The sequence below is a fragment of the Dipodomys spectabilis genome, unplaced genomic scaffold, assembly GCF_019054845.1.
Source record: "Dipodomys spectabilis isolate Male_0828 unplaced genomic scaffold, ASM1905484v1 ptg000054l, whole genome shotgun sequence".
Taxonomy (NCBI): Eukaryota; Metazoa; Chordata; class Mammalia; order Rodentia; family Heteromyidae; genus Dipodomys; species Dipodomys spectabilis.
Genome location: NW_024870731.1, coordinates 8,842,621 through 8,914,709, shown reverse-complemented (window position 1 = coordinate 8,914,709; position 72,089 = coordinate 8,842,621). Strand labels below are relative to the sequence as shown.

Sequence of the window (72,089 nt, the reverse complement as noted above, 5' to 3'; positions counted from 1 at the left end):
ACATTGCCCCATTTGTTAGGAAATGGAAAGACTTGGAAAACATTATATTAAGTGAAGTAAGTCAGGCCCAAAGAAACATAAGTCCCATGGTTTCTCTTATTTGCAATAACTAGTATAGGTCTGAGACAATCAGAAAAGGTCAGATAAGGTGATGTTAGGGAAATGAACCCCAAGATAAGTATTCAAATGTTTTTGCTTTCATGTCATTGTTTCTAACATATTTATAGCATATTTCTTTGTTGTTTTGTATGTCCCTCCCCCATGGTATAACCCCTGCTTTCACTGTGGAAGGGAAAGGCAAAAACAAATAATTTAAATAGGAATACAGGTGGGCCCATTGCAACAATGAGGTGTACAAGTCGTTATATGGAAAAATGAACTTTACAACTTTGGCTGGAGGGGAGGGTAGCAGAGATGGGATGGGATGGGAAGGGGAAACAAAGGAGGAGGCAACAGTACTTGATAAGAAATGTACTCATTATCTTGCCCATGCAATTGTAATCTCTCTGTACAGTATTTTCACAATAAAAAAATCTAATAATGACAGATGCTGGAAGGGATGTGGCCAAAATGGAACCCTACTGCACTGTTGGTGGGAGTATAAACTTGTCCAACCACTCTGGAAATCAGTATGGAGGTTCCTCAAAAGACTCCACATAGAGCTCCCCCAGCAATCCCACTTTTGGACATTTACCCAAATGATCACAAACAAGGCTATACTAAAGCTACCAACACAACTATATTTATCGCAGCATTATTTACCATAGCTAAGATATGGAACCAACCCAGATGCTCCTCAGTAGATGAGTGGATCAAGAAAATGTGGTATATATGTATGTATGTATATATATATATATAATGAATTTTTATGCTTATTGATTTTTTAAATACCTCATTCGTCTCCATATTTAAGAACAGCATTTAAAAGTTAGAATTACCCATAGCATACTATCTATCTTTTTCATCTCTTGGGGCAGATGGACCCAAATGACTTGATATTATCATTAATTGTTTTGAAATCATTAATTATCTAAGAGCAAAAGTCTCTTCCATGTCGTTTTGCTTAACAATAAAAAATAAAACAAAAAATAGAACAACTCATAAATTTCTGTTGAGTACTCCAAGCTAGGAGCTCCTGCCAAAGCTAGATTTGGAATTTTGAATAACACACATCCTCACATTTTTCCAAGTGTATCATCCAGGCATTGAGGATAATTTCTAGCTAAGTCCTAGGAAATTGTCCATGGGTTTTCTAAACATAGACTGGGAATTGTTATGCTGAAGCTAATGTCAGTTAAGGTCTGATGATGGAGAAAACAATGAGAACATTACTGAATTTTTGTCCTAATAAAAATTGCACATTCCAAAGCCAGTTATCAGTTTATCATGTTTTATTCATTAATTGAAGCTATTTTCAAGAGTGTCGGATAATTTTATAGGTGGCTTGCTTTATGTTTTGAAAGACTAAGTAAACATGCTCTCTGCAACTTTGTGATTTATTAGCCACAGAGGGAGAACTAGTGGGAGAAATGTGCTACATGGAGAAGGAGAAAATGAAGCTCTCTTTGGCCACAGTTTTTATCATCTCTAGATTCCTCCTGGGTGGATGGCAGGAAAAGCAAGGGGCACAGTTGCTAAAAACAGCACATTAGCTGTTAAGACATAGTTCTCCAGGCTTACAAAGAGAATGGAGTTCATGTTAACTCGCTTCTATTGCTTACCCAGGCACTCTGATTTCCTGGGCTTCTAAAGAAAACCATGAACATGGGTGCTGCAAAGCAGAGACCCATTCGTATAGTGTTCAAGTATCTTCCCTCTGTATGTCTTCCCTGTCTCCTCTTATGAGGACATCCATCACATGAAATTTAGAATCCATCCTACATCTGTGGGAGCCCACTATAATTAAAACAAATTATCCCTGAAAAGACCCTAGTTGTAAATAAGGACACTTCCTTATAAAAGGACTTCAAAATACCATTTTATACAAACAAAACAAGACCTTGAAAGTATGCTTCTAGAAGTTACACTTCCTTTCCATGATATCTAGCTTATGAAATTTGGAATATACTGTCTAACCACCTGTTTCATGAGGATATTCTTATGTCATTGCTGCTGAAATGAACTTACCAAGTTGTGCTATTCCCTAGCTGCCTGCCCTCGAAACAGTTTTTAATTACATTGTGCGTAAGTTTTTCCCTCTGTTAAATAACGCAAATGCTAGTCCTATATATTGTAACCTTATAGCAAATAAACTTAATATATACAAAATATTTTACACAGCATCTGGTACATAACAAATCATATAAAGCAATGTAATTATTTAATACTATTAGGAACCCTTTCTATGTCCTATCAAAAACAAGCAAAAATTGGTCAGAATTGGTATTTTTAAGGACAATGGGCATTTTGTATTGATTATTTTGTGTTTGTCTTGTGGGAATATTGCACACACGTGTGTGATAAATCAACTACCTGTGTGATAAATCAACTACCTGTGTGAAAGTTTGTGCTGAGGTAGAAATGCCTATACATGTTTGTGTGTGTAGAGGTCTTTAACATATTTTTTATTCAGAAAAAGGAAAATGTTTTAAGACGCATAGATCAATGCATAGTAGAAATAATAGATGCCATTTTATACATTTTTATAAGTGACCAAACCATATCAAAAATCCTTGGATATAAGCTTAATGACACTTAACCATGTTTGTAATGGTCTAAGATAAACAATCAAAGCAAGACTAAACAACCAATAAGTAGTACAATACCTATCTAAGCCCAATTTTTTTTGCCTCAAAATCAGTTGCTTTTTCTACTTACCTATCTCCTTAAGTAGTGAATATGTACCTTGTGCACCTTACAGATGAGATTATTTCCCTCATGTCTAACTCTTTTATCACCCAGAGAGCAGCCATCTATCCATCAAAGAACACTTCTCAACACAACATTATCTCAATCAATAGGGTTTTTTTAAAGTCTAAATAAAACATATGTTCTGGCTTAAGAAGTTCATAGTTAGACGGTAAATGGACATGCAAACATGTAACTTTGGGGCTGTGGAGAGTTGTAACAGGTTATAGAAGAAGAGCTACCTGACTTCTAGGTAGAATGGAAGAAGTCAAGGAAAGCTTCTATAAGAGACATTTTGGGAAGTTGAACATTGCCACGATGAAAATGAGCTACCCTACTTAGGAAAGAGTTGCTCAAACTCGGGATTCTGGTCTACAGATAATGAGAAATACCTCCATGCAGAAGAGGTATTTGTATAAAAATAAAGTCTATAGCTTGTGAATCTTGTCACAGAGCATGGAAAACAGAAGTGAAGTATGGGTAGATGTGAGTGAAAATAGACATTCAACATTCCACAGAGGCTTCTTAGAACTTTGCCTGATTTCATTGGTTCAACAAAACAATTTCTCATGTAATTATGTACATAAAATTTATTGAATGTTCTGTCTTGTATCATAATTTTCCCTTTCCTTCTGTCTGCCAACATCCCTGTCCCACTTAACTCCAAGATCCTTAATAGAAACACTCGAGTTAGGACACGACTGGAAATGAAATTAAAACATCTCCTTGGCCAATTCAGTGTTCTAGCAGGGGATTCAGAAATGCTGTCTGACAAACATTCATCCCTTTAAATCAAACTCTCATCCCTGACATTGTTTCTCTAATAACCCTGGAGAAATTTGAAAAGCACTGTTTCACCATTGCCGGAAAGCAAAGCATTTTCCACTTGTGAGAATAATTTAACAATGGGGGAAGAAAGTTTGCGTGGTTTTTAGATTCCACACAGAAGGAACAGAACATCAAGTGCTATTTAGACCGACAGACAAGAACCTGAAATCTCTCCTCGGTGAATAAAGTTATTTGGAGAATCATTTATTTATTTAAAATGTGCATGTTGCTAAGATACAAATTTGCAACAGGCGCATAACTTCGCTTAAGTTTCTGGTCCCTGCAAAAGAGTCCTGTGTATTGTGATCAAATGATGCCCTAAACTGCCCAGACATAGCTCTCACGACCTCTCTGAGGAAGAGTGACAATTGGATCTGGATGCCTCATTATCTGGTGATAAGTAAGGGTCTTATCATATAGTCACTTAAGAACTTCCTAGGTTCAGTATCTTTCTGTTTGATAATTATCATTCTTTTCCATCGTAAATTAACAGCTTTGATCTCTAAGTAGATCTGTATTTATTAAAAATTTTAAAATACTATGTCAGATGCATTCATTTTGATTTTGATTACTTATTATTATTATAAATTATATAATACAGCAAGTTTCTTTATGGCACTTTTATTCCTTAAGATAACCTCTCACACTTTTGTAATATCTGTGTGTGTGTTCACATGATTGCTCATTCGTGTGTACGTGTGCCGGTCCTGGAGCTGTAATTCAAGGCCTAGCCAGTATCCTTGCGCTGTTCTGCTCAAGACTAGTAATCTACCACATGAGCCACAGCTCCACTTTCCTTTCTCAGTAGTTCATTGGAGATAAGGGTCTCACAGGCTTTCCTGTTCTGGCTGGTTTTGAACTACAATCTTCAGATCTCAACTTCCTAAGTAGTTAGGATTAGAGGTATAAACCACTGGCACTTGATACACCTTTTTTATTTTAAAATCCAATTCCATATATGAGAGAAAACATTCAAGATCTGTTCATTTTTCTGCAGAAAACATAGTTTTGTTCTATTTTATGGCTGAATAAAACTACATTATATAGACTGTCTTTTCTTTATCCATTCATTTGTTGATAGGCATACGGACTGACTCGATAACTTGGTTATTATAAATAATTAGTTAAACAGAAGAAAGGCATAGAGTGAAGAGTTTTAAAATCTGTTTTTTTTTTTGCTTGGGGTAACATATATTTGCCTTGTATATTTTTCTCACATACTTTAATAAATTTCTTATGGTGCAAACAGGGAAGGAAGACATTGGGGTGGGTACAGAAAAGTATTCATGTAAAGAATTAAACGCAATGGAAATAAAGACAATCCTTATGGTTAGGGAAATGTGTATACCAATAATAAAAAGATCAAGGGCTTGAAGTTTCCTAGGCAGTCTGGCATAAAACAGAACCATGTTTTCTAACTATTTCTCTTGTTCACAAACTAGAATCTAGCTCTAAGATCTGCCAGCCCTGGCTTTGGATACACTGTGGCTATATATAAGAAGCTAGCTCAGAAGTACCTTCCTCATTTCCCTAGAAAAATATATGCGCCTCGTCTTTCATCCTTGTAAAATTACAACTCCAGTTGCGCAAACCTATTGAAAATACTGAGGAATGGGTTAAGTAACGTACGTAAAATTCTTAGCAGATTGACTAGCATACAATAATAAAATTGATAATAATTTAATTAACACTTGTGGGATGCCATCTATGAGCAGCCTGAGTCCCAAAAGATGAATGTATGTTTTCTCATCTGTTTATCACTACCTTATATTACAAGTGATATTGTATTATAACTCTTTCAATCATCCTATGTATATATCCCTTGTCCATACCTCCAGTAGCAGAACTCTGGTCTTGGGCATAAGGAAATCTAAACTTATATTAACTTGACCCTAATGTTCTTGAACAGTACACCCAACTGATGTCTCATAAAGTCCAAATTAGGTTCCATTCTTTGCTAGCAAACCAATGAGTTGTGTGATTTGTCCACACCTTCCATAAAGACCAGAAAACTAGCTTGGTATTTATATGGAATAACAGGCTGCTGAATTTCTTTAGCACACATCCAAAGAGATCGTATACAATCTATCCATGAGGAGAGCCTTCACTTGCAGTGGATGCTCCCCTACTTCCCAGCAGGGAAATCTTCCCAATGTTGAAAGATACTGGTGTCTCCTGTAGTTACCCTGTGAGATCACCAGCTCCCAAAGCTGTGCCAAGGACAGGTTGGGTGAAAACCAACTCCCAGACTGATCAAACTCCCAGGGATCATGTAAGGTGGTGGGGGGCAAAAAGCCCACAGGAAGTCCACGACACCGTTGAATTCCTCCACCTACACGAAATGCATTTAGTGTGCAAGACTCAAGTCCAAGAGAGAGGGGCATGAAGCTGTGCTGACAGTTGGTGCCCTGGAGCCTGATGTGAGGAGATGATGCCTGTGGACCAGTGCTTGTGCTCACCGTAGATAAGAAATGTGGAAGAGGGTCCTGGATGGACTATGGAAATAGACAGTAACTCAGATACTAGGATTGCAAGAAGGTGGATGAATGGAGAGCTTCTCCCATTCATGCTGGGTCCAGGGGCTGCCTGGGCCACTAGCATCTGCGTGACCATCAGAAGAATGTGGGGTTCAAACGTGACCTGGAGCCTGTCGCGCGCCCTCCGCGTGCGGCGCACTTGGTCTGTGGAATGCGCAGGTGATGTCACAGAGGCCAGGCTGGGCAGTGCGTCCTCAGCGACCCGAGGAGAAGGATCGCTGCCGCCCCTTCTCCCTCTCATAGCTGATAATTCGCACATATTTGCCCGTCATGGCAAACGTTCTCAGTAAATTGTATGATGAGCTGCCCGGCCTCACCTTCCCGAGGTGGGGTCGCAGCGCAGGACCCGAGCCTGCACGCTGTCCCATCTGTAGGAAGGTCAGGACGGGTCCCAGGCCGGCGCCGCCACCAGCCGGTCCACCCAGGGCCCCCAAGAGGAGGTGCCCTGAGCCGGAGGCCTCGGACACCACCCCGGGGCAGGGCCCTCCGGCGTCTCCAGAGCGATCGCCAAAAAGACCTGCGCCTCCGCTGCCAGCTGGAGACTCGGGGTTGGAAACCCCCAGCAGCCCAAGCACCCCTTCGGGTCAGCTCGAGTCCACAGCCCGAATTACAACACCCAGACCGCGCAATCATCTCGTGGTGCCCAGGATGCCGTGGGACGTCCCTCTTCCCGACTCCAACAGCGACGAGTTCGAAGGCCAAGAGGGTGAGTTCAAAATTCAGGGAGACCATCAGGGACAGGCCAGTGGGAGGGGACGACCTAGCAACGGAGCAACGGCACCATGCCGTCCTGTGACCGTCAGGAGAGACTTACTCTCAATGGATGCTGCCTTACTCCCCAGCCCAGGACTCTTCCCAGTGTGGAAAGGAACGAAAAGGTGCTTGTGTCTCCTCTAGGTACCCAATCTCATGGCCGTGACATTCCCAGCTCGCAAAACACCACGGCGGACAATCTGGGTGAAAACCAACCCCGGAACGGCTCACGTTCCCAGGAGTCAGGTAAGGTGGTGGAGGGCAAAAAGCCCACTGCAAGTCCACCACCAGACTCCCAGGAGTCAGCGAAGGGGGTAGTGGGTAAAAAGCTCAAAGCTTATCCAACACAAGACTCCCAAGCGTCAGCGAAGATGGTGGACAGTGAAAAGCCCAGAGCTCATCTACCAGACTCTCAGGAGGCAGCCAAGGGGGCAATGGGTGTAAAGCCCAAAGCTCGTCCACCACGGGACTCCCTGGAGTCAGTGAAGGGGGTGGCAGTTGAAACACCCACAGCTAGACCACCAGCAAGCCCTGCTACCCCAAATCTGGCAGCTCACAGAGCATCCAAAAGGAAAGCAGCATTGCCATCAGCTCTGCCTTTGCCAGAGATTGTGCCAGTGCCCGTACAGTGGGGTCGCAGTGAGCTTCCCCCTCCTCCTAAACTTCCATGCATGGACATGCAGAAAGACGTGGACATTTGTAACACCACTCAGTCTACTCATAGTAAAATCTGTAAGACAAAATGCTCAGGGAGAACAGAAGTGACAGATGGCAGTGACATCAACACTGCCTCTTCTGTTCCTCCACCTGTTGTAGAGACTTATGTCTTCGTGACCCTGCCTGCCTGCACTTTAAACAACCCAGCTCTTCTCAGCACCGCTAATGTGGAAGAGCAGGCTGGTGGGGCCAACATTGTGCCAGCATCCTCATCAAACTCTAACGAGGGTCTGGCACCTAAAATCCTCATTTCCTCTTTGGCTCCTCCTGCAGACTCTCTTCCTTTTTGTACCCCAGCCTCTCAACTGGGGGTTCTAAATGATAAAAATGGAAACCATGCCCCTTTAATGAGAGCTGCAACCCCTACCACTTCTCTCTCCTCCAAACTTCCTCTTCCTGATCATTCCATTCTCCCCTGCACAAAGGAATCTAACACTGCTGCTTCTCCTGATTCCCGTCCTCTTCCCTTCCCCACCCTCCCTGTAGTCCCACTTCCCATGAACACTACCACCACTGATATGGCTGCAGCCGCCCCCAGCCTATCCTGTCATGTGAGCCTGCAGCCGGCCATAGATGACGATATTGTTCAGATGGATACCACACCACCATCTGCAGCCGTCATTTACTCATCTCCCCAAGTCTCCACCACTGACTCCTGTGCATTGCCGCAGGCTCCCAATAGCCTGCAACAGGGAAACTTTATGAATGGGCCCGTACCCAGCGGCCCACCTATACCTCCCCCACAACCAATACCTCAGGCCCCCTGTGGCCTGCAACCAGGACACTTGCCGAATGGGCCAGTGCCCACCAGCCCACCAGTACCCCAGGCGCTCTGCAGTCCGCCTCAGGGCCATGTCACCGTGGGCCCAGACCCCACTGCCCCTGCAACACCCTATACCTATCCAGTTCCCCAAATCCCCTGCAGTCTGTACCAGGGGCAACTTGGGATGGGGCCAGCCCCCACCAACCTACCTCCTACCAGGGGGTCCTGTTCTTCCCAAACCTTGGTCCCTCAAAATGATCACTATTCCAACAATGCCATCTCTGTTGTGCAACCACAGCACACAATGTCACACAGTGACACTATTTCCAGCAAGCAAGACCCCCACAATCGGTTTATACAGTCTCAGCACATGCAGGGACCCAGCCCAAATACTGGCCATGCATCTAGTGCTAGTGCCCTTCCACACCCCACACTTGGGGTTTTCAGTGGACTACCTGATAATAATTACTCTCTCAGCCAACCAGTCCCCTTACAAACACCAGTTATTGACCTAACCGCGCCTACAATGCCACCACCTAATGACTCCGTCAATGTGATCCCCCTTGTGCAGCAGATGCACAATCCCTCTCTTCCGCTATCTTCTGCTCCTCCGGTCCTTCCCAACATGGACCAAGCAGTTGTCCTTACTCACGGAAGTGGCTCTTCCCCACCAATGAAATTATCCATGGACGATGATGATAACATGATGGATACAACACCTCCTTCAGAGGCATTTATGTTTCCATCTCCTCCGATCTTGACAAACAACCTCTCTGTAGTGAACCAGGCCCATCCTGCTCCTGCCCATGTGCCACACAGTGACATTATTTCTAACCAACAAGACTCCTACAATCAGTTTATACAATCCCAGCACATGCCGGGGCCAAGGCCACACACTGGCCATGCATCTAGTGCTGGTGCCCTTCCATACCCCACCACTGGGGTCTTCAATGGACAATCTGACAGTTTGTCTCAGAGCCAACCAGTACCATTGCAAACACCAATTATTGACTTATCTGTGCCTACAATGCAACCACCTAATGACACCAACCTACAAACAGGACATATGGCCATGTCCATGCCTGTGCCTGCAGTGAATGCTGATAATACACCCCAGCACACCTCTTGTAGTGATTCTTACGGTGTTTGCAACACTGCCAGACAGAAAACTCCTGGCAAGAAAATCTCCAGACGCACAGGCTCTCATGACACTAATTCATCCCTGAACCAGGCCACTCCTGCAACAAATACTGGCTATCCACCTAGTGCTAGTGCCCTTCCAGACCCCACACTTGGAGTTTTCAGTGGGCAATCCGACAATTTCTCTCGGAGCCAACCAGTGCCCTTACAAACACCAGTTATTGACCTAACCGTGCCTACAATGCAACCACCTAATGACTCTGTCAATGTGATCCCTCTTGTGCATCAAGTGCACAATCCTTCTCTTCCAATATCTTCTGCTCCTCTGGTCCATCCCAACATGGACCAAGCAGCTGTCCTTATGCATGGAAATGTCTCTTCCCCACCAATGAAATTATCCATGGACAATCATCATATGAAGGATATAACACATCCTTCAGAGGCTTCGATCTTTCCATCTCCTCCCATCTTGACACACCACCTCTCTGCTGTGAACCAGGCCCATCCCGCTTCTGCCTATGTGCCACACAGTGACGTTATTTCTAGCATGCAGAACTACCACTATCAGTTTATACCGTCTCAGCACATGCCGGGGCCAAGCCCACACACTGGCCATGCATCTAGTGCTGGGGCCCTTCCACACCCCACCGTCGGGGTCTTCAAAGGACAACCTGACAGTTTGTCTCTTAGCCAACCAGTACCTTTGCAAGCACCAATTATTGACCTAACTGTGACTAGTGACACCAACCTGCAAGCAGGACATATGGCCACGCCAATGCCTGTGCCCGCAGTGAACGTTGATATCACTCCCCAGCACACCTCTTGTAGTGACTCTTCTGGGGTTTGCAACACTGCCAGACAGAAAACTCCTGGCAAGAAAATCTCCAGACGCACAGGCACTCGTGACACTAATTCATTCCTGAACCAGGCCACTCCTGCAACAAATACTGGCTATCCACCTAGTGCTAGTGCCCTTCCAGACCCCACACTAGGGGTTTTCAGTGGGCAATCCGACAATTTCTCTCTGAGCCAGCCAGTCCCCTTACAAGCACCAGTTGTTGACCTAACTGTGCCTACAATGCAACCACCTAATGACTCTGTCAATGTGATCCCTGTTGTACATCAAATGTACAATCCCTCTATTCCGATATCTTCTGCTCCTCCGGTCCTTCCCAACATGGATCAAGCAGTTGTCATTGTTCACAGAAGTGGCGCTTCCCCACCACTAAAACCATCCATGGACGATGACGATAACATGATGGATATAACGCATCCATCAGAGGCTTCGATCTTTCCATATCCTCCCATCTTGTCAAACAACCTCTCTGTAGTGAACCAGGCCCATCCTGCTCCTGCCCATGTGCTACAGAGTGACACTATTATTAGCAATCAGGACTCCTACAATCAGTTTATGCAATCCCAGCACATGCAGGGGCCAAGTCCAAATACTGGCCATGCATCTAGTGCTGGTGCCCTTCCACACCCCACTCTTGGGGTTTTCAGTGGGCAACCTGACAATAATTTCTCTCTGAGCCAACCAGTCCCCTTACAAGCACCAGTTGTTGACCTAACTGTGCCTACAATGCAACCACCTAATGACTCCGTCAATGTGATCCCTGTTGTACATCAAATGTACAATCCCTCTATTCCGATAACTTCTGCTCCTCCGGTCCTTCCCAACATGGACCAAGCAGTTGTCATTGTTCACAGAAGTGGTTCTTCCCCACCACTAAAACCGTCCATGGACGATGACGATAACATGATGGATATAACGCATCCGTCAGAGGCTTCGATCTTTCCATCTCCAACCGTCTTGACAAACCTCTCTGTAGTGAACCAGTACCATTCTGCTCCTGCCCATGTGCCACACGGTGGCATTATTTCCAGCATCCAAGACTCCCACAGTCAATTTATACAATCCCAGCACATGCCGGGGCCAGGCCCACACACTGGCTATCCATCTAGTGCTGGTGCCCTTCCAAACCCGACAGTCGGGGTCTTCAATGGACAACCTGACAGTTTGTCTCTGAGCCAACTAGTACCTTTGCAAGCACCAATTATTGACCTAAGTGTGCCTACAATGCAACCACCTAATGACACCAACATGCCAACAGGACATATGGCCATGTCCATGCCTGTGCCTGCAGTGAACCCTGCCATTACTCCCCAGCACACCTCTGGTAACGACTCACACAGTGTTCTTAATACTACCAGACGGAAGAAAACTGGCAAGAAAATCTCCAGACAAACCGGCTCTCGTGACCCTAATTCATCCCTGAACCAAGCCATTCCTGCAACCTCTGCCACAATGGCAAACGGTGACTCATCAAATACAGGACACTTGAGATTTAAAAAATCCACCAAACGCTCACTTTCCAACTCTGAAGCACCTACAGGCTGCCAAAGGCAGAAATTTTAAATGTAGAAGATCAAACTCTGTAACAGGACTCAAGAGACAGGTCCAGCTTTCTAATAAGACTGAAAGTTTATTTTACTTTCTCTTAACACAAGTCTTCTCTACCTACAGCTTGATTGCTTTATTAGGATGTTCCAGTGGAGACTCATTAATGACTCTTTAGTCACCTTCTCTTGCTTGAAAACTAGCTTGACTCAGCAAAGAGCTGGACCATGTTTCAGAAGTCCTAGATCCTGAAAGATGAAAAGCTGTTTCCTCACAAGTGGTACTTATTGCATTACTCATTGCACTACCACTATCTTTCCTTATTTCAAATAAAGCCCCCATCTTTATTAATAAATACAATTTAAAATGAATTCATCAAAATTAAATGATTTGTCCATCTTTTCTTTTGTTGATGGGTTCCATAGGTTTGGGTGTGAATCAGAAGTATAATAAAGGGTCTATTTAAATAAACAGTTTGCAGAGAATGCAAATAGCCATAGAAAGAGCTTTAGATTAAATGTAAAAGTCAACATTCAACCGAAGTATGAGGATTCCTGACTCCCCTTAAATCCAATTTTTTAGGAGGTGCAAGGGAATTGGTTCCCCAGAGCTATGATATCCATGAATATCACTGGATATGCCCCAAACCTGTTTGGTTGTCTGTCTGGCCTCATTTGGTGGCACTACGATGTCCTCGTGACAACATCATGCAGTCAGGACATGTGGCCACAACATCACCTGTGCCTGCAGTGAACCCTGCCATTACTCCCCAGCAGGCCTGTTGTAGTGACTCACATAGTGTTTTCACACTGCCACACTTGTGAAAACTGGCACAAAAACTCCAGCCTAGCAGGCTCTGGTGACCCTAATTCCTCACTGAACCACATTATGCTTGCAGCATCACCCACAATGGGAGACGAAATAACTTGAAGTAAGTACAAAGGTTTGAATTCAGAGGTCTTCATCCTTGCTTGATTGATTGGCCGGTGGTCTACCACTTGAGCCATGTCTCCAGTCCAGCTTTTTGATGTTTAATTGGAGTTAGAATGTCTTAACTTATCTGTCTGGGTGGGCCTTGAAGTATGATCTTCTGCATCTTCCTTTCTGGAACAGGTAAGATTACCACCAGGAGCCTCCTGTACCCCATTTGTAGGAATTCCTCATAGTGCTCCCCATTCTGTCTTCACATTTTTTATTTAGTTTTATTTAGTTTTGGTTGTTGTGGGGCCTGAACTCTGGGCCTGGCACTGTCCCTTAGCTCTTTAGCTCAAGGCTAGCTCTCTGCTACTTGAGCCAGAGCTCCACTTCTGGCTTTTTCAGCTTATGTGGTGCTGAGGAATAAAACCCAGCGCCTCAGCTGTGCAAGGCAAGCACTCTACCACTGAGCCACCTTCCCAGCCCTGTTTTCACAATTTTAAATGACATTAGTTTCAGAACTTAAAAACATTTGCATTTCCCAATACCAGTACATGCATAAAAAAATTGAATGCAACTTATACCATCTCAAATCTGCATTTCTTGAATCAAACCAGAGGATAGACTAATATTTAGAAAGGAAATATTTGTGAATGATAAAGTATTCCATCCTCTCAATTGCTGTGTAGTATGATTTTTACCAGGTATAATAATATAAAACAAAAATGATACAATTTTAAATAATTCCAACAAAATAATGCAGGTTTTACAAGGGAAGTTAGTGAATAAGGAAACATGGATGCAATAGGAGAGAGCTATTGAGGTTTGAACATCAGCTTTGGGCTGGGAGTATAAGTATGTAGATATCTTCGTTTGTAAGTAAACAAACATTTCTTGTCATTCAAACAAAAAAAAAATGAGTCAACATAAAGATAGAGGTGTTTACCAAACATTTTGGGATTTTGGACCCCTAAGGAGAAAGCTGTTACTGGCTCTGAGTTTTCTGCTTGCTTTTGTGGAGTCAGGGAGTTGAAAAATCATGGAATCCTGAGTAGGTCTAGTTCCTTTCCTCCAAGTTCCATAAAGTACTACTTTATGGGTGGAATCCAGTAAGCCTCCCTGCTGGCAGGGATTTGTGAGCATCTGAAATACCTCAGGCTCTCAGTCCCTGTGTCTTGAGGCATCAGGCTCAGTTCCCTGTAGAAGACATCATTAAGTGACAATGTAAAGAGCTACACAGAAGCTAGGACTCTCCAGTGTCTAGTAACGGGTACTGAATGCTAAATCCATGGAAGACCCTGAGTTCTGTACTTTAAAATTAGTACCTATACAAAATTAAAGGTGCAAGTAGGCTTTAAAATTCAGTCAGGGACCCATAAAGTATAATACTAGCCACTTGGGAAACAGATATTAACGGACTGTAATTCAAAGCCAGCCTGAGCATAGAAATACATAATACTCCCATCTCAACAATGAATGGGTGAGGTGGTGTAAGCCTGTTATCCCAAACTACGGAGAAAGCACTCTGGCTGGGCACAATGGCACTTGCTTTTCAGCCTAGTGACAAAAGGAAATACAGGAGAATAACAATCCAGGCTGGTCATAAAATCAGACACTCCCAAAATTAATCCAAACCAGCAAACTGTTTATCAAAATAACTACCAGGAGGTTCAGTGGTGTTAGGGTGAGAGGTAATTAAGGAATAAAGGGAGAAAGTGAAAATTTACACGCACATGTGTGCGTACACTCACACACACACACACACATACCCAAGCCAAGAATGTGCTAGAGGCATTGTTCAAATGGTACTTGCCTAGGAAATGTGAGACTTGAGCTGAATCGCAATACTAGAATGGTGAGAGAGAGAGAGAGAGAGAGAGAGAATTCGTTAACTATAGAAACAACAAGAAAAAAAGAAAAATGAGAAGAACAAGAAGCAGCAGCAAAAAGGAATAAAAGAAAGAAATAAAGAATGGGCATAAGATAGATTATACTTAAGGATCTTTGGAAGGGAATCATTAAAAAATGCCCTGTTCCATAATAATTTTCTCCCAGATCCTCAATGTGTCCCTTCTGTTCTTCATTTTTTCTCATATTGACACACAGGTAATGACAACAGTGAATCTTTAAAATGATTTCAAAGAATACTTTTGGACAATGTAAATGAGGCCTAGTTCAATGTCACGATTACACACCCTGTTCTCTGTATTACCTGTTGGGCTGGAGGTAAAACCACAATCTAACTTAATGCACCTGCCTATGTCAGTTACTCAGTCAACACAAACCCAGAGTATTTGTTCCAGGAGCTCCAGGAGAAGGATCAGGGAGACTACACAGAAGGCAGATAGGCAGAGGGAGGGATATCAAGGCAAGTGACTATTTTGCTTTTCTTTCCTACTGGTTTTGTCTAGTAATTGTGAATATTCAAAATTAATTAGCACAGAAAAGGTGACTCTGTGCTGTTCCTCTGCATGATATGATAGCATTCTGGGAGTAGGAGAAGGGAGCAAGAGGAGAAAAAGGGGGAACAGGACAAGAATGTTCAGCCTAAGGGAAAGGAGGAGGAGAAAATGGAGGAATGGAGGAAGGAAGGAAGGAAGAAAGGAAGGAAGGAAGAAAGGAAGGAAGGAAGGAAGGAAGGAGACAATGGTTCTTTTTAAGAGCTATAAGATGCCAGGAGCCAGTGGGTCATGCTTTGAATACTAGCAAGATCACTGTTCAAAACGAACCCAGGCAGGAAATTCCCTAAGACTTTTAACTCCAGTTAGCCACACAAACCTGGAAGTGGAGCTGTCACTCAAGTGGTAGAGCACTAGCCTTGAGGAGAAAAGCTCAAGGACAGAGCCACACTCAACAAATACAGGGGAAAAAAAAGCTGTAAGTGATTATGTAGCTTCAGACTTCATTGAAGAGAACACCATGAGACAAGTTTAAAACACTTAGACCTGTTATGGTGAACATGTTTTAATATAATAACAACACTAGCCAGTTCTGCTGCAATCACCAAAGTTCTCTTTAAGATAAGCACAATGTTTTAGCTCAGCTAGTGTTTTGCATTCTATGGAAAGAAATTTGAAAATGAGCTTATTCTGTTTAAACACAATGGGCATAAACTCAGGCAAGCAAACAATAGTAGATTTCCTTTGACTTTCTGAGAGACCAAAGACATTCCAAAGGCTGAAAATGTTCTCGGAAAGAAGTCATTTTTCCACTGTGTCACAGTTGAAGCATTGTAAGTAGTACATTATCCTGTGTACTACAGACTGTGTTGAATAATACAAAAGGTTTCTCATATAATCTGTTTTGATGGTTTAGCTTAAGGGCTAAGAAGTGCTTCTCTGTACTTCATCCTCTGGGAGTTTTTGAGAATCGGAATATTTCACCTAACAGGTTAATTAACAGAGAACTATTTCCACCTTAAGTACACACAGTTGCCACTTTGCTTGAAGAGAAACGAGCTGTTTATTTGCTCTCATGATTTTTTAGTGAGAATATCAGAGCTGCATTAGGAGATTTTGATGGATAGAAGTTTTATAGTACCAGTACTCCATGGGTTTGAACTTGTCAAACCAACTAGTGGTTAAGAAAATCCAGAAAGGAAAAGTCTGAACCTAGGAGAATTGGGGCAAGGGTATTCTGTGCGTTATATGCATATGTCAGGCAAGTTAAAATGTACCTTCATCTTTTTCAAATTAGAAAGCAACAACATGCATCCCACATTGTCTTTAAATTTTACAGAGGTGATAGACGGTTCTCACTTTTTATTAGAAAGAATCAAATAGCATACGGCACTGGTGTGTCTCGTCTTTTGTCAGTTTCTAGTCACCCCATTGATTTGAAATGTGATGGTGAACTTTCTCAAACTCTGCTCTATGTATGGTTCCATGATGTCTGAGGGATAGAAATAGCCATGGAGAAACTGGTACCACAAGCAGAGTTTGCATCCATCTTGTGATGCCACGGTTTCAACTAACACTCTCTCAGCTCCTGGCTGGCTCTCTACTACTTGAACCATTCCCCAAGTCTGGCTTTTAGATGGTGAATTGGAAGTAGACACTTGTAGACTTGTCTGTGTAGGCTAGCTTGGAACTGTAATTTTCCTGAGCAGCTAGGATGAAAGGCAAGATCCACTGCCACCTGGCTTGTCCCACACTTTCCTTCCCTCCATAGTCAACCCTGCAGAGCGCTTGTGTCTGATGGAAGAGTTTTCAGGCTTTGATTCTGGTTGTTGGCTGATCTGTGACCTGAGAACAAGTAATTCCTCTAAGTGCTAGCAGAACCACATTTTCCCCCTCTTTCCCAAAAAGATGAAACATATAAACCATTTTGAGTACATGTCATCCTTAATTTGACCTCCATTTTAAGATATACTTATGTGTCACCAATTTATGTCATTCCTTTTGATACTAATACTTCAGAGTCTTAGACAAATGTATTTGTAGCTTAAGAATAATGCATCAGAAATAATACTTTAGAGTTTTGGGCAAGTTTCTAACTTTATATTGGGTCTCTTTAGTCGATTTTCTGCCTGACATTTTCACAGAATGGTGGGGATAATGGTGGCAGAAAACACCCACTGTCACTCTTCAGAATCCTCTAGAACAATACTAGTGAGAATTCTCAAACCCAGTAGCTACCTATTCTGAGGCTACCTAAATTGGTTACTTAAGCTTGATTGTTTTTAATAGGTAGAAGTCTCAGAATATGGCCTTAATTCCTGAAATCTGTGTTGAAGGGTTTTTAGGTAAAGCATTATGCTTGAAAATGCCAAAAAAATCCAGAGAAAGTAGAAAAGAACTAGATGATGGATTTCCTTTCCAAATTATGCACTGAAGTTATACTCTGAAAGAGATATTTGCCTAAGTGCCTTAATATCATGCAGCGAGGAAAGTGGAGGTACAGTGTTTTCATTGATCTAACAAGACTTGAATTTTACCAACGTTAAGTTCAACATGAGGCATTCATAGCTAGTATTCTTCATCTTCTCACTTTCTTAATGCACCTGTTTGGTGCAGTACTTTGAAGGGAATGGATGATTGTTTTAGAACCAGCATTAAACCTCTAGAGCACAAAACAATTCTTAACTTACATCTTTCTCTTCAAGTCTTCTTACCCATCCTGTTTAGATATCTTCAATTCCAAATGACTAATTCTTTGTGTATTTAAGTAGCCATACTACACTACTATAAAGAAATTAATACTTCAAACTGTTGTAAATTAATCAAACTTCTCTGACTACAATGTCATTAAAAGAGGAAATAAGTGTGCTATGAAGCATGCTTGTAATCAGAAGTGCCTAGAGGCAGAAATGAGAGAATTTTTGTTTGAAGTTAATCTGTGCAAAAACAGCAGAATACTATCTTAATGAACCAGTCTGTCAGGATTATTCTTGTCTCTAATCCTAGCTATCTGGGAGGTGAAGGTGGAAGTATGGTGTTTCAGGGCTGACTCAGGAAGAAAGTATGAGCCTATATCTAAAAAATAATTGAACAGGTCTGAGAGCATAGCTCAAGTGGTTGAGCACCTGCCTAGCAAACACAAAGCTAGTTCCAACCCCAGGACAGAGGGAGAGAGAGAGAGACAGAGAGACAGAGACATAGAGAGAGAGAGACAGACAGATAGACAGACACAGACACAGAGAGGAGATATGAGCATCTGTAGAAGAAGCAAACACGAACCAAATTCTATTCTTTTATTCTTTTTGTGACATATTTTCACACATCATCTATCATTATAGCTGAAAAAGGTACTTCACTCTTAGAACCCTGCCTCCTCTCAAATTTCCTTTGAATTAAAAGACTTGAAAAAGGGGTAGATGCAATGTCCTTATAGCCTCCTCCTCAGAAAAGCGAAATCATTGTGTACAAGGTATGTGCAGTGCAGCTAGGGACAGCCAGCGTGGATTTAAACTTAGGGCAGATTATGGAAGAGCTCAGAGTGACATTTACCTGAGTGAAACCACAGTGCTTCCCAGAAGTGGGTATATGGAGGAGTAGGCAAGATGGAAGAAACAAGCAATAGTAGAGGGTATATATAAGCCAGATGAAGGTCTTTTTGTTTGTTTCCCAAACTGTTGAGCAAACAAATACATTAAAGGTAGATATTAATAATGCATTTTTATATTAGGATGGATCGGAGTGATGTACAGAAGGGTGTAAAGATACGACTTACAGGGTTGTTGCGATTGAGGGGAAAAATAAGACTCTAAACTCTGCTATTAGAAATGAAAGTAAAATCTTGGCTAGCTGAGATCAATCTCTGCAGGAGAAGACCATCCTTTTGTAGTGGTCACAGCAGCCCTCTGTATTCTGGTGAGTGATGGAGAATGAATCAGGGGCAGCTTAAGAGACTGCCATCAGCCTGCAGGCAAGGCTTAAAAATATTGAGGGATTTGTGGCTGTTCCCAGACCCAGATCTCACTGACATCTCTGAGAAGAAAATGGGTGGTAAAGCAATTAATGACAACAATGCTGCAATACTCATACAGGTGTATTTCTCACAGGAAAGAAATAGTTTGCACTGAAAAGCATACAGCTATGAGTTAGGAGTACCTACAAAAATGAAGAACAAATCCCTTCTTGGAAGAATTGTTTGAAAATTTGGGCTTTTGTCCTAGTGATAATTGGAGGTTAGACTTCTGATTAACACATTTTTTCCTGGGCATTTCCTGGACTATAAATGTTTGCCTTGTGATATCTACTCTGGCTAGGTGACGAGAGGCGGTGGTCTTCTTGGAGATAGAGAGGCAGGAATAGAGGTGGAGAACTTGTAAAAATATGAGAAAGAAAGTTCCCTTCAATCTAAGCTCTGAAGAAAACATTCCAACACATTATTCACCAAGTTGGGGAAGAAATATACTTCAAATTGACTATATTTTATATGCCTTATTAGAAACTAGAACTATCTCTAAAAACTGGCATGTGTGGCCTTGGACGTTTAGCAGAATGCATAAGAATGTAACCAAAAAGCAAGAACATACAAACCAAACACTGGGAGATGAGTTGTAATTGCCTCTCTGTAAATTAAAATTTAGGTTTTACAGGTGGTTAAATATTGGACAGAAAATGTGTTCTGAGGACTCTAGAGAGATAGCTCTGGTTAACTTTTAAACACAAGGTTTAGAGGACTTGTCTATTAAATCTCTCTGTGAAGATGTCTAAGTATTTAATGAGGAAGAAATTTATAGCTTCTTATTTTGGACCAGAGTGCTTGGCGGGTAAGAAGGTCACATGACTGCTTCATGAACTTACTTGTATTTCTCTGTCTCATCCCACTGTGAAGCCAGAGAGTAGGCCGTGTAATGTGTGGTAAGCATGACCACTGGTTCATTTTCTCATGCACTGCATTTCTATGACAAATTTTAATTTGCTATATACATCTGTTGGGGTTGTCTTTCTATTAAAGACAAATTGGTGTGTGTGTGTGTGTGTGTGTGTGTGTGTGTGTGTGTGTGTGTGTGTGTGTGTGTGTGATATAGAGAGAGAGAGAATGTCCCTGTACCTATGTGTATGCGAAAGTCAGTCAGAAAGAGAAGCAGATAAGATAGGAAAATTCCTTTGTTTGATTTTTAATATAAAAATTCCATGCCTTAGTAGTAATATTTATAGTTTGTTTATAATATAAAAAGTCCATGTATTTGCAGTAAGATTTATTTGTTTCCAGTTAGTGGACCCATTCTCAGATATTGAAAAGGCGGCTTTTTTCCCCCCATTTTGGAATATAAGATTACACAGCTCACCAAAAATGTGCATGTAAGTTTACATTAAGGTTCCAGATAGTGATTATGAATTACTATAAAATCTCTGGCAATTACTTTCACAAATGTCTGCTTTTCTATGGATGGAGCAATGTTTTATCAAATACCCTGAGAATACTGCAATCAGCAAAGTATTTGCTTAGGGGAGAGATTTAAACGAGTTGAAGGCTTACTTTAATCTTAGTTGCCTTTCCTTAAGCCAAATAGTGTGTAGCGTTTACCTCAGCTGAACTTACTTGGATTAACTGCTTTGTTTGATTTGCATGTATATAGCATCCTCTAATATCTATGAAAATATAAGGCATCCACTTTTATTCCGTTGTAAAGAAATAGAGGCACAGAGGATATTCTGAGAAGATAGTGCTGGGTGGGGACAATCTGGGAAGGAAAAAAAAAGAAGCTGTCCAAAAAACAATTGACACTACCTCTATATTAAATTCTATTTAGTAACTTTTGTCATTGAAAATAAGAGGCATTAAGTCTGCCTGGCTTCTCTTTACTTCCTGAGATTTGGGCTGTAAGGAGGCCATGAATTTGGGCATCTGTTCACATCTTAGGGTGGGTGGGCACCAAGAGAAGGCTCACCAGCTTGAGGGGGCCTGGGTGAGTGGAAGAGCTAACAGTACCTCCACCAGCTGAACTTCCAGGTGAAGTAGAAAGAGGCTCCTTGTATGGCTGGGGTGGGAGCCTAATGCATAAACACTCCTGTCTGCTTCCTCCTCCTCATTCTAAGTAAGTGGGATGTTTGCTAGTCATGTAAACAATGCCTTATAACACGAAAAGAACACACCGACCTCAGATTTCATTCCAGATTCCCTTAAGCAATGCATGGGCTATTTTCATTTTAAGAAAATGTTGGCCCATAATGCATGTAATAGTGTTTTTGTTTATGAATATTTCTACTTTCTGTTTTATTTTTAATTTTAATTATCACTAAGGTGATGTACAGAGGAATTACCATTTCATAAGCCAGGTAATGAGGACATTTCTTCCTGAGCAATGTCAGACCTTCCTTTACTCTTTCCCAGCAACCCTCTTATATAAGTCATGTATGTTTACTAGTTTTACTGACCTTAGCTAATAAAATTATATGTGGTACAATTCATTATCTTTTAACTTCACTTGCATTCTTCAAACTCTCAGGTCTGAATTTTAAATTAACTACTATTTTATAAAATACCCTTTTCTTTCAGAGACCTCTAGATTTTCAGTATGTTTGTTTAGTGCATTGTGTTATAGTCATATGTAATGTGAACTTCATAGCTTCTCGATTGAAATTTATTTTTAATGTATGACTTACTTCATCATGTATTTGCATTATGATTATATCCTCAGCCTCCTAAAACTTGATTTTACTTCTTGCATTATGCTAAGCATTTTGTAATGTGAATATTACTCATAAAACAGTGCCTAGTGCCTTACCTGCCTACCTATCTAGCTATCTTTTCTTACAAATTTAATTTATTCTATTTGTTTTATTGCAGCCAGATACCAATCTGGCTTCACAAAAGTACATCCACGGAAACTGAAAACACCAGGGAATTCTGGTATATGTAACAACATAGTTTTATCATAGTTTTTTAGAGTGAGAGTGATCTTGCTCTATAGGTTTTTGAGTAGAGCTTATATTGTCACTGATAAATGCCCATATCTCAGTGGTTAACCTTTTTTTTTTTTTCATGATTTCAGCATGTGTATGGAGAGGTGGCTTGCCTCCTCTCTGACAGTACACAGGATTGCCATCTGATTATGATGCTTTTCTCTGAAAATGGCTCAACCAGCAATATGACAGACAAACAGAATGGACGATCATATAGAGACTCTTCAAGCCCAGGTCTGGAGAGTACTTGTATTCAATTGGCTAGCCACTCTGAACACACAGCTTCTACGCCTCAAATCGTCTCTCCTTCTGATTTCTTCTCATGTTTCAGGTTTTCCAAGCTTTTCTTTCCATCAAACACATCCCACTCCATGCTTGGCAATGTAGGGACATTGCTTTCTAAAGGCTCACCCTTAAGCATTTTTTTTAATATTCCAAATCACAGATGACATCCTGGAGTACATTTTAGCCCAAACAACAAGACTAAAACGAAACCTGATTAACTGGCCAAGTAACTTGTTTTCCTAATTATGCACTTATTTGCATGAAAAATTTCGAAATAAACATTTAACTATACAATTAAATCATCATTAGTAATCATAATTACTTTCATTTTTCACATCATGCAGAATTGTAGACAGATTTTACAGCTACAATCTCTAAAACGAATAGAAAAAATAGACATTACTTAATGACTTTATATGAAAATAAAAAGCCCTTTAACTTATTTTTCCCTAGTACTTGGGCCTTGCACTCAGGCCCTTAGCCTTTAACTTGTACACTGTTATCATCCAACTCTTTGTCTACTGTGTAGTGACAATTACATGTATCGGCCACCTGTATTGGGCAAAACTCTTAAAATGTGAACAAATTGCTCTATATGAATAAAGTGTCAATACTAAGAGGCTAGAGGGTTCACAGATCTTTCTTATATTTTACTCTAGTAGGATCAAGTTTCAGTCTGGTAGATATCCAATTGTCCTAGCACATTTATTTAGTAGCCTGTCTTTTCTCCAGCCTATGTTTTTGCAACTTTTGTCAGGAATCATGTGTGTCTGCCTGGTTTGCAATGGTTTGTTTCTGTATTTTCTATGATTTTTCACTGGTATATGTGTCTGTTTTTGTTCTTGTACCATGCTGTTTTGCTGGGAGACTATATAGTATAAAGTCAGGTGTTGCAATATCACTAGTGTTTTTCTTTTAGCTTACATCGGCTTGTACCTCTTTGAATTCTAAGATTATTTTATCTAGTTCTGCGAAAACATCACTAAAATTTTGAGGAGGATTACCTTGAACCTGTAGATTGCTTTCTGTAATATATCCATTTTTCAAAATATTAATTTTGACAACCCACAAATATGGTAGGCAGTTTCATCTTCTAGTAACTTCTTATAATTTTCATTGTAGAAATGTTTCATTTCCCTTTCCCCATTCAGGTTTGTCCCTGGGTATTTCATTTTAATTTTGAGTCTTTTATAAATGCAATTCCTTTATGGCAAGTTTGTTATTAGTATACAGGAAGTTGCTGATTTTTTGTATTAATATTTCTTATGCTGCTATTGTCTAGTAGAGACTTTAATGTCTTTTAAGTAGATGATATCATGGGCAATTAGCAGAACTACAAGTCTTTAATTAGGCCAGCTACCTTGAAATTGCCACACATTTAAATTACTTAGAGAATATATAGAGTTTACACAATAAAAACTGTATTTGGGGGCTGGGAAGTTGGCTTAGTGGTAGAATGCTTGTCTCATGTGCATGAGGCACTGAGTTCGATTCCTCAGCAACACATAAGCAGAAAAGGATGCAAGTGGTGCTGTGGCTCAAGTGGTAGGGTGCTAGCCTTGAGCTGAAGAGCTGATAGCTTTGAGCTGAAGAGCTGTGGGACAGCGCCTAGGCCCAGAGTTCAGGCCCCACGACCACCACCAACAACAACAAAAAACCCTATATTTTCATTGGAAAAACATTCATGTAATAGAATACACACATATACCTATATAATCACATACATATGTGCATATGTATGTGTATATATGTGTGTATACACATTTGTGTTGTTCCTGGAGTATGAATTCAGGGTCTGGGCACTCTCTTTGAGCTTTATTGGTCAAAGTTAGCATCCACCCTCTTAGCTATAGTTCTACCTCTGGCTTTTGGTGGTTAATTGAAGATCAGAGTCTGATGGATTTTCCTGTCTGGGCTGGCTTTGAACCAAGATCCTCAGATCTCAGCCTCCTGAAGAGTTAGGATTACTAACCTATAAAATATATTTTATGTTGTACTCAAATTGAATACTAAACTTATTTATAATGAACAAAATCCATAAAAGATCCAGTAATTTAACAAGTACATTATTTCCTTGTCTACCTAACTGCACATACTTACTTGGTGAAGAGATGTGGAATGTTGGTTCACCTTCTTGCACTGCTTGATGTATCCATGATTCTGAGGACAATGAATAACTTCAACAGTCTCAAGGGGTCACTACTCACTCTCCTATTCTTATTTGGGTACTAAAATAAAAAAAAAAGTATGACTATTTGATACACTGGTAGGTTCAAAGCAAGTTCCAAGCCTTTCTTACAGCCCCTTTGTAACAATTGACCAATATAACTGAAAAAGAAATAGAGATAGAGTAAGACACATTTAATTGTTAGTATGTCTAGTCAACTCCCTAACTTTTAATAACAAATGTAGAGAAACCTTTAACAATATTGATAAAATGTAAGAGGAACATAAATTAATAGCATTAAATGAAGCAGTATCATGGTAGACTATATAAAAAGAATATAAAAATATTATGAACCTGACACTCATAAATTTGAAAAAAATGAACAGATTTATCAATAAACAAACTCTATTAAAACTCATACAATATCAACTAGATAATGTACAACACCCTAGAGCGCTTCAGGAAATTAAATTTGTTATAAGTTTCAGGAACCTCCAAATTTAAATAGTTTCATTGGAGATTTCTACCTGATGGTAAAAAAAAAAAAAAGGTCTCACAGTCTCATCTGGTAAGTTGAAGGAAAGGAATGCTTTCTAATTATTTTGGGGTAGTAATATAATATATAATATATGTATATATTTATATATATGTATATATAGACACAGAGTCTGATTATTCATGCAAAAATATTCAATGGAATGTTAACAAGCAGAATCCAACAATATTTCAAAAAGACCTTAAATCATGATCAAATAAAAATCAGAAAGAAGAAGAAAATAACAACAATAAGACAATAAGAAGATAATGAAGTTATTGGAAATAGAAAAATGTAATATATAAACACAGCCACATGCATTCCAAGCTTATATCACATGACACAACATAACTATTTTCTGGTGGATTTTTTTGGGGGGTCCAGTTGTGGGGTCTGAACTCTGGGCCTGGGTGCTGTCCCTCAGCTCTTCAGCTCAAGGCTAGCACTCTACCAGTTGAGCCACAGCGCCACTTTCGGTTTTTTTCTTTTTGCTTATGTGGTGCTGAGGAATCGAACCCAGGACCTCATGCATGCAAGGCAAGTGCTCTACCACTGCGCCACCTTCCCAGCCCCAAGGATTTTTTTTGTTTTTAAAGTACTGTCTCTATATTGTGAAAGGTGGCTTCCATCTTGCTCTGTAACCCAGGCTGTTCTCAAACTCATAAATTTCCTACGTTTTCCAAGTGCTGAGATTCCAAGCATTTATCCCATGGTGAGTTTGAAACTCAGTCTTGTGCACTGTCTATGAGAGTCTCATGAAAATTTGATTCAACAAATTTAATATACAAAAAAGGATGTTCCAAGTTATTATAGGAAAATGCAAACAAAAGGAAAGGAATTAGAATATTAGATAGAGCTTGAGGTCAAAGTAGATAAAGACACATACCAAGGAGTTCATATTGAAGACGTTATGGCCAGAAACATTTAATCATCTTACAACCAAATAAACACAAGTGGGCTGGGAAGGTGGCTCAGTGGTAGAGCGCTTACCAAATAAACACAAGTCTTAGAAATATAGCAAAAAATTGAAAGAAATAAGAACCTACAGGCCACAACCTTTATTAATCAGAAGATGAAGAGGACTGTCCTACAAGACTCATGGATATAGATGAAGGCTACTTCATATATCATTGGAGTAAAATCTAAACTGTTGAAATCAAAACAGATGTGTTGGCAAATGTCTAGCAATTGTATTCACCATCTTTTTTCAATGGTTTGACTATGAGTGAGACCACCTCATCCACACCATCTCTTGCTCCATTCCATCACTTCCTTCCCTTACTGCTTGGCTCAGTCCTACTGTGCTACCTTTGTCCTACTGCCTCTGATTTGGGGAAAGGAAGGGGATTGACAAAATGGTGAGACAAAGTACAAAGGGTGAACCCACATAACAGTGATACTTGCAAGACACTATGTTAGAAATGAACCTTACAGCTTGTACGGGGAGGGGAGTTAGGAGGAGGGAAAGTGGGAGAAAACGAGGGAGGGAGTAACACTGTTTAACAAGAAATGTACTCATTACCTTATGTTTGTAACTGTAACCCCTCTGCACATCACCTTGACAATACAATTCAACTGAAAAAGAGAATATCAAATTATCAAAGACATGTTGGTGTCGATCAGAATCACCCAGGTAGTTCACAAGAAGGTCACAGAGGCCTGACATTGCCTAACAATTCTAGTAAATACATTCCATAAGCCTGTATTTGCCTTATAAGAGCCAAGTAAACTGTATCTAATAGTTGGGACTGGACATAGAATGTTCTGATTGGCACATCAACTCTAGGGCTAGAAAAGGATACTTTTTTCTAGTAATGGGGCTTGAATTCAGTGTCTTACACTCTCTTTGTTTTTTCCCCTCATGGCTGACACAGTACCACTTGAGCCATACCTCCAGTTCTAGCCTCTTGCTTGTTAATAATTGAAGGTAACTGTCTTACAGATTTGCCTGTCTAGGCTGGCTTTGATCTGAGATTCCTGAGTAGCTAAGACTATAGACATGAGCAATTGGTCTCTGGCTAGGGTCATTCTTATCAAACCACATACCAAGGAGACTTCAACAGGAGAGCTAAGATACAACTTTCCAATGAGTAAAAGGAAATTTGGTTAAAAGAACCAACATGTCTACATATAGGATCGGAATAGTATAAAAATTTTGATTAATTGCATAGTTTTAGACACTTAAATGTGCCCAAGTTTAAGCCTCTTCTTAGTCCCATAGGATCATATGATTATAAATACGATATTTGTGGTTCCCATCTTCACAACAATCTATCTTCTACCCTGTGCTGGCTGTAACCTAAGTAACTTAAGTTTTCTTCCTTGTAGTTTTCCTTTACTTATATTTTTATTGTAAAAATAGTGTACAGAGGGGTTACAGTTACATGAGGAAGGCAATAAGTACACTTCCTGTTGAGCATTGTTACCTCCTCCTTTGTTTTTCCTCTACTATCCCTTCTATGGAATGGTCTCATGTGTTCTGATGGGTCATTTTAAAGCTACTGTAATGCTTCTGCCTATTTATAGAGAGGACTTCTTTTACCATCAGGTTGGGTGATACCGTAAACTCTGAACCTCACCCCTGATGAGGCTTCTGGTCTACACCAGCATGTCTTTGATAATTTGATCGTATTCTCTTTAAAAAATATATATTCTATTTTATTGTAAAGATGAGGTACAGAGGGTTTAGTTATGTAAGTAAGAAAATGAGTACATTTCTTGTCAGTGTTAACCCCTGCCTCATTTTCTCCCATTTTCCCTCCCTGGCTCCCCTACCCTCCAATAGTAAAGTTCATTTCCAACCTAGTGTCTTATGAGTATGGCTGTTGCATTGGTTCACCTTTGTCCTTGGTCTCACCATTTTGTTATTCCCCCTTCTTTCCCCAAATCAGATAAACATATATACAAGACACAGGGACAAAATAAAAAACAGTGACAACAGGGAATAAACCAAAGGAAAAAATGAAAGAAAAAAAGAAGTAACTTCACAGAGTACAATTTAAAACAAACCTCTTGTTTCCATATTTTGTAGTTCATTTTGATTAGCATCATTTTATCTGTTCATATGCATACAGCTATTGAGCTATGGTGAACCTCTGCTGGAACTATCCTAGACATATACTAATTATTACAAATGGGGGACATTATGGAACCTATGTTTCTTTGGGGTCTGTCTTACTTCACTTAATATGATTTTTTAATGTCCCTTTTTCTGATAGATTCATAGAATTACATCTTGGAGGCTCAGAAGTAGCAAATGATTTCTGATTTGCATCCTGACACATTACTGGCATGTGAAATATACAAATTCTCCTTCATAAGAATTTTCCAAACATGAGTATAGTCCCTGCTTTCTATTCCCTGAAGAAGTGAAAAAGGGTAATCGTTTTGTCTGTTTGGTGTCAAAGATGACGTTCAAGTCCTTGTGAATTTTAAGCGTGTCTTTTGCCACTGAGCTATCCACCAGTTTCCTAAAGTGAAAATTATTTATTGTATATTTTAAAATTGTATTATACAAATGAGTGATTTTAATTTTGGAATATATTTGTAGACATGCATGATGTCTTTGTCTTTAATTATAGAGTGTATCACAGAGAACTTCCTCTGGTAGTGGTAGACATCTTTAGAACCTTCCTTAGTAGGAAATTTGCCCTGGATCACAAGTTGACTTTAGAATCCAAACTAAAACAATAATAAGACTATGAAGCTACTAGAAGGCTACAATCTGAAATGTATGTGTTCATTTCAGTGTATGAGTTATTTGCTTATCAGGCCTTTTATATAAATTCATAGTGTAGAGTATTGAGATCTAAAATATCCAACATTTTTAATCTTTTAGACCCAAATTGAATTTCATCTGTTTGAGAAAGTAAGTTTAATATACAGATATAATTTAAACTTTTCGTGAAATCAAAGAAATAAATTAGTTTTAGTAAAGGTGTGTGAACAGAACATTTTTCTTGCCTTAAGTTCTGAAATATTTAATAATAGGTAAATATTTTAACATCTTTCCTAGGACAGACATCAATGAGAGTCATAATATAGGAACATGAAATTCTCTCTTACATTTTAATATATTTGAAAGTATCATTACGTGACTTGAAATGCTTTGAGGAAATCAATAAGTGATACATATTCATTGCAAAATTTTCAATATTGAAGGAAGCAAGTAACATTTCTTTTTAAGCAAGATTATACATAAGTTTACAGAGCATGTGACAGGTAAGATCTTTTCATTTCCTTTGGTCAGTAGCAATTCATAGACTTGAGCATGCTAAAATTTACAGTTAGCCTCTTGATGGAATATAAAATTGATAAGCAGTCTAGATAGCATTTGGAAAATATATGAACGAAATGTGTTTTGCATTTAATGAGTTTCACTGATAATCTTCATAAAAATCAAGAAAATGATTTCAAAGACTATTTTTCAAATCAAAGTATTTAAGAGCTAAGGATATCTGTTTTGTTTAGGTTTAGTGTTTTAACCATTGTTTAACTTCATTGTTTTATAAATTGAGTGAGCATAGTCTTTGGTAAAATCTCTCAGAATCTATATATCTATCAATAAACACTATATGGAAACCAACAAATATATTTCTAAAATTCTTCTTTAGTTTTCACCATCAAGAATATTATCCATAACATCTAGTTCCAGAAATGTATCTTGACTTCATTGTATGCAGGAATTAGGAGAATAATACAATAATGTGTGCTCAATTATGAGGAATGCCCAAGGTGCAGAAGTTACCATATTTTTTTATATCAAAGTTCACTATTTGATAAAAAAAAAATTCTTCGGCCAGGTGCCTTTGACAAAGGCTTGTCATCCTAGCAACTTAGGAGGTTGAGTTTTGAGGAAAATAGCCAGAAGTCAATCTTTGGCTTACATGGTAGAGTACTAGCCTTGAGAAAAACTGCTCAGAGACAGTGTCCAAGCCCTTAGTTCAAGCCCCAGGTTAGCACAAATGAAAATCTCAACTGATTCAAAATTGCTCTTAAAAGTTACCAGAAGATTTTAAGATCCATTCTTTGTATTTACTTACTATTTATTTACTTACTATCTTTAAGGAGTTTCAATTCGACAGGTCAATCATGAGGACAACACGTCTCACTCAATGGATTCAGTTTGCATGTGTGTTTTTAATCCCTGTTCATTGTCAAGAACATTCCTGTATTATGTATACTATGATCAGTTTTGTCATTTACCTCTCTGGTCTAGTTGTATGTATACTTTTGCCATACTCATATCATATTTATTTAATCTCACTTTTGAAAATGTCTTGGTCATGCTAGCAGTAGTTTTCTAATCAATTTCATTAAAAATATCTAAGTGATTTAGAAATATGACATAATATTTACCAAATTACATATTAAATTTGCACTACATTAATGCAACATACAGAAATTAGTCCATAGGTGAAATAAAGACAGGTTGATTAAACTCATATTTACAAAACACTTGTTTCCTTATTGCATGTTATCATTGTTTAAACCTCAAAGTCAAAAAGACTCCAAGATCTGCATTCTATTGCTGCTGCTTTATGCTTCCATGAATAAATTATTCAGTTAGGTGAGTTCATAATTCCTATAAACTCTTTGGGCAAAATTGTTTCCAAATCTTCTTGTAAAATCCAAACAGCTTGTACCTTTTAATGTGATTCTTTCAACTTCTATCATTTCTATGAGTGTTTTCAATTTTTAGTCAGCATTGAGACCCCATATTTTTCTTTAGATTCTACCATCCATAGTTTGCTAGCTGGAAATTCTATAGGTATTAAACCATCAGATAATGTAGCTGTAACTAAACTGATCACACATTCATTTAAAATCAATAGAAGCAGCTGGACACATGTGGCTCACACCTATAATCCTATCTACTCAAGAGGCTGACATCTAGGGATCTCTGTTCAAAGCCAGCCAGGACAGGAAAGTCTGTGAGACTCTTATCTCCAATTAACCACCAGAAAACCAGACATAATATTATGGTAGGACACTTGCCTTGAGCTGAAGAGCTTAAGGACAGCACCCAGGCCCAGAGTTCAGGCCTCACCACCAACAAAAAAAGAAAGAAAGAAAGAAAGAAAGAAGGGGAGGGGGAACGGGGAGGATTGGGTGGTGGGGCAGGGGGAGGATGGGAAGAGATGGGAAGGGGAAACAAAGGAGGAGGCTACAATGCTTGATAAGAAATGTACTCATTATCTTGCCCATGTAATTGTAACCCCTCTGTACAGTATTTTCACAATAAAAAAAGAATGTATAGCATTGATTAACAATAACCAGTTGGGAAAAATCAAGTAAATATGAAGCAGCATGATAAGATCCAATTAAACAAAGTAATCTAGACTCACACATTGGTTACTAGAAAGAAAGAACATTGGAATCATCCTTATAATATATGTGTTTAAAGCTGGAGGGAATATGCTTTAGAGAGCCACCTGATGGAGGCTTGGCCCAATGTGTGTACATACAACTAGATTTTCTTTTTTTTTGTTTTGTTTTTGGGTCCGGTTGTAGGGCCTGAACTCTGGGCCTGGGTGCTGTCCCTCAGCTCTTCAGCTCAAGGCTAGAGCTCTACCACTTGAGCCACAGCGCCACTTCCGGCTTTTTTCTTTTTGCTTATGTGGTGCTGAGGAATTGAACCCAGGGTCTCAGGCATGCAAGACAAGCGCTCTACCACTGAGCCATCTTCCCAGCCCCTACAACTAGCTTTTCAACAGGTATGTTATTCTTTTTTTTAAAAACAAAGACAAAAACCTCTTGTTTACATTTCCTGGAGTTCACTTCAATAAATATTATTTTATATATAAAAAAAGAAAGAAAGAAAGAAAGAAAGACCACTAGAAGCAAAACAAAACAGGCCATAGGATATAACAGTATTAATGAAATACAGCAATTTGTGGGACAATTTAGTCTGAATCAACCAGATGTTAGAAAGGAGAAGAGAGACATTATGGTTAGGTTCAGATTCAATAATTAAAATGTACAGGATCTCAGACAACTCTCTCAGAGTTTGTTTGAACAGGAACAAGTTTATAATTTCCCCCCATGGAATAGTAATGAGAATTTCAAAAGCTCCCCGTGGCTAAATGGATTTTGCATAAATACATAATGCAAGAGCTGAAGTCTAAGACAAGTATACACTAACAATACTCAAAAGACAAAGTAGGTGGCATTTGAAAATCTAGAGTAGAAAGGGTTAAGGGTATATAGAATAAGCAGTAGTGTGCTTGCCAGGCTCTGAGTTCAAATCCTATATGATCAAAAGGAAAGAGAGATGGGGAGAAATACATAAAGTATAGTCATTCAAAAGAGGTAAAAACAAGGGACAAAGGCATAGAAGAGGGAAAAAAGCAATTATCACAATGCTGATAAGCCAACCAAGACAAATTTAAACTAAAGAAAGTCGGGAGGGGTTGCAGGTACATGCTTAGACCAGTTATCAGGAGGTGAATACCATGGCTTGTGGCAAGCCTCCCTGCCCCGAAAAAAGTTTTCATTTCCATAGATGGGTTTGGATTTCCCTACTTGTCAGATGGTATGCCATGCTTCTTGCCTGGACCAACTTCAAACTACATCCTCCTACCTATACCTCTCACATAGCTGATATTACAGGTATGTGCTATTAGAATGCCCAGCCTGTTCTATTTTTAAAAAATTATCATAAAGATGATGGAAAAGGGGTTATAGTTATATAAGTCAGGTGCTGAGTACCTATCTTTTTGAACAGTGTCATCTTGTCTTTCATTTTCCTCAGTTTTTTTTTCCCTCCCAATTTGCTACCCACAAGTTGTATAGTTCATTTTCAAGGTAGTGTCTAGGGAGTGTCACTGTAAAATTAATTCATCCTTTGGGCCACCATTTCTGTGTTTCCTGTTATATTCCTCAAATCAAATAAAATTACATACAAGACAGAAAGCACAGAAGTCAAAAGAAGTGACAAAAGGGGAAAAACAGAAAAAGAAAAACAAAACACAAAAGTAAAATAAACAATCTCATTTTCATTTCTTGAAGTTAGTTTCTATACACATCATTTTATACGATCATATGCTCATAGCTATTGAGTCTTTCTGATTCTCTTTTAAGTGTTTCCTCCTTTAACCTCTCTATGTGAATGTTTTTGAGACCTGTTTTTTTGTTTCTTGTCAGTTGTAGGGCTTGAATTCTGGGCCTGGCCACTATTCCTAAGCTCTTCAGCTCAAGGCCAGCATTCACTTGAGCCACAGCACCACTTTCGGTTGGTTTTCTGGTTGTTTATTGGAGATAAGAGTCTCCTGCACTTTCCTGTTTGGGCTGGCTTTGAAATGCAATCCCCAGATCTCAGGCCCTTGAATGTTTAGGATTACAGGCATGAGCCACCAGTGCCTGGCTAGTCCTGTTTAATCTGTCATGTCCAAGTGTACTTTAAGAAAAAAGCTTTGCTATTTATTTATTTATTTTTGGCCTGGGCTGGACTGAAACCATGATTCTCTTGATTCTCTTATTTCTGCTTTCCAAGTAGCTGGGATGACAGAAGTGACCCTCTTATGAATACATAGAAGCAGATGTTTCTTTATAAGCCAATTTAAAAATGTCTGTCTTTCAACTCCAAATAATATATTCTATCAACACGTATGACTGATACATGTTTGGTCTGAGCTGTGTATTATTTCATAACGTCTATTTGTATTACATCATACTTAGTGTTTCTGTATTGTTATGTCTTCTTTGCTTGGAATACTTCGGTTATTGATGAAAATTTGATGTTTGCTATAGATTGATTTTATGTTTATATCTGCTCATGTGATTTTAATAACCTATTCTCTTCTTCCTTACTGACTTATATGTGATTGGCCATTTTTAACTGTTTCAATCGTTTATGGTTTATTTTGCTTTCCTTAGCTCATTTATAGTTGCATTCTTTTTATTTCAGAACAATGTATAATGTATACACATTGTTCTTCTATCTTTTGATTTAATTTTATATTGAAACCATATCTGAATGGTAACTTTAATAAGTGTTCCCCAAAGACTGATTTGTTCAAGGTGTGGTCTCCAGCCTGTGGCATTGTTTGGAGGCCAGGAAACCTTTAAGAGCTTCAGCCTAGTGGAAAGTTCTTAGGTTCCTGGAGATACAGATTTGGGATCATTGCTTCTTCACTTTGTATCCTAGCCACCATAAGGTCAGTAGCTTCTTCCACAATGCACTCTCAATATGCTATGTCTTGACTAGCCACAGGCTCCAAAGCAAAAGGGTTAATTAACCTGATTGAAAACACAAGCCCAAATAAACATTTCCTTTTTAAACTTTATTTTATTGTAAAGATGCTGTACAGAGGGGTTACAGTTACGTGAGTAAGGCAATGAGTGCATTTCTTGTCCAGCATTGTTACCCCTTCCCTTATTGTTTTCCCACTATCCCTTCCCTCACCTCCCTCACTACCCCCCCCCCCCCCACTGCATGAAGTTGTAAAGTTCATTTCCAATATACTGTCTTGTGGGTATCCTTGTTGCAATGGGTCATCCTGAGACCTTGTTTCAGTATTTTGTTATTCCTCTTCTACTCCCCAAATTAGACAAATGTATATACAAGATATAGAGTACCAAAAATCAAGTACAATGACAAGGGATATACCATAGGGGGAAGAACATACAAAGGAAACAAAAAAAATCACATAGAACATTTCCTCTTATTACTCTGCCTTATCTCAGGTATTTCCTTACAGCAACAAGGGCTGACTAATGCAATCTGTTTGTCAAAGCTTCCCTCGCTATCTCTTGGTTAAAGCTTACCCTCTAGTAGATTGCTCCAGGAAGATAAATGTGGATGGTGTTCTTTGAGTGCCTGCCTACTCCTTCAAAATTGTCTTGTTTTCAGTAGCTTTGTGTGTGTGTGTGTGTGTGTGTGTGTGTGTGTGTGTGTGTGTGTGTGTGTGTGTGTGTTAGTACCAAGAACTCAGGGCCTCACATTTTTTTGAGTGTGTGTGTCATTCTTGAGACTTGAACTCAGGGACTGGACACTGTCCCTGAATTTCTTCTACTCAAGACTAGCACTCTACCACTTGAGTCACAACTCCTCTTCCAGTTTTTTTGAGTAGTTTAGTGAATATAAGAGTTTCAAGTATTTTTCTGCCTGGGCTGGCTTTGAACTGCAATAATCTGATCTCTGTTTCCTGAGTAGCTAGGATTATAGGTGTGACCACCATGGACCTCTACCACTTGAGTCTTACTTCCAGCTCTGCTTTCTATTATTATTTTAATATATATTTTATTGTAAAAATACTGTACAGAGGGGTTACAGTTACATGAGTAAGGTAATGTGTACATTTCCTATCGAGCATTGTTACCCCCTCCTTTGTTTTTCCCCTACCATCCTTTCCCTCTCCACCTCCCCAACTCCTCCCTCCCTCACCAAGTTGTAAAGTTGTTTTCAACATTGTATCTTGTACATCTCTTTATTACAGTGGGTCAACCTGTCTCCTTATTTCAGCATTTTGTTATTTCCCTTCCCCTCCCCAAATTAGAAGAACGTAAGGCACTGGAATCACATACAATGAAAACAGTGGTTATACCAACAACATACAAAATAAACAAAAAAAAATCACATAATACACTATAAGTACATTAAAAACAAGTAGAAATGGTCAAAAGCTATGTACATATGATCATATAAGATGATGCTAAGCGAAATTAACCCCAAGATATGGACACAAGTGGTTTTATCTCTCTTGCTGTTGATTATTTTTGAGACAGTGTCTCAAGGGCTGCTTTCCTGGGCTTGATTCAAGCCATAATCCTCCAGATCTCAGCTTCCTGAGTAGCTGGGATTACAGGCGTGGGATGCCTGCACCTGATTTTGTTTCATTCTTCATTTCACTTGGTTATGAGGGTTCTTATGTCAATTTCTTTAATATTTATTCTTTGTGTGCTCTAAAATTTTCTTTATTTCAGGTATGGTTTTTAGCTTTTCTTCTTCTATATCTTCCTTTACTCATTGTCTTTGATGTCTCCATGGTTTTGTCCATTCAGTGTTTATATTTTTGAACAAGTGATTTATATTCCTATAACATGCTATAGACACAGGCACAAAATATGATAAGTAGTGTAGAGAGTGATCTAAATAGACTGAAGAGTGAGCTTTAATTCCCTAATCCCCAGAATTGGAAAATGTTAAGACTTCTGGTTGGAACCAAATTCTAATCACAGGTAATCTTGTAACATAGGAGAGGAAGATTTTTATTTATTTTTGGGGGGGTTGATTTTGGGGCTTGAACTCTGGGCCTGGGCTCTGTCCCTCAGCTCTTCAGCTCAAGGTAACTTCAATCTACCACTTGAGCCACAGAGCCTCTTGTGGTTTTCTGAGTGGTTTATTGGAGATAAGAATCTCACAGGCTTTCCTGTCCTTCCTAGCTTTGAGCCATGATCCTCAGATCTCAGCCTCCTGAGGATTACAGGCTAAGATTACAAGCCTGAGCCACTACAAAAGAGACAGAGGAGTTTGAGTATAGAACTAAGAGAGGATACACTGACAAGAGGAAATTGTTAAACACCAAGAAATTTATATAGCCTCCATTAACTATCAAAGATACAAAAACAGATTTTCTTCTAGTGCCTTATGAAGGATGTGATATGTATATCAATATGTACATAATGTATTTGAAATGATGTGGAAAATTTTAAATTTGGCTCTTTAAAAACTGGAAACTTGGAGGGGGGAGGCTGGGAAGGGAGGTGAAGGGTAAACAAAGGAGGAGGCTGCAATGCTTGGTAAGAAATGTATGCATTATCCTGCCCATGTAATTGTGACCCCTCTGTACAGTATGTTCTCATATAAAATAAAATAAAATTAAAAAACAAAACAAAACTGGAAACTTACCAAAGAAAAACAGTCTCCTTAGAGAGTAAGATCCACACACTGTAGCTCATTGCATTTGCACTGTCATACCATTAACATTCATTCTACTGATATACTGTCCCTCTGTCTCTCTTTCTCTGTGTCTCTTTCTTTCTCTTTCCTGTGTATGCTTATTATGTTTGTGTGTGTTACAGGAAGGGACTGAACCTGAGGATTTACAATCTTATGCATGCTGGTTAAGACTCTTGCATCTAAACAAACCTTCAGGCCTTTTGTTTGTATTTTGTTTAGCAAATGGACCAAAATTTCCACATAAGGGTTCCACATTCAAAAATCTCCACATACTTGGATCTCTCATTTTTCAATCAGTTCTACAGTCCACAGACTGTATTTTTTTTACCTTCAGGAGAAGATGAAGGCCATCTAATTTTATATTTCTTTAACCCATATCTGTTTTAAGGAAGACACTATGTAGCACAGGTTCTGTGTATGATCTGCAAACTCCCCATAGGTATAACAGGAGAATACCCAATCTCTAGCCTGGCCACATGCTCAGTACCCAATCCCACGCTCATTAACTAATGCAATAAATAAAATCATTATTGTGTCAAAGGTAATTACGTTAGTGTTTGTGTTGCTAAGCCACTAAACGTATAGTAGTTTGTTACAAATGCTAGTGAAAATTAGTTAATACAGTGATACTATGGATATATCTTTTAATTTTTAAGTATTTATTTTTAATTTTCAAAATTAACTTTAGGTTTACAAAGCAGTGTATGAATACAATCCCATCTTGATCATGGTCACTCCATTCATCATGTTATTTCTCCTTTTCTTTTCCTCCTCCTCCTGCTCCTCGCTCTCCTCCTCCTCCTCCTCCTGCTCCTTCTCCTTCTCTGTGTGTGTGTGTTTATGTGTATGTCATAAATGTAGACTGGTTATGGGGTTTGGACTTAAGAGTCTGGTCTCTGTGCCTTATTTTTGCTCAAGGCTAGCTAGTCCAGACTCTTTTGGGTGATTAATTAGACATAAGAGTCTCAAGGTCTTTCTTTCCAAGGCAGGCTTTGAATCAAGATCCTCAGCTCTCAGCCTCCTGATACCTGGGATTAGAGAGATGAGTCATAGGAGCTTGGCTTCATCATGATTTTAATTCTAAAAGTGTGGAGAGCTGCGGGAGCCACAACCAAAGACGGCGCAGCCGTAAAAATGGCGTGGTCGCAAAAATGGCGCGGCCACATGGCGCGGCCGCGACCAAAGATGGCGCTGGCTCCCGCCTTCCGTCTTCCCGGTGACTAGTGCTCTCTGTAAAAAACAACTGCTTATATGGCTATGACTTGGCTCCTAGTTTGCTTCCGTGTTTGCAGCCCTATCGGTATATGCCACGTGGCGCTTCGGGATTGGCCATCCAGGAGGCTTATAACTGGAGCTCGGGGGCAGAGGGAAGGAGAAGCGGGAAGAAGCGGGCAGAAGAAGCGAGAGAGAAGATGTTGTAAAAGGTCCTGAATAAACCGCCTGAAAGAAGAACCTGTTGTCGCGTCATCCTTGCGGGTGGAGGCGGTCGCCACTCCAATACAAATGAGAAAGCTCTGATCTTCGACCAAAGGCACTATACATTCTAAAAACTAAATGTTAAACTATCATGATCTTTTTGAATACAGGTAAGATTTTCAAAAGAAGTCAGTCATTGCATTGCATCAGAAAGGTCCATTCAGCTGTGAGATAAAAATCTCACGAGAAGAATCTCATTGGAACGATTGAGAAGACTTAAGAAGTAAAACCCCGTACCCTTCACTTACAACTCTTCTCCCACTAATAAGCCTTCCCTAACCTGCCCATCCCCCACAACACTTATTAGTCCTCCCCTTGTGATTCTAATGATGCACCTGCTTTACAGCCCTTGTTCTAATGTCATGTTGTGTAGTAATTACATGTCTCCGCCTTCCTCAATACAATGCACACTCAGAGGCCAGGGACTTGATTTTTGCATCTCTTCCCAGTGCCTGCCATCGTAGGATGTAGGCTCTACAATCAAACAGATGTTAAGACTGAGCATACAGAGAAGAGAATTTACTTTCAGCCACAGCTTCAAATGATGCACAGACATTATCTTGTGTGGCAATCCCTCTCTTCTAAAGCCTTGGCCTGTTAGGGGCTAAAATCCCATTCTCTCCTACTTTTCCCCCAACTCTAATTTCGTGTATGCCCTTGTTACTTCTTTCCCACCTGCCCTTTCAGAGACAACAGTGCTAACGCAGGAACATTTGTTTCCTTCTCTATTTTCACTAAAAAAATAAGTATACTATGCTGTCTTCAATGACATCTTGAAAATTTAAGTGTATGATGTTCTATATTTTATTTATTTATTTTTATATTTTTCTCTTTTTTATTGTGAAAATACTGTACAGAGGGGTTACAATTACACGGGGAAGATAGTAAGTTTCTTATCAAGCATTGTAGCCTCCTCCTTTGTTTACCCTTCCCATCCCTTCCCATCCTACCTCCCCCCCACCCAATCCCCCCCCCCCCCCCGCAAGTTGTAAAGCTCGTTTTTGACATGATAACTTGTACTTCTCATTGTTGCAACAGGTCCACCTGTATCCTTATTTAAATGACTTGTTTTTCCCCTTCCCCTACACAAATTATACTGACATCAAATACAGTGAAAGCATGGGTTATACTGTGGGGGAGGGACAAACAAAGCAACAATGAAATAATCTTATAATTGCGTTAGAAACAAATGCACGAAAGAAAAAAACATTTAAAATACATATCTTAGGGTGGTTCATTTTCCTAACATCACCTTATCTGGCCTTTTCTGCTTGACTCATACATATACTAGATATTGCAAATAAGGGAAATCATGGGACCTATGTTTCTTTGGGCTTGGCTTACTTCACTTAATATAATTTTTTCCAAGTCTTTCCATTTCCTAACAAATGGGGTGATGTTCTATATTTTAAATTCATTACCTGAGCCTTATTTCTGAGTCCTTACCTCTTTCTTACCTCACGAAACCAGCTGATACCACATACAAGTTAGTATACCGTCCCTATACCTGATATGAACTTATTCTTTTCTTGTCCCATGGCTATAAGACATTTCTCTCTTCTCTTTATTCATGAACTGATCAACATTATTGTTCCACATACAGCCACCTAGCTGAGAAGACACTCTTCACCTGTTGCACTTCAGATAAGAATGACTCAAAACCTGTCTCCTGAAACCTCTACATGTCTCTTGTCATTTATCAACTTCTACTGGTTGGATTGTGGGGCTGTGGCTCAAGTGCTAGAGTGCTGTCTCCTAGCAAGCACAAGGTCATGAATTCAAACCTTAGTACCACCCTAATCCACCCTTCCTACCCCAAATCCAATGGGAAAATCTCTAAAGGCTATGGCTAGCTCTCTGTTACCTGATCCATGCCTTCAGTCCATTTTCATGGATTATTCTTGATATAGGGTCTAACGTTATACCCTGGACAGCCTGCACATGATACTATTATTTGTTTCCCCACACAGCTGGGATGACAGGTGTGTACCCATCCACCCAGCAACTGGTTGCAATGGAGTCTTATGACCTTTTGTCTCATGATCTCTGTCTTCCAAATAGGATTATAGCTGTGTTTGGCGTCATTTTTTTTTTTTTTTTGGTCGGTCCTGGGGCTTGAACTCTGGGCTTGGGCACTGTCCCTATGCTCTTTAGCTCAAGGTGAGCTCTCTACCGCTTGATCCACAGTGCCATTTCCAATTTTCTAGTGCTTTATTGAAGATAAGAGTCTCACAGACTTTCCTGCCTGGGCTGGTTTTGAACCATGATCCTCAGATTTCAGCCTCCTAAGTAGCTAGGATTACAGGCGTGAGCCATTGGCGCCCAGCTTGTTTTTGTTTTTTCGATGATGTCAGTTACCTTTTTTTTCCCCAGGCAAATCTTGAGCTCTAAATCCTCCTGCCTCTTTGCCTGCCCAAGTAGTTGATCTCACAGATGTGTACCACCATGTCAATGCTGGCTGAAGCCATTCTCTTAAAAAGGAGACACATTCAGCCTCTTACTTAAAACCTTTCTAAAATGCTTGACCTTCCCAGGTGATCTTCAATTCATTGTTTTCAGTTCTTTATCTTATTAGGCAATATGTCCATGATGAACACAGGATGTTTTTAATGGTTCTATATATCATCCTGATATCAGCACTGGAGATACATCATGAAAATACTGTAATTGGGGGGAGGGTGCTTGTTTTTGCACTTGTATAGATCTCAATGGTGGTCTCTGAAAGTGCAATGCATCCTGTACATGCCTGGCTTTGTTCCAAGCATATTACTCTGAACTGATTTCATCCTTCTAGTACTGTGCAGAGTGATTTCTTTTTCCAATTAATGTATATTAATGGTTTCATTGTGTTATTTCCATACATGGACATAATGGTGTTTCATTAAATTCACCCCATCTATTGCTCTTTCTTAACCCTCCCTACTCTTGACTGAATTATGCAATTTTAACAGATGTCACTATTCTATTTTCACTATTCATATAAAGTGTTCTGATCACGTGCTTTCCACTGTGTCGTGTTCTTCCATCCCCTCTTCCCACAGTTTTTCACTCTCAAATTATCTCCATTGTCTACTCATGTAATTCATTTTATTTAGATCTAGATGCTGCCTATGAGAAAGAAGATGCAAATATTTATCTTTCACTGTGAATTATTTTACTTCATGTGATGTTCTCTAATTCCAGTAATTTTCTTCAAGACATCATTGCAGTTTTCTTTATGACTGAGTAATAGTCCATTGACCTTATTGTTATTATTTTGACATTATTATAATTAATCACTACAGTACCTCATGAATTTTTTTTTGTCACTTGTGGGCCTTGAACTCTGGGCCGGGGCGCTGTCCCTGAGCTCTTTAGCTCAAAGCGAGTGTTCTATCCTTTGAGCCACGGCATGACTTCCTACCTCATGATTTTTGTCCATCCATCAAGTTGTTGTGTGCCTAGGCTAATCCCATACCTCCAGTGTAATTTGTCCTCCCTTTTCCATATTTAGCCGACCCACGTCATATCTGTCTTAACTTTGCATTAACTTTATTCTTTCTGACTTAAACTATTGCAAGCTGTGGTCTACAGAATATGGTCTATTCCAATTGAATGTCTGAGATCTGCTTAACTGACACTTGATCCATTATATTTCTGTCTCAAGTTACCATCCTCACCCCACGAATGGCAGGCAGCCAGATCTCTTTGGCAGCTAATTAGAAGTCTTCAGCACCAGCACATTTTCTTTAGGGTGTTTGTCTTTTTTATGTGTGCAGCTTTTAAAGCTAAGAATCCTTTACAAAATAATACCATTATCTAGCAAGATCTAGAGAGCTAGTTTGGAAAGTTGACTTAAAGTGCAAAGTCAGTTCTGCAACAGAAGAAGGAGGAAAACATAATTTTAGCTGTCTGGTTTTATGGTGGGAGGAATCACATATTCCAGGCAAAGGAAAAGAATTCTCATCAACAATTCCCAGAAGATTCCAGCGGAAGCACCATGCTCCCAAATAAATCATGCTCTTCATGTTGAAATACAATTTAGAAGGCCCATTATTTCAATGGAATAGTTAGTCTGGTCCAATGTAGACAACAATAATTACCTACAAACCTTAATTTATGGAGATCACATTCAAGGTATTTTGGACTAGTGTACATCCTTTGGAGCCAATGTTAGTTTTTTGTTAGATTTATTATTTCAAACACACAAGAATAAATCATGCTTCACTTCAGAATAACATAAAGATTATCTGTGTATAAAGACTTTGCTCCCAAGATTTTCACTGAAATAAATTTAAGGAATGACCATAGCTGGAAAAGGCTAGAGGTGTTTGCGTTGATAACAGATGAAAGTTTTCAATATTCTGGAAGGCAGAAGGAGGATGTGAGGATTCAAAAAGGAAATACAGAGAAAAGCATGGGGCCAGCTGGAGGAAGAAGTCTGCAGTCAGGAACTACATGGGGCATGAGAGGTGAGAGCAAAGAACCTGAGACACGTAGGGCAGAAAGTATGGAGACTGATTTAAAAGAAAAAAAAATGTTTTATATTAAGATGAAGATACATTATAGGCAAATTAGTGGAAAAGGAAGCAATAGAAAAACAGTGGCTTGCATAATCATGAGTCAAAAAATAAGACAATTTAGTATCACTGGATAACAAGAAAATATAAGCAGTTTACTCAGAACTGAATAAAACAAAATCTTTTGGCCAGGGCCATTGGCATATGCTTATAATCTTAGCTACTTAGGAGGCTGAGATCTAGAGGGTTGTATTTAGAAGCCAAAGGTATGATTTAAGTTGGTGGAGTGCTACCTAAGCAAGAAACTGAAAAAGCTTGAGGCCATTTGGTGCAAGAAAAGAAGACATTTTCTTTATGGTATTAAGAACATAGAAATCTGTCAAATTCTCCAGTCACTCACAAACAATATCTAGAAAGATGAGTGCAGTTAGAGGCTATTTTATTTAGAAAATTGTGAACATTTCAAAGTGTGAGTGTAGTTTAGCTTATTTGTAAGTAATTGAAGGATAAAATAAAGTAAAAAATGTATATCTTTAAGTAGGGAATTTGAGATGTTGGCTTAAGTGAATAAAATCCAGACTAAAACTGAAACATGTGTATGAGTATTTTATGCAAATTAATGAAATTTTGAATGTTTATGTAGAAGACAGTGTGACAACAGATGATATTTACCTGTTAAATTCTTCTTTTTCCTTTTTTATTTTTTAAACTAGAACTGGGATTTGGACTCAGGGCTTCTCATTTTGGTTGGGCTTGCTTGCGTGGTTATTGTTCTAGTACTTGAGCCATGCCTCCAGCCTCGTTTTTGCCTGGTTAATTATCCTCATGGACTTTTTTGTTTGGGCTGGCTTTGAACTGAGATGTTACAAATCTCAGTCTCCTTAGTAGCTAAGGTTACAGGTTTAGGCTACCAATGCCCTTTTTTTTTCATTCCTCTTTCTTTCCTGCTTGCCTACCTATCTGACTTCCTGCCTGCCTTCGTTCTCTTTTTTCTTTCTTTTTTTCTTGTGGTAGTATAGTTTAATCTTAGGAGTAGACTCACAATATCTATTACCATGCTTGTCAGGCTGGTTAAGAGAAACAGGTAGAACAGGAAGAAAATAGAAGTGAAAGAGGCTGGCTATTCTTTGGGTGCAAGAAGTAGCAGATGGTATAATGAAAGCCAGTTAGTTGCTGGAGAGGCTTTTCTTCTACTCTGTGTAGCTGAGTTTTGTCTGCTTGTATTTCCCTTATTGTTATTCGCCTTCTGTTCTATTGGACACACACACACACACACACACACACACACATCTCCTGTGGTTTGTTAACCCGAGAGGCAACCAAATTCAGACCCAGTTGTGGAGTGAGGTCAGAAGTTCAGTTACCTATGACGTGGGTCTCAGGGGCAGTGGGAGGTGCTGGAAGAAACACTGATTTTAATCAACCTGAATTTAAATCTGGGAGTTTCCTGGTGTCATAGATGTCAGGAGAAAATCCATTATCCTGCTTGGGCCTCAATGTCTTTCTGAACAATGAGCAAAGCCCTGCCGCTTTTGGTGGATTATTGGCTGTATTGTGCATACATGGAAAACATTTTAGCTTCTGTGGAACATCAGTGAAAACATGTCAACCAGATGAATGGATTCTCTTACAGGGGGTTTCCTAGGGCTCTTTCTCTCCCCCAGAAGCCACGTAAGCACTGCAGTGATTTTGCCTTGTTTGGGGACCTGGCCCTGTACTTTCAGAACACTCCCAGGTCACTCTTGTGTACAGTCAGGGTTGAAAATAATTGAGTTAATGCATATTAAGTGCTTTTAAGGTTCCATTAGTAGCATAATTCTTTTTTTTCCAGTTTGTGTAGTAATAGAGTTTCAAAACTGGGCCTTAGACTTGCTAGGCAAGTGCTCTACCTCATGAACCATCCTTTTAGCCCCTAATTTTACTTCTGGAACAGTGTATTTATGGCATATGGCCATTAAGGCTCCCAACAAATGCGTTGATTCTTCTTTTTTTTGTTGTTGTTGTTGGTCATGGGGCTTGAACTCTGGGCTTAGGTGCTGTGCTTGCGCTCTTCAGCTCAAGGCAAGTTCTCTACCACTTGAGCCATAGCACTACTTCTGGTTTTCTAGTGCTTTATTGGAGATAAGAGTCTCATGGACTTTCCTGCCCTGGCTGGCTCTGAACCATGATCCTCAGATCTCAGCCTCCTGAGTAGCTAGGATTACAGGCATGAGCCACCAGCACCTGGCTTTTAATGCGTTGATTCTTTACAAAGTTATACAACATGGCTTCAACCAAGAACCATTTTCTAGACCAGCTTCTTCTCCTTATAATGATTGACAAACAGCTAGAGTGGTTACTTTTATGCCTCTAAGTTCTCTCTTCAATGGTAAACCTTATGGAGCATTTTTGGTGGGCAGGTGCTTATTCAAAAAAAAAAAAAGAAAGAAAGTACAACTCACTACCCTTTTTCAATTTGAGGAAGGGAGAAATATTATCAGACTGTTTGAAAATCAAATTATTATTTCAGTGGTAGATGCTATGGTGCTAGAATCCACAGGGCACTGGAAGGGCTTGAAAGAAAAGTGTTTACCCTAACTCAGACTAGAGAGGTCCCTTTGGAAAAAAAATTCCATTAGAAGGGATGGGTAAGCACTTTATACGTAATATGCAAGTAAAGATGAGAGAAAGAAAGGAGCTTTAATAAAATGTAGAGAAGAGTAACCACTCTGGGTTATACCAGGCATTCCATATCAAGTCTGTGTTACTGGAACCAAGTGCCTAGGGAAGATAGTAGTGGAAAAAATGTAATCCAGAGATGGAGGGCTGATTTCACTCAGGAAAGCAGTGTTTGTCCTAATAACATTCCTTTTTTGTTGTTGTTGGTTGTGGGCTTGAACTCAGCTTGGGCACTGTCCCTGTACGCTTCAGCTCAAGGCGAGTGCTCTAGCACTTGAGCCACAGCACCACTTCCTGTTTTCTATTGGTTCATTAAAGATAAGAGTCTCACAGACTTTTCTTGCATGGGCTGGCTTTGAACCATGATCCTCAGATCTCGTAGCTAAGATTACAGGTGTGAGCCACTGACACCTGGCTCCTAATAACATTCCTTTGTGGTCTGAGCCCATGTCACTGCTTACGATGAAGAGTAGATGGATTTCCTCTGGGAGAAGGAGAGATAGAAATTTGTGAATTGAAGACTTCATAAAAGGAGAAACCCAATATTGTAAGTAACAGGAATTAAATGATGCCAGATAATAAGATCTGAAATACGTTCTGTAAGGCGGTGCAGGAAAAATACTTGTCTATATATCAATACATAAATAATGTGCATATGTCTATATACACATGTGTGTGCAAATGAATATATATATCCATGCAGATGAATTTACATATTGGTTAAAATCATAAAACTGAACAAGGGTTTGATTGTGAATGTCTTAAATGTATGTTATTTGGAATTTCTATGTTAGAAGAGATCCCACAGATTATCCACACAGGATTAATTTGAATAAAAGTGCCATTTTACACATCATTATACTTTCTTAGAACATTAAGTAGTGATCTAAATAAAGAAACAAATATACAAAGAAGCTGGAAATTTACACAGATCAAAACATTTAGCTTAAAATTGATTTCTTTTGTGGTTTAAGCAAACAACAAAATCCAGATTAAGTGTTTATATAGCTCACAACTGTATGCCATTGTTTAATTTTTCTATAAACTTTACAATGTCCATCTTGTGACATTTCAAAAGATCTATGCTTCTCTTCAGACTAGTTAATAAAAGTCTGTCCTTAAGTGGTACATGATTCGTTTTCATGTATTCTCCTTATCTCGAACAATATCAATTATTTGAGCCTCTTCCTTCTCCCCAAACCTGTAGAGATCACAAAATTCTTTGAGACTAAAATTGACCATATTGGCAAGAGAGGCAAGGAAGAAATGGTCAAAATGGTTCATGGATCTTTCTTTTTTTTTTTTGCCATTTAGACAAGGAATTTTGTATTTTTCTTCTTTGAACAAGTCACCTGAAAATTGGTGTGTGAATAAAATTTCACAATGGTTCCCAGATTTTGCAACCCATTCCTTTTTTTTTTTTTTTTTGAGTTCAATTGTGCCTCTCAAAAGGAAACTTGAAATTCCTAACCCCTAGAACATCATAGTGAACTCTCAATACTAAGTATTAGTCTTACAGAATTGATCTAGTAGCAACGAGGTCATTAGTTTGAGTTCTAACCCAATAAGACTGGTATGCTTATAAAAAGGAGAAATTAGGACAGAGACAAGTCCTGTGTGGTGGCTCATGCCTGTAATCCAGTTACTTAGGAGGCTGAGATCTGAGGTCCACAATTCAAAGCCAGCCCAGGCAGGAAAGTCCATGTGACTCTTGTCTCTAATAAACTACTCAGAAAAAGCCAGAAGTAGTGTTGTGGCTCAAGTGCTAGTCTTGAGCACAAATTGGTCTCATGGACCGAACCCAGAACCAGAGTTCAAGCCCCTAGAACAGGCAGTGAAGATGGTGGAGTGATCCTAGCTACTCAGGAGGCTGAGATCTGAAGTTAATGATTCAAAGCCAGCCCTGGCAGGAAAGTCTGTGAGACTCTTATAATTAACTACCAGAAAACCAGAAATGGGGCTGTGGCCCAAAGTGGTAGTGAGGTAGCCATGAGTGAAAAAGCCCAGGGACAGTGACCAGGCCCTGAGTATAAGCCCCACAACTTACAACAACAACAAAAAAGATGATAGAGTGGAATGATACCAACCAGAGACCAAGGGCAGGCAAAGATGGCTGACAATATGTCAGAACGCTGAAACAGGCAAGGAAGTGTCACCAAATTCAGGCCACCAGTTCTGGAGGGCCACACAGCTCTTCTTCATGAAAGACTTCAAAGGTGGCACAAAGCTACTGAATCAGGAGCAGGTTTATTATAGCACCTTCTAGGAGAGTAGGCTCAAGAAGAAGTGTTGTACTGGAGGTCCTGAGATCCTCAAACTCTTATCTGTGGCCATGGTGGTCAGTTCAGGAAAACTGGGTTCATGCCTATTAACTTGGGTTATGCCTTGCCAAGTCTCTGTACACATGGGACAAGGGAATGCTGACCTTGGAAGGTCACACCTGGGCTCTTTGCACAGCTGTGGAGCATATGGGTTGTTATGTCTCAGTTATTCTATTAAAATGCCATCCCTCTCAGCAATCAGGTTTCAAAACTCCCTGACTAACCCTTGCCAGGATTCTCCACTACAGGTTTCAAAGGGAACATACATTGATCTTTAACTTTCAAGACTTGAGTATTATGAGGTATTTAATATCTACTTTTTGGACTTTCATTCGCTTCTTTTTCTCTTGGCAGTACCAGGATTTGAACTCAGGACCACCTGCTGTCTAGGCAAGCACTCTTATCCTTTGAGCCACACCTCAAGTCTTTTATACTTTAGTTTGTATGTTAGATCAGGTCTCATGCTTTTATCTTAGACCAGCCTTGAATTTCAATCTTTCTAGTTCCACCACTTAAATTATGTAGGACTATGTGGCTCAATTAGCATGCCCAGCATGTTTGTTGAGACTGGTTTTGAACTGTCGTCTTCCTATCTTCTCCTCACAAGTTGACTAGAATTACAGAATCACAGACATGAGCTAGCTCAATGGCAAATCAATCAATCCATAACAATAATATTAAATACCAATTAACAAAAGACATTTAAAAGTTATTTTTTTCATGCCAGCACCTAAACAAATCATTAGATAAATAAATAAATAACGAATCTCATTTTGTACAAGAAAGCATCTCATTTGGTAAATGAAAGAAACTGAATGATAAGAACGTAGAAAGGACACGTTAGAAAATAAGAGAAACTCCTTGAAATTCCCCTCCCTCTAACTTACACATAAAAGCATACTGTCTTTTCCGTCAGAATGAAGCAGATTTGAGTTGCTGGCCCACATGTTGGTGATGCACCCGGAAGCCAGATGTTTTATGGGTCTGTGATTCCGAAGATAATGGAATGCATTCCTGCGATCTGTTCTGTCACTCAGTCTGTCATGCCTCCGGTCTACACTGGGGCAGGCCATGGAAACAGAGTCTTCACTTTAGAGTCACGGCGTTTGTTTCTCTTGCATCTTTCTCAGAGAACCTCTGACTTCTCTCCTGCAGAGAGGCCCTGGAGGATTTCAAGGTCTGAGAAAAGAGGTTTGACTGTGGGTCCAAAAGAACAGGATTGTGATGAAAAACCACTGAGTTAGCCTAACGAGACTTGTCTATGTTGATGACGAAGTTTCTCAAGTGGGCCAATTTAACACTGGTGTCTTCTTCCTCCTTCGTGGTATTAGACAGCATGCATTCCTTAAGACCCAAGAGAACAACACCTTCTTGGGTAGAAAATATCATTAACAAAATAAAGGAGCTCGAGGAAGTCATGAAAAATTCTTTCATTTTTCCTCTCAGATTTATTTCTTTAACAGAATGTGAACTTTTCCATGTTTAAGGAAGGGGGATGATGAGTAAAGTTGAGTATACAGAGTGCCCCCTGGATTCCAGGAAAGGGATGAGAACTGGGACTGTGTGCACGGTGATTCATTGTCTCACCCACTGGGGTGCCTCAGACAGATGATTTCTAAAGTGGCATTTAAGGTTGAAAAGCCAAAGTAAGTTGGTGACAATTCCACATTTCCAGTGAAAAGTCTTGGAGTATGGGCGTCTGTAGGCATTCCCTGACAGGGTCACAGGGTTCTGGTTAAAAGCAATTAACAGGATCACATAAATAATTCTAAGAGTATCATCTAAGATGCCCTTGTACTCATTCTTTCTTTGCTTTGAACCTGCTGTGCTCTATGTCACTAATCTATCACAGAATACTAGAAAACAAAGCCATGGCAGAAAGATACTGGCAGTCAAATATCCCTTACATGTGGGCATGTCTTGAGTACTTGGACAGATGCCCTCACTCACTCAAGTTCCAGCATTGGCTTTCTGAGCAAAATCAGTTACTTCTTATTTAGGGAACCCTTAGGGTATTAATCTGTATTCAAGACATCTTTTAGGGACATGGATATGGTGCTTATACCAGCAATCCCAACTACTTTAGAGGCAGAGACAAGATCATCACAGTTTGAGACTACCTGGGAAAAATGTTTGACTTCATTTGAAAAACAAACGATGATAAAAAGGTCTACTAGTCCATCGGTCAATTGGTAGAACACTTGCCTGGCAGGAAGAGACACTAAGTTCAATATAGCCATTACTCTATTGCTAGAAGGCAATCTATTACATGTTGACTCTGCTTGGTAGTATAAAGTTGGTGTTGAATTCCATGTTTTGTCCTGGAACTCTAATAATCATAAACACTCCCTACTTATGAATCCAGGTTTCCTGCTGCTATTGTAAATACCATGCTGTGCCGATACATGCTGTTTTGATATCAGCTGTAAGTATCTTTCAGTTTATTTAGCAACTCAAGAGACAAGTACTTGAAGCCTTGGATTGGTGCGATCCACTTTGCTAATGGCTGGATACAAGAACGTTGAGAGGCAAGCATCAGTGGCTCATCCCTGTAATCCTAGTTACTAAGGAGGCTGAAATCTGAGGATTGCAGTTTGATGCTAACTTTGGAAGGAAAGTCTGTGAGACTCTTATTTCCAATTAACTACCAAAAAGTTGGAAGTGGAACTGTGACTTAAGTGCTAGAGCTCCAGCTTTGAGTATAAAAGGTAAAGGACAGTGTCTAGAAGCCCTAGTACTAGCACAAAAAAAACAAGAAACAAACAACAACATCAAAAACCTAAGTGAAGCTACTCAGGAGGCTGAGATCTGAGGATCATGGTTCAAAGTCAGGTCAGGCAGAAATCTCCCTGTGAGACTGTTATCTCCAATTAACCACTCAAAAACTGAAAGTGGCACTGTGGCGTAAGGAGTAGAGCACAAAGAGGCTCAGAGACAGAGGATAAATCAAAGGAAAAAAAAGTGAATAAAGAACTTCACACAATACATTAAAAAACAAACAGAAAACAACAAAATAAAAACTCTTGTTTCCATATCTTGGAGTTCACTTGAAATGAAAAAGTTCCTTTGAAATGTATTCCAAGAAATGACAAAGACTTTTAAAAACACTTTAGAACTGAACTTAGTGGTAGAGCACTTATATAGCACATATGAAGCTCCAGCACTGCAAAAAGAAAGCAAATAAAAAACCTACAGAGAGCTGGGAAGGTGGCTCAGTAGTAGAGTGCTTGCCTTGCATGCATGAGGCCCTGGGTTCAATTCCTCTGCACCAGATAAGCAAAAAAGGGTGGAAGTGGTGCTGTGGCCCAAGTGGTAGAGCACTAGCCTTGAGCTGAAGAGCTGAGGGACAGCGCCCAGGCCCAGAGTTCAGGCCCCACAACTGACAAAACACACACACACACACACACACACACACACACACACACACACACACACCACAACAAAGACCCCTATATAACAATGCTGTATTTACTGCAATCAGAATTACAATATGATTTCCTGTTATAACAATCCAATTTTACTTTCCTCTGTTTATTAACAAGTACTGTACAGTTTGCTAAATTCAGGATCTATTTAAGGCCCAATATTTGAAATTGGTTGGTATATCATTTAAGCATCTTTGAAATTACGTGCCTTCTCTCAGTTATTTTCTAGCTCTTTCTCTGGGAATCATGCCATCCCTTCTGTACTTTCCCATAGTCTGGGATTTGATGTCCCTCGGTTTCGTTCAAACACATAACCACATCCAGGTTTCATGTTCTTGGCAAGATGATTTTGTATTGTGTCAAACTGTCTTCAGGAGATGCCTGCTGTCCTGCTTTTCTGTCTGCTACTTGCTGGTGTCTGAGTGGTGGAGGAGCACTATCCTCAGCACCTACTTTACTTCTCACTATGCTGGTGTGACAGTTTCACAGTCTACTGTCCAACCATAGTTATTCTGCATTTTGTTTTGATCTCTTTGTATCTCAACATAGTTAATGAGTTCCTTACAACTTCCACATATTGAAAGCTATAGCTTCCTAATCACTTACTATTTCTCCTATTGCACGTGGGAATGTGTGGGCCAACAAAAACACAGATAACAAGATGCTTTCTTGGTGTATACTACCTTGAGTACCTCTACAAGTTCAATGCTTAGATCACATGGGAGATTCACTTGCAATATTGGTAGGTATTACCCAACTTTTCTACATGTTTCTCGAGGGCTTATCCTTACCAGATGTGTTGTTACACTTATTTTTGACAATCATCCATCTAAAGACCATGTCCTTTTTATTGTAAATTTCATTTCTAGAATAATCAGTATTTGTATGACCAGTATTGGTCATTTCTACATTCTCTCCTACATTTGTAATGCTCTTTTAAGAGCATTTTTTAATGCACTTATTTTGTACTTATACACACACATATGTATATATTTTTTAGCACTTGAACTCAGGGCCTGGGTACTATTTCTCTGCTTTTTTTTGCTTGAGATTAGTACTCTACCACTTGAGACAGCTCCACTTCTAGCTTTTTGCTGGTTAATTGAAGATAAGAGTCTTATAGAGTTTCTTGTTCTGACTAGCTTCAGGTTGCAATCCTAAAATCATAGTCTCCTGAGTAGGATTTCAGGCATGAGCCACTGGCTTCTGGCTGCATTCTTTTTAAAATAAAACTTGGCCATTGAGTGATTGGTACTTGTCTTTTTCAAAAATGATAAATTCAAAATGCTGCTTTGTAAATATGGTACAATAATCTTTGATGTATTAGTATGTCATAGAATCACCAGAAGAAAATACTAAATGCCTTTAGACACCACAGATTACCACTCTCAACCGAGAGCTTTCTTCCATCATGCCAAAGAAAAATAAGTCTGCACAAACTGCTCTGAAACACAGTGATAGAAAATTTGACTACTGTCTCTACCTATTCTGTAAATGGAGACCATCAGTCTCCACAGCTATGACATCTTTTATGAGCACTAAAGTCACTTAATAGAATACTGACATTTATATCAGTATGCTTCATGTCTGGCTTTAAAAGTCCAAATATATTTCAATTTTTTAATGAAAAACATTCCACTTTTAAATGTGGTACCTTGTTTCTTTAAATTACAAATTCTTTAAAGTAAAACCTCCTACATTAAAATTTTTTATCATTTTCTGAATTAGTATTTTAAAATTGATTCCCAAAAAGCTTGTCTGATCCAATTATGAAATCTAGAAGGAAGACAAACTCCAGGATTATAATTACTCTCCTATGGCAGTTTCAAAGATAAGGTAAATAGATCGATAAAATTTTTAACTCATACTCACTGAAACATTAAGCAGTAGATTTTCATAATGTATGTTATATTTTAAAGAGTTTACATATTGTAAACTTACATCTTCAACTCATAAATTGCCTAAGCTTGATTACTTCTCTGTTGAAACTACAGTCCTTAGAAATTAGCTACATATATGAATGAAAGGCACACCTTCCATACAGACGAAGTGGTCTGGCTACAAATACTGTCAACAACACAAAAACAACGATATTCCCTCCATAAGCCCACACTATATAAAAGTAAGCTTTATAATCATGTCTTGCAGCTTAGAAACCACAAAAACAACCGTTTATATGCACTTTTACTGAAAGAAAACATTTAATTCTGTCACCTATGTCTTGCAAGTCTTCCTATTCCCATTTCCAAACTTTTCTAAAATGTAAAATAAAATGATTTATATTATATGCACAACACCTAGTAATACCCAGCAGTTAACTTAAGGATATTTATACAGGAAACCTTTAACACAACACCTGATTTTGGGGAAAATATACTGCATCCTAGGGGAGACAGAACAAGGTTGTTATATATGAAAACACTCCATCTTCCTCATCTGTGGACACATGAAACCCCAAAGCACAAGGAGCATCCAAATTGTTCTGAATAAGGACAAATACTTAAGATTCCCAGTATCCAGACCCATGATCACGTCTTCAGACCTGTACTGTTCAAATACTCAGGGATTAAAAACTCAGAAGCGCTTAAAATCTGGGGGAACACTGAGATGGTGAGAGGGTGAGCCCTTGGATTTCTTTCTGCACTTTTAAAAATATCTGAGGAGACGCTCAAGAACACACAATTAAAAAAAAAAAAGCGATGGATCTTTAAAAAAAAACATTGCAAAGGTGTCTAACAGCTAGAAAGCACAGGATGATGTCTTCCTAAAGGGGCCTTAATTTCCTTTAGGGAAGATGGGTGGGGCATTTCTGGTTAGTGGGGGGGGGGGTGGTAGTGGGGAGCCCCACAAGAGACCATGCTTTATCTTCATTAAAAGTAATCAAGGGCAAGAGAATGCAAACATGACGAGTGGGAGAAGAGGGGGGGCGGGGAAGAAAGGAGAAGGGGAGATGGAGGGGGGGGAATCTAGTTTCAAATCAGGCCAGTGGGGGCTGCAGAGAAAAAACCAGAGGAAAAAAAAAAACGGGCTCGGGATCCCAACTGTGACCAGCACCGGGCATCCTCACAAAAGACCAAGAAGACAACACACGTCCCCCTCGAGGGCTCCGAGAAAGACACCCCCCGCCCAGGTCTCCTCCCGACGGGGCTCCGGAGGGCCGGCGGGGCGGGACGGGCCGGGGCCGGGCGGGAGGGACCCGGGGTGCGGCGGCGGTGCACGCCGGGGACAGCCGGGCTCGAGCCAGCACTTTCCACCCATACACGCAGCCGGTACTTTTTCCTTTTTTTTTTGCAAAGGCTTAGTTCCAGGATGCGGCTGGAGGAGGGAAGGGGCCGGGAGGGTGGCGGAGGATGGGGAACCGAGAACCGCCGGGTGTGGGGGGGGGGGTAAGAAGGGCCGGGAGGGACGCGGCTGGGGAGGGGGGTGAGGATGGGGAGGAGGGGGAGGGGTGGAAAGGGCGAGAATCGGGGCAGGCGGCTCTCCAGAGGGGGCGCGGGGCAGCGCGGGCGAGAAGTAGGGCGCGAGCCGGGCGAGCAGAGCCCCGCGGCGTGGGGGGAGGGGGCGGGGCGGGGGGGAGGGGAGCCCGCCCGCCCGCGGAGCGGCGGGGACACCGGCGCGGCCCGCGCCCGTACCTGAGGGAGAGGTGTAGGCGCAGGTCGCGGGCGCCCGCCGCAGCCCGAGGACGCGGGGGAGGGGGCGGGGAGGGGCCCCCCCCCGGGGACCGGGTGTCCCCCGCAACACCGTCGAGTCACCGGGAGCCGGACCCACTCACCACGCACCCGACCGCCCGGCCACGCCTGTTCCCCCGCCGCGCTCGCGCCCGCCCCGGACTCACCGCCGCCCCCGGCCTTTCCAGCTCCGGCTCTCGAGGCTGCTGCCCGCGGCTGCGGCTCTGGCCGCCCCTCAGTCCTGGAAAGTGAAGCCACCACCGCCGGGAGCCAACTCCGCCCGGCCGCCCGTGCGCGCGCCCGCCCGTGCGCGCGCGCGCCCGCGTACCCGCCCGCCAGGGAGAGACCGCGAGAGCGCGAGCCCCACGTCGGCCGTGCGGCGCCGCGCGCTCCCCCCTCCCGCCCCTTCGCCCCTCCTCCCCCGGCGCGCGGCCGCGAGGGGGCGGGGGCGGGCGCGCGCAAGAGCGGCTGCCCCGCGGGGCCTGCGGGGGGTGGGGGGAAGGGGGAGGGGAAGCGGTGGGGAGGGGGGGAGGGGGAGGGGACGGACGGAAAAGTAAAGTGACAGCTGAGTCCCGCTCTCTGGCTGGGCCGCAGAGCGTGGGGGGGTGAGGGGCGTCAAGCCGGGAAGGAGCGACAGGGAAGGTGAGCGGTGGGGGGGGTTGGGGGGGAGTCCAGGCTGAAGGGGCCGCTGGAGGGGAGGGGACGCGGGGACCTTGACGGGCGCGCGCATTAAAGGGACACACGAAGGCTAGGGGGTGGGAGATGGCCCAAGAATGGTGAAGGGATTGGGGGGGGTGGGGGAGGCCTTGTGCCCCCAATCCACCGCACCCCTCCCCCCTGGACTTCAACTCGCCTCAGAAGTCCCAGCCCACACCTCAAACCCGACTCCCAGCCGCGTGGTGCCCAAGGCCCCCAAAGGAGGGAAACTTCACCTGGGCCTGGGCAAGAGTTGGCCCAGGTTAAGCCTGACCCCACCCCGACTCTGCAGCCACCCAGGTGGCCCTGCTTTTTGGATGTGCTCTGAACCAGAATGCCAGGCCTCCGAGCCTTGCGATCTTGGGGTGTCCAGAGGGATGGGGAGTCAGGGGTACCGGGCCCAGTTGAAGGGGTTGGGAACCCTAGCTGGACTGCGGATGGCCTGAAGGAGCCTTAAGTTCTCCTGTACCTTCCCCTAAATAGCCAGTATTTAAAAAAAAAAAAAAAAAAAGTATGCTTTCTCAATTCCATGAAATTTCCCTCACTTGCACCTGTTTGCCCACTTGAGTGTGATCACTGTTCCTAAACTTCTGCTCTGCAGAGCTCTGTGAGAAGATTGTCCTGACCAGACATGACTGAAGATCGACACCACCACCACCCCCAACACCCATCCCAAGGAGAGGGACAGACCTAGAATAATCTAAGTCACTTGGACATAATCTAGTTGGATACATAATCAGGTGAGGAAAACCAGCCTGCCAGGGGTCCCAAGCCCACCATGTCCTGCAGGAACTCAAGAAATTCAGTGTAGCAAGACTCCCACCCAGAAGACTGGAGCAAGAACCATACGGATTTTTAGAACTGAACATCTGTTCTAATTTTCTACCAGAAAATTGCCAAAAGCAAGTATTGGTGTTTAGCCTCTATAAATCATCACTGAGGGAAAATGGAACAGTATTGTGGGTCACTTCTAGGTATAACTCGTGTCAACAGGTCCTCTTTACCCTTAAAGTCTATATATTGGAGCATTAGAAGTAGTTGTATTCTAGGTTGATCAGGTATATTGCCACCTATGTCTATCACCTGGTGTAGTGTTATTAGTAGATACGGTAGTAGAAAAATAAGGCATAGAATGTGTCATACTTCTAAATATTGAGGATATGACCAAATAGAGCATTTCATAAACTGCCTTAAATGTGTGCATAATTAGTCTTTCCTCACTCATTCTCTGCATATCACTATTCTCATTTTACTGATGGTGTTTCAAGAATACAAAAATGTTGGAACCTTCCATGTGTTTTGCAACCTTTCTAGATTGAATTCAGGGCTAAGTAAGCAAACATATTCATTCTTCCACTAAACTACGACTCCAGCCTCTCATTTCTTAGGCTTTTCTCCAAAGTATTATTGTATATATTCTCCCATATACTGTTGGTTTGTGTTTGTTCACAATAAATGTTTTATAACAAAGTACTCCTCCGTTACAGGCAGTCTCTGGTTGATTTTTTAGTCAGTTGGGAACAAGGATGCAGTAATATCAGCTTCTATCAGGAGAAATTTTACTGCTTTGCTCGAACTGTGGTTGCAACAGTACTTCATTTGTCTGTAAATATTTTAACCACTATTTACTAAGTTCACAAAAAGAATAATACAAATCAGAGATACCCTTTACATTTATTCAAGGAATCTGATCATTACCAGACACTTATTTATTTACTGAGTGTTGGGATATACTATTGAATAAAGGAGAAAAAAATCATTCTTACAGAACTTCCCTTTCCCTGATCCTTCTCAGCAGTACACTCACCATCCAATTCATCAACCAATTCTGTTCACTGTGCTGTCAAAAACTATCTCCTGAAAGTGTCTAGTTCTTCCCAGTCCCCTTCTTCCCCACTGCTTAAATTCCAGTACAAGCGATCATGGTGTCTTAATAATAGCATCCTACCTGATCTTTCTACTTCCCCCTACTACCACCACACACATACAGTGGTCTGAATGAATTTTTAAAACAGAGGTTGTGTCTTTCCCTATCTCAAAATGTCTAGTGGCTTTGCATCCTAGATCAACAGCCAAACTTATTTCCAGGACCCAACCAGACACCTCAACCTGGTCCCCTCTGGCTTCACAATATACAATTTTACCTCATCCTTCTCTCCCTCCAGCCATATTGACCTCACTGTAATGGAACACATTAAGCATTCCTCAGCCTCAAGACTTTGATTTCTTGTCTCTGAATGTTCTTCCCTCATACCACTCCCCCCAGAACTTCCTATTCCCCTCCTTTGCTTTATTTGCCTCATGAATATCACCTAATACAACTTTTATGTGTTTAGTTCAGTATCATTTCCCTTTTCCTTCTTTCTCCATTCTCCCCATCCCCACAACACACAACATGTAAGCACCTTGAGAAAAAGGATCTTGTTGGCTGATAGATATACAATAAATACTAGATAAGTGAATAAAATCAACTTATTTTAGTTGATGACAAAATGAAGTGTAATTCTAATTTCTTTTTGTTGTTGTTATTGTTGTTGGTGGTGGTGGTTGGGAGCTTGAGCTCAGGGCCTGGGTGCTGTCCTTGAATTCTTTTTGTTCAAGGCAGATGCTATACCACTTTGAGCCACAGCACCACTTCTGGTTTTCCGGTGGACTTTGTTGTCTGGGCTGGTTTTGAAGTGCAGTCCTCAAATCTCAGCTTCCTGAGTAGCTAGAATTACAGGTATGAGCCACCAGCACCTGGCCATAATTCTAATTTCTTCAATAATGATTAGTACTTACTTAATGTGTTCTGGGTGGGAGGTGTTGAGAGTGGGGGGAGAAAATGAGAGAGAGTGAGTCCTGGGGCTTGAACTCAGGGCTTGGGCTTTGTCCCTGAGCTTTTTTGCTCAAGGCTAATGCCCTGCCACATGAGCCACAGCTCTACTTCCAGTTTTTTGGTGCTTAATTGGAGATAAGAGTGTTACAGACTTTCCTGCCAGGGCTGGCCTTGAACCACAATCCTCAGATCTCATCCTCCTGAGTAGCTAAAGTTACAGGGGTGTGCCACTAGTGTCCTGCTAATTTGTTCTCAATTGTGCGAGGTTAAGTTCTAGGGCACTTTGCAAGATCATAAGCATTGTGTAGATGTATTCTATTAAATCAATCCCCATTGTACAGATGAGAGCATTGAGGTGCAGAGGGATTGAATTGCTTGCCCACTATCACACAGATGCTAAGTAGCAGAGCTGATATTCAATATTGACTGTGCAGACCTGTGAACTTCTAAACAGCTTACCATAATTCCATGCTACAGACACAGATTTTTATTTGATGGTTTCAGCTCCTTTTCCCTATGACTCAAACTTAGTCTCCAAGACAAATAGCTCACCTTTCTTATATTTCCTGTTCTCGTCCATCAATCTGTCATCATAAATATACTCCTTTCCTACATTTCTTATTTCTGGCTTTTAATTCAGAGGCTACATGTTTTTCTCCCTAGAATTGGCAAATGAGAATGGTTTTTGAAGGTTTCTTCTAACTTTGTTACTTCCAGCTATATGAGAAGTTAGAATCACAACTGTTTTTTTTTCCAGTTTGAGAAAGACATTTGGGGGGGAGGGGCTAGGTTTCAACAGAATATATCATGCGGCTAGAGCCCTGCTATTTGTTTATGCAGCTTCTGTTCTCATTGGGCACCTTTTAAACAGGCATTATGAAAGAATTGAATTATACTCCCTGCAAGAAACATCCTGTTAGTTCAGGTTTACCATACAGTAGAACCCTGAGAGAAGGGGAAGACAGACAATTATGTTTTTCATAAAGCCTGTTTTCAGATAGGCTGTTGGCACCCTGTGGTCACCCAGAATGTTTGGAATGCTGAAGAAGAGCAGCACTGTGAAAGACCCCAGACTCACTGGGATGCTTTCTTCAACGGGAGAGCACCTCAAGAACCAAGACTCCAAACCAGCAGATGCAACAAGCAAGAGGATTTTATTAGGCGTTTGCGCAAACGGGCTCCCTGTCCAAGGCCGACTGGAAGCCCGGAGCAGCGGTTACAGGCATTTTTTAAAGACAAAAAACCACAGGATTAGCATAAGACCCAAGGCTCCCCAGGATTGGCTCAGCTCTGCGCGGGAAGTTTTGTAACACTTGTTGAAAACTAGTTGGCTCTCTAGGGGGAGGCTTCCCTGGGGGGAGTCCACATAGTTACAGGCTCGTGATTGGTGGACATTTCACCCTAGTTTGCTGGGCTCGCCAGATGGTCTTTATTTTGAGCCCCTTTGCTGAGAGTTTCTAAACAGGAATTTAGAAGAACATACTCGAGAGTTCCGGGAAGATGGCAGAGGAGAAGCTGGAATCTGAACAAGCTCTCGCATAGAAAGCAGTTTTAGAGTTCCAGTGAACAGTCCTAAGCCAGAGAATCATACCAAGTGTGCCATCACAGGACAGAGAGGTAGTCAAGAGAGGGGAAGCCAAGGCAAGGAGACACATCTGAGCGCTTGCCAGCAACCGCCGCGGCGGCGGCAGGGTCACGGTGGCGACTGCCGCTGCGGTCATACCTGAGACACAGAGAGTCCGGGAGGAAGGAGCCAGACGCAGCAGATGAGCGGATTCTACTCAACACTAGCAAGAACCGACAAGGAGCGGACATCTTCATCCTGCAGTTTGCAGACCAGAGACAACCCAGGATCCAAGTCTCGGCTTGAGTAGAAGCCCGACATCCTCACTCCTTCTCAGGGAGCAGAGGAGGGAAGGCCACCCCTCCCCCACAGCACCCGGTGATCTCCATCTTGGATACCGACAAAGCTCGGAGGAGCGGCTAGCTCCAGCTCAGGCCTTGGAATAAAACGAGTCATTTAGCAGGTCACAAGAACTTAACGGCGAAGTGACCTCACAGACTCAGTTCCATCCAGGGAAAAGTCACCCAGCTCAGGCGCCAGCCATTGGAGTGGCTCTCCTCACCGGGTAACCAGAGCCAGAGGCTGCCCCTCCCTCTAGCAGCCACCACAATCAATTGAAAAACAGAAACCCTGAGAATGGCTCCAGGCTGGGCTCTGTGAGTTTTTTCACAAAATAGCCCCAGGGAAAAGCTACTGTTTGTTGAAAGGCCTCAACTCTACCCAGAACCTAGCCTCCTCACTGCATCCCCCTCTTTTGTGATTCTCAAAACAGATCACCCTCCCATTAAACTAACCTGGGAGGGGGATCTCAAAATCTTGGGTAAAGCAGAGCATTTTTCTGCCTGTTCCAACAAACTGACTTAAGAAACCAATCAAGCCACAGGACCTCAAGCTGACCAGAGACTCCAACAAGAGGCTGGTTACAGACAAAAGGGAGATACAGGATTCTTCCCATCCCTCCCCCCCCAAAAAAAATCAAAGAACTTTTTTTTTTTCCTTCTTCTTTTTTTTCTTTTTTTTTTTTGGTACCTTATATATATAAAAAATATTTTTTTCCTTTTCTAAAACTTTTATTAATCTTTAATTTTTGCCTCTTTTGAAAAAATAATTGTTTTCCAGTAACTTTTTTTTTTCCTCTTATAATTTTTATTTTAGGAATATGTGAATGTGCGTTTTCCTTTCTTTTCTTGTCTTCTTTCTCTTTTTCTTTCTTTCTTAATTATCTTTTTGTTTTTTGTCTAGCTCTACTGAACTTCTGATCTTTTCTTCTCACGTTCCTATCCTTTCCACCTTTTCCTCTCTTTTGTTCTTCTTTATGTGACTTAACTCTTGTCCTGCACATCCTCAGATAAACCCATAGTTAACTAGTAGACCCTATCCCCCATTGTGTACACACTTAATCCACAAATTTATTACTCAATTCAAAACCTCTGAGACTTAAATTCCTTAATAGCAGTACTACCTCTTTATACCTATATAATATTTTAAGCATTTTTTTAAGTTTTTCACATCTCCTCTATGTCCCTCCCTTTCTCTCAATATATTCACATTCCTCTCTAAATAGATGGTCTTTTATTCTCTATAATAACATTAATTTTTACGTTTCTATTTTTTTTTCTGGTCTCTTTTCATTCCCCTTTCCCTTTCTTCTTTTCCTCTATCTCTCTACTTGCATCCTACCCAACCTATTTCCTGCATTGTGATTAAGACATAGTTAATTCTCCCTGTGCCTCCCCACACCAATCTATCCCTATTTTTTACCCACATCTCTCCCTAACCCTAATAATTTCTGGTTTTCCAAATTCTTCTCTGCAGTTCGAAGTCCATTAACATATAGTTGTTTGATGTTGAATAGATGTATCTGTTGAACTAGATTCTATCTGTAGACTATTGACTGTACAAATGCAAACGTAGGTTGATGGTTGCCTTAAGATGGTGTTCTAGCACAAAACGGGTGCTATCTTCATCTCAAATGGGCAGAGTAAGCCGGAAAAACACAAGAAAAATGGCAAATTCGGGTATCTCAATTCCCAATCTTGATAATCAGGGGTCAGAGTAGATAATGAATAATCCAGAGGAGAGTTCCCAAATAGTTCTACAAACATTACTGGAAAACATGATAAATGAGAAGTTTGACAACTTACAAAGGACTCTGTATGAGCGTGATGGGAGAGAGAGGAGGCATCCCAGAAGTTTATATAGGAATATCATAAGCGTGAGGAAGCTACTCAAAAACTGATACAGGATTTGCGTGAACAACTTGAGATTACTCAAAGAGAAAGGGAGGAATGGCGTGAGCAGGCAGAACTGCAGGAATCCCACGAACGGGAGGAAAGAAAACTGCAGGAATCCCATGAACGGGAGGAAGCTAATCAAAGAGTAATACAGGAATTTAGAGACCAGGTAGAGAACACACAAAGATCACTAAAGGCATTCATGGAATCCATTAACAAAGAGCTGAAGGAAGTCAGGGAGACCACAAAGGGAATGCTGAATGGAACCCAACAGAAGGAATGGGAGTCCAAAGAAACCATAACCAATCAACTAAGTGATTTGAGAACAAACACTGAACACCAAATTAAGGAAGTAAAGAAAGTCATACAAGACCTAAAACAGAGCTTCAACAAAGAACTTGAAGCCATCAAAGCTAACCAATTAGAAGGAAAAAGAGATAAAAAACAAAGTAGAGAGTCTTGACAGCAGGTTAGACCATGCAGAAGATCGAATCTCAGGGATTGAAGACAGCCTAGATATTATAGAGAAAGAACATACAACCATCCAAGACAAGTCCAAGAAATATGATAGATCTATCCAACACCTGGAAGACACCATCAGAAGGCCTAATCTAAGGATAATGGGTGTAGAGGAGCACCTAGAAACAGAAGTTAATGGTCTAGGAAATTTGTTTAACAGGATCCTAGCAGAGAACTTCCCAAACATGCAAAAAGATAGGCCTGTTCAGACACAAGAAGCCTTTCGAACCCCAAATAGACCAGACCAGAATAGGACATCCCACCGTCACATTATAATCCACAAAGGATCAACTCAGAACAAGGAAAAGATCCTTAAAGCTGTCAAGGAGAAAAGGGTAATCACCTATAAAGGGAAACCAATTAGAATCACCTCAGATTTCTCAGCAGAGACAATCAAAGCAAGAAGAGCCTGGAATGATGTATGCCATGCCCTAAAAACAAACAACTATCAACCAAGAATACTGTATCCAGCTAAACTCTCCTTCATAACTGAAGGCCAAATAAAAACCTACCATAGCAAAGAAAAATTGAAACAATACATCTCCACCAAACCAGCCCTACAAAAGATTCTTAAAGATGTCCTACACATAGAAAACCAACAAGACCGCAATAAAGGCCAAGACACTGCACCCAAACTGAGATTCCAAGAACCATAGGAAGAACCCAGTTCTCGCAGCCCCCAAGAAGATGGATAACATGGCAGGAACTCCCAAATACCTCTCAGTCCTATCTCTTAACGTTAACGGACTGAACTCTCCAATTAAGCGACATAGACTGTCTAGTTGGATTAAAAAACAAGACCCTTCTATCTGCTGCCTGCAGGAGTCACATCTTGCCCGTAAAAACAAACACATTTTCAATGTTAAAGACTGGAACAAAATCTACCAAGCAAACGGCCCCCATAAACAGGCGGGAGTTGCAATCCTAATATCAGATAAAATAGACTTCAAATTAAAATTCGTGAGAAGAGATAAAGAAGGTCACTACATACTAATTAAAGGATCTCTCCTTCAGGAGGATATTACAATTCTAAATATCTATTCGCCAAACAATGGAGCACCCAAATTTATCCAAGGAACACTACTTTCCCTCAAATACCATATAGATGCAAAGACATTAATTGTTGGGTATTTTAACACACCACTCTCCCCACTAGATAGATCAACTCGGCCAAAACTCAACAGAGAAACCGCAGATCTAAACAGCTGCATCGATCAACTAGACTTAACAGACATCTACCGAACATTTCACCCAGCAGCATCAGAATACACGTTTTTCTCAGCAGCACATGGAACCTTTTCTAAAATAGACCACATTTTAGGCCACAAAGCAAACTTGTCTAAATTCAGAAACATTGAAGTTATACCTTGCATTCTCTCTGACCACAAGGGAATAAAATTAGAACTCAACACCAAAAGCCACCAAAGAAAGTCCGGTATCACATGGAGGCTGAACAACACACTGCTTAATCATGAGTGGGTCATGGAAGAGATTAGAAAGGAAATTCAAATGTTCATGCTATTCAACAAAAATGAACACACAAATTACCAGCTCCTCTGGGACACAGCAAAGGCAGTACTCAGAGGCAAGTTTATAGCTCTGAGCTCCTACATCAACAAATTGGAGAGATCTGAAACTAACAATTTAATGACACATCTAAACCTCCTTGAAAAAGAGCAGCAAGATAAACCCCAATCCAGTAGACGGAAAGAAATAATCAAAATTAAATCAGAATTAAATGAATTAGAATCCAAAAAAACTATAGAAAGAATCAACAAAACAAAGAGTTGGTTCTTCGAAAAACTTAACAAAATTGACAGACCCTTAGCAAATCTTATCAGAAAAAGAAGAGAACACACCCAAATTAATAAACTCAGAGATGAGAATGGAAACATCACCACGGAAATAACCAAGATTCAGAACATTATAAGGGAATACTTCTCAAAACTTTATGCTAACAAGTTTGAGAACTTGACAGAAATGGACCTCTTCCTAGCAAATATTGACATGCCAAAACTAAACCAAGATGAGTTAAACTATCTTAACAGGCCCATATCAAGCATTGAAATAGAAACAGCAATAAGAGACCTCCCAGCTAAGAAAAGTCCAGGAGCAGATGGTTTTACAGCGGAATTTTACAAGGCCTTCAAAGCACAGATCACACCAATTCTCCTCCAACTCTTCAATGAAATTGAAAGAGAAAGCTCACTACCGAACACATTCTATGAAGCCATCATAACCCTCATCCCAAAACCAGGCAGGGACTCATCAAAGAAAGAGAACTATCAACCCATTTCTTTGATGAACATTGATGCAAAACTTCTCAACAAAATTTTGGCTAATCGACTTCAACAATTCATCCAAAAAATCATACACCACGATCAAACAGGATTCATTTCAGGGATGCAAAGCTGGTTCAATATACGCAAATCAATTAATATTATTCATCATATCAACAGGAGCAAGAATAAGAACCACATGGTTATCTCAATAGACGCAGAAAAAGCATTCGACAAGATCCAACACCCCTTTATGATGAAGGTTTTGGAAAAATTAGTAATCCATGGAACATTCCTCAATACAATAAAGGCTGTATATGACAAACCTACAGCCAGCATTATACTCAATGGTGAAAAACTAAAGCCATTTGCTCTTAACTCAGGAACAAGACAAGGATGCCCACTCTCTCCACTTCTCTTCAATCTAGTATTAGAATGCCTAGCTACAGCAATAAGACAAGATGCAGACATAAAGGGGATCCAAATAGGGAAAGAAGAAATAAAACTCTCCCTCTTTGCAGATGACATGATCTTGTATTTAAAGAATCCCATAGACTCCACTCCCAAATTACTCAAGCTGATTCAAAACTTTGGCAAAGTAGCAGGTTATAAAATTAACCCCCAAAAATCAATGGCTTTTCTGTATGCCAACAATGAGAAAAGTGTGGCTGAAATTAGGAAAACAACTCCATTTGTAATAGCCCCACAAAAAATAAAATACCTAGGAATTAACTTAACTAAAGAAGCGAAGGACCTCTATGATGAAAACTTTAAAACCTTGAAAAAGGAAATCAACACAGAACTTAAAAAATGGCAAAACCTCCCATGCTCCTGGATTGGAAAGATTAACATCGTGAAAATGGCAATACTTCCCAAGGCTATCTACAAATTCAACGCAATACCTATCAAAATTCTACCCTCATTCTTCAAGGAAATAGAAGAGGCAATCCAAAAATTCATATGGAACAATAAAAGACCCCGAATAGCAAAAACGTTTCTCAATGGAAAGAACACTGCTGGAGGAATATCAATACCAAATTTCAAACTCTACTATAAAGCTATAGTAATCAAAACAGCTTGGTATTGGCATAAGAACAGACCTCAGGACCAATGGAATAGAATTGAAAACCCAGAAATGAACCTACAGACCTATAGCCATCTAATCTTCGATAAGGGAGCTAAAACAATAGAATGGAAGAAAGACAGCCTCTTCAGTAAATGGTGCTGGCAAAATTGGTTAACTACATGTAGAAAACTAAAGCTAGATCCTTATATATCACCCTGCACCAGAATCAACTCCAAATGGATCAAAGACCTTGAACTCAAAGCAGACACTCTGAAAACATTACAGGATGGAATAGGAGAAACCCTAGGTCTCCTTGGCTCAGGCCGAAATTTTCTGAATAGAGACCCGGAAACACAACAAATCAAAGAAAGGTTGGACAAATGGGATTGCATAAGGTTGCAGAGCTTCTGCAGGACAAATGACATAGCTAGCAAGATCAATAGAAAGCCCACGGATTGGGAGAAGATCTTTACTAGCCATACAACGGACAAGGGTCTCATATCTAAAATATACTTGGAACTCAAAAAATTAAATCCCCCAACAACAAATCCTCAAAGAAACAAATGCCCAATAAATAAGTGGGCGAAAAACATAAAGAGAAACTTCTCTGAAGAAGAAAGAAGGATGGCCAATAGACACATGAAGAAATGTTCAACATCCCTAGCCATAAAAGAAATGCAAATCAAAACAACATTGAGATATCACCTCACTCCAGTTAGAACAGCAAAAATCAAGAACTCTAACAACAACAGATGCTGGAGGGGATGTGGACAGAAAGGAACCTTACTTCATTGTTGGTGGGAATGTAAACTTGTTCAACCACTTTGGAAAGCAGTATGGAGGTTCCTCAAAAGACTTCACATAGAACTCCCCGATGACCCAGCAATCCCACTTTTGGGCATTTACCCTAATGTTTACAAAAAAGACCACAGTAAAGCTACCAGCACAACTATGTTTATTGCAGCATTATTTACCATAGCTAAGATATGGAACCAACCCAGATGCCCCTCAGTAGATGAATGGATCAAGAAAATGTGGTATATATACACAATGGAATTCTATGCCTCCATCAGAAAGAATGACATTTCCCCATTTGTTAGGAAATGGAAAGGCTTGGAAAAAATTATATTAAGTGAAGTAAGCCAGGCCCAAAGAAACATAGGTCCCATGGTTTCCCTTATTTGCAACATCTAGTATAGGTATGAGTCAAGCCGAAAAGGTCAGATAATGTGATGTTAGGAAAACGAACCCTTAAATATGTATTTTAATGTTTTTGTTTCTTTCATGCATGTGTTTCTAACGCATTTATAAGATTATTTCTTTGTTGCTTTGTATGTCCCTCCCCAACAGTGTAACCCCCCGCTTTCACTATATTTGATGTCAGTACAACATGTGGAGGAGATGGGGACAAACAAGTCGTTTAAGGATTCAGGTGGACCTGTTGCAACAATGTGAAGTACAAAATGTCATGTCAAAACCAGCTTTAAAATGTCAGGGTGGTCGGGGAGGGGGGGTATGATTGGGTGGGGGGGGGAGGGGGGAGGCTGGGGACGGAGGTGAAGGGTAAACAAAGGAGGAGGCTGCAATGCTTGGTAAGAAATGTACGCATTATTCTCCCCATGTAATTGTAACCCCTCTGTACAGTATGTTCTCAAATAAAATAAAATTAAATTAAAAAAAAAGAACAAAATGGTGACCTTGTCCAAATAGAAATGTTCTCTGTACCTGATTTATGTTACTGTAACCCCTCTGTATATAACCTTTATCATAACAATAACAGTATGCTAAGTTCATATAAAAAAAAAAGAATCTAATTTTAGTTTTCTGTAAATATTTAACCAAAATTTCCAGAGCTGAAAAGCTCAAAAGCCAAGTACATATGACCATATAAGTTGTTGCTAAGTGAAATGAACCCCAAGATATGGACACAAGAGATCTGTCTTTATTGAAATTGTTTTAAATGTACAATGTGATTTTATTTTTTGTCATTAATTCTTTTGTATGTTCTTTCCCCTATGGCATATCCCCTGTTGTCACTGTACTTGATTTTGCTACCCTGCATCTTGTATATACATATGTCTAATCTGCGGAGGGGAAAGGAAATAACAAAATGCTGAAACAAGGACACAGGATGACCCATTGCAATAAGGATACCCACAGGACAGTATATGGGAAACAAACTTTACAACTTTGGGTGGGGGGTGGGGAATGGGGTAGGGTTGGAGGAGTGTGGGAGGTGGGGATGGGAAAGGAAGGGAGGGGTAGCAATGATCCACAACTAATGTACTCATTGTCTTACTCATGTAACTGTAACCCCTCTATACAGCATCTTTACAATAAAATAAAAAATAAAAAAATCAGTAAGTTATTTTTACTTGTACCTTTTCTAACGGATAATCTGGCATGTTCCAAATATTTGAGGGAAGTATAAATCCCCTCAAAATGGAAACACATTGAACAAGTTTACGTTTAGAACCATTATTTCTGAAATTGTCTTCATATTTGACTTAAAGAGTAAAGAAGGTGGACTTGTAACTATGAAATATGCTTGATATTTTCCCCTAAATCTAAGTTTTGATACAAGCAGAAGTTAAGACCTCCTGTCTGGAAGCCCCAACCACGAAACAGTAGGGTTCCTTTCTAGAATAGATTCCCCCTTACCCAAGAGAATGTTTGCTGGATGTCACTCTATGAAATACTCACCCACATACACACATCACCAGCACCATAATTCCCACACATGGTCCAGTCATGAATTTGTTATAGGCCATATTTAGGTGAAATAAACCTCTACTGGAGTTAATGTTTGGAAAACATTTGTAGTTATGAAAATGCCCTTAACTATGAGAATCCAAGGTATTACTGGATAGACCTCCGTTGTAAAAGAGACATGGAGAGGATTCTGAAAGTCAGTAGGCAGAAGATTATGTGATAAGCAAGAAGTGATTTGTCGCTCTGTTATTTGCAAACCAAAGGATTATGGGGCCAGGCTGAAAGCTGTAAATATATGCTTTGCCCAGAGCATGTAATTTCAGCTGGACTATAGCAGAGTAGATACCTAGAGGAGAATACAATGTGAGAGATCTCTCCCCAGGAGATGTTGGAAATTCTCACCTAAAATTTTTGATTATTTATAGTCAGGGACCGGTGGCCCTTGCTTGTAATGCTAACTACTCAGGAAGCTGAGATCTGAGGATCATGGTTTGAAGCCAGAAAACTAGCCCTGAGACTCTTATCTCTGATTAACCACTCAAAAGCCAGAAGTGGTCCTGTGGCTCAAGTAGTGGGTAGAGTCATAGCCTTGAGCATAAAGAGGCTTAGGGACAGTGCCTAGGCCCTGAATTCAAGCCCCACACTGACAAAAAAATTGGAAGCCAATTTATTAAGTTCTATGGAATAATAAAGTACCATCTTTAAGCTCCTGCTGACACAGCAATTTTATTACAGTATTGGCCACCCAGGAGGTTTCATTGTGGGGTGCATTGAAAGATGAGAAATCTTGTCTTCACACAGGGAGAAAAATGGCCAAGAGACAGGTATTGCTCAGATCTGAGTTAAAACAGTTTTATTTTTTTCCTTTTTCATGCAAACTATGTTACAATATTGTTCCAAAGAGCCTGAAGAGTTTAATGGAGAAGGAAGATATTCCCCAGACTGAGTATATTACTTACGATGCATCTATGTAAGAGAGGATATAAGCATTTTCATTTCATGAGTTTAGTAAAGAATAAAGAGCAAAGTATTAATTTCCAAACTCAGAGAGAGGGGAGGTAATATTTGAGGAGTTATAGCCATGGAAGCAACGAGGGACTTCAATCACACAAAAATGTCACAATTATCTTTAATTTATTGAAACTGAATTTTAAAAAATCTGGATAAAGAACTTAATCAAACTCTTGGTAAAGACTTTGTTTACAGCTACAAGGTTCACTTTGTACAGGCCTACTGACAAGGCAAAAATCTGCTGTCTTTTTCATTCCTGAGTCAATAAAATTGGTAGCAATTTTGTTTTATACTGGAGAATTATTAACCCCTAGGGAATTTTGTCGTGATATCCTGGCGAAACAATGGACAGATGATAGGATGTTATTACAGGATTTCAAAAAGAAGACTGGCCTGATGCCAGTGGCCCACACCTGCTCAAGAGGCTGAGATCTGAAGATTGCAGTTCAAAGTCAGCTGGGGCGGGAAAGTCTGTGAGACTCCTATCTTCCATTAGTGGAGATAAGAGATACAGCCAGAAGTGAAACTATCTATGGCTCAAGTGGTGGAGCACTGCTCTTAAAACACACCAGACCCTGAGTTCAAACCCCCCCCCATGAAATAAATAAATAAATACAAAGAAAGCTTGATATAAAACAATTTATGCAAATTTTTGACTATCATTACTATATCTTTAATTTAATACTCTGCCAGCATAGGAGGGGATAGTTCTTAGGATCTATAATTCAATTAACTTTGAGAACGGCATACATATTCATCATTCAATTATCTTTGTGTGAAAAAATAATCCTAGTCCTGTTTCAAGGGTCAAGCTCCTTGCAGTCACCAGAACCTCTAATAGAAGTTGATGGAGCATACTTTGACAAAATGTAGACCACAATATTGTACACATTGAATTCCTGGCTGTTCAAGGGGTATCAATGTGTAGCCTGTGGCTTTTAGCTCCTGGTGCTGAACTTAGGACAAACAAACCAGAATCCTCTATCTGTGTAACTAGCCAGAGGCAGCTCAATGTCTTTGACTCTAGCTTTTGTTTGAAAAACTCAACAGAAGTCTGCCTACTGTACTTCTTTCTAATAGACTTTTCAAAGGTGAAGCATTATCAGGTAAAACTTGAACTTTATAAAACCTTTGGCCAACCAGCTGATATTGAGCAGAGTCCTGATATTATTTTCCGAGTCAGGATAACATAAAGGAGAAAAATCACCCAGATATTTTTCTCATCTTTTTTGCAGTTTCAACATGTAAAGAAAAACCACAGCCTAATTAATTATTTAAGCTAAGTATAGACAGTGAACATTTAAACTAATAATTGCTGTTGGCTTTGGTTAAATAGGAAAATTTATTTCTGGAGTGTCTCTTCTGGTTTCTGTATGAAACTCCTCAGTAACTAGCAAGGTTTCTCTCAGGAGGTGAAATGCATCGTTAATATGGCAGGTCTCTATTGCCCACTTACTTGTTCAGAGAATTATCAGAGCTCCCAGTGAAAGATTGATAGGTTGATATATAATCCTCCTATGGCGTACAAGGTTGCTACTTTCTGGAGGCTAAGATCGGAATGGCACTATTTGAAGTTGGTCCAGGAAAGGAAGGTCTGTGGGACTTATATCTCCAATTAACTACCCAATAGCCAGAAGTAGAGCTGTAGCTCAAATGGTAGAATAGTAGTCTTGAGCAAAACAGCTAAGGCACAGCACCTAGGCCCTGATTTCCAGCTTCAGGATGGGCACAAAAACCAATCAAACAAACAAACAAAAAAAAGGGAGATACATTTTTGGTCTCCACACATGAAATGGAGATAAAAGACTTAACATAGAGCCTCTTATCTGTGTTTTTGACTTTATGAGCTGGGAAACTTCACAAGGTCATGTGGGCTAGTATTAGACAATGGTTCAAGATCCAATTGCAAAACAAAAACTTTTTTATTTTTAATAATTTTTTATTGTAAAGGTATTGTACAGAGGGGTTACAATTACATGAGCAAGGTAAGAAGTCCA

At 40.3% G+C, this 72,089-nt stretch overlaps 1 long non-coding RNA gene across 2 annotated transcripts; it reads right to left on the bottom strand.

The window, feature by feature from the left end:
• Nucleotides 1–16,424: 16,424 nt before the first annotated feature.
• LOC122108154 lies at nt 16,425–55,484 on the bottom strand. 2 transcript variants are annotated; one of them, XR_006147483.1, is made up of 4 exons: nt 55,361–55,484; nt 26,767–26,819; nt 24,643–24,770; nt 16,425–17,145 (listed from the first exon to the last, which is right to left on the bottom strand). It is a non-coding gene; the product is annotated as an uncharacterized LOC122108154 (long non-coding RNA). The 2 variants fall into 2 exon arrangements; XR_006147482.1 differs by lacking the exon at nt 16,425–17,145 and adding an exon at nt 20,943–21,035.
• Between the last annotated feature and the right edge of the window lie 16,605 nt (nt 55,485–72,089).